This window comes from Solanum dulcamara, chromosome 4, assembly GCF_947179165.1.
Source record: "Solanum dulcamara chromosome 4, daSolDulc1.2, whole genome shotgun sequence".
Classification (NCBI taxonomy): domain Eukaryota; kingdom Viridiplantae; phylum Streptophyta; class Magnoliopsida; order Solanales; family Solanaceae; genus Solanum; species Solanum dulcamara.
This window is the reverse complement of record NC_077240.1, coordinates 8045172-8116224: the sequence shown is the minus strand read 5'-3', so window position 1 is coordinate 8116224 and position 71053 is coordinate 8045172. Positions and strand designations below refer to the sequence as shown.

At 34.2% G+C, this 71053-nt stretch overlaps 5 protein-coding genes and 1 long non-coding RNA gene across 8 annotated transcripts; 4 read left to right on the top strand and 2 right to left on the bottom strand.

Annotated features, from left to right (window-relative positions):
* Positions 1-1683: 1683 nt before the first annotated feature.
* LOC129884617 (uncharacterized) lies at positions 1684-3133 on the bottom strand. The gene is made up of 2 exons (XR_008765969.1): positions 3086-3133; positions 1684-2058 (listed from the first exon to the last, which is right to left on the bottom strand). It is a non-coding gene; the product is annotated as an uncharacterized LOC129884617 (long non-coding RNA).
* Positions 3134-10501: 7368 nt separating this feature from the next.
* Positions 10502-13102, top strand: LOC129885953 (zinc-finger homeodomain protein 4). Its single transcript, XM_055960448.1, has 2 exons — positions 10502-11350; positions 12196-13102. The coding sequence occupies exons 1-2, from the start codon at positions 11136-11138 to the stop codon at positions 12851-12853; spliced, it is 873 nt and encodes a 290-aa protein (XP_055816423.1). The 5' UTR covers positions 10502-11135; the 3' UTR covers positions 12854-13102.
* A 6091-nt stretch (positions 13103-19193) lies between these two features.
* LOC129885951 (CLP protease regulatory subunit CLPX2, mitochondrial) lies at positions 19194-32014 on the top strand. 2 transcript variants are annotated; one of them, XM_055960446.1, is made up of 15 exons: positions 19200-20022; positions 20097-20158; positions 24047-24147; positions 24447-24526; positions 26518-26568; positions 27511-27585; positions 27663-27740; positions 27914-27970; positions 28397-28467; positions 28555-28654; positions 28802-28906; positions 29784-29846; positions 29956-30078; positions 30678-30836; positions 31694-32014. In XM_055960446.1, the coding sequence occupies exons 1-15, from the start codon at positions 19303-19305 to the stop codon at positions 31763-31765; spliced, it is 1917 nt and encodes a 638-aa protein (XP_055816421.1). In that variant the 5' UTR covers positions 19200-19302; the 3' UTR covers positions 31766-32014. The 2 variants fall into 2 exon arrangements, with proteins under 2 accessions (XP_055816422.1, XP_055816421.1); XM_055960447.1 differs by lacking the exons at positions 30678-30836; positions 31694-32014 and adding an exon at positions 30544-30671 and having other exon boundaries at positions 19194-20022.
* Positions 32015-36319: 4305 nt separating this feature from the next.
* LOC129885950 (cullin-associated NEDD8-dissociated protein 1) lies at positions 36320-52058 on the top strand. Of its 2 annotated transcripts, none has more exons than XM_055960444.1 (29): positions 36320-36508; positions 37363-37436; positions 37555-37724; positions 38733-38943; positions 40545-40710; positions 40940-41069; positions 41813-41927; positions 42021-42178; positions 42277-42400; positions 42614-42664; positions 42734-42816; positions 44090-44174; positions 44246-44347; positions 44448-44546; positions 45184-45294; positions 45370-45453; positions 45528-45668; positions 46174-46266; positions 46366-46487; positions 46606-46768; positions 46847-47086; positions 48158-48406; positions 48489-48665; positions 48758-48904; positions 49154-49270; positions 50398-50566; positions 50762-50839; positions 50948-51086; positions 51510-52058. In XM_055960444.1, the coding sequence occupies exons 2-29, from the start codon at positions 37401-37403 to the stop codon at positions 51604-51606; spliced, it is 3657 nt and encodes a 1218-aa protein (XP_055816419.1). In that variant the 5' UTR covers positions 36320-36508; positions 37363-37400; the 3' UTR covers positions 51607-52058. The 2 variants fall into 2 exon arrangements, with proteins under 2 accessions (XP_055816419.1, XP_055816420.1); XM_055960445.1 differs by having other exon boundaries at positions 37328-37436.
* Positions 52059-53809: 1751 nt separating this feature from the next.
* On the top strand, positions 53810-62533 carry LOC129885949 (uncharacterized). Its single transcript, XM_055960443.1, has 8 exons — positions 53810-54091; positions 55582-55650; positions 56245-56361; positions 56974-57056; positions 57184-57259; positions 58501-58686; positions 61220-61348; positions 62127-62533. The coding sequence occupies exons 1-8, from the start codon at positions 54014-54016 to the stop codon at positions 62289-62291; spliced, it is 903 nt and encodes a 300-aa protein (XP_055816418.1). The 5' UTR covers positions 53810-54013; the 3' UTR covers positions 62292-62533.
* Positions 62534-64964: 2431 nt separating this feature from the next.
* Positions 64965-69609, bottom strand: LOC129885948 (protein NRT1/ PTR FAMILY 4.3). Its single transcript, XM_055960442.1, has 6 exons — positions 69202-69609; positions 68850-69067; positions 67489-67929; positions 66529-66659; positions 65820-66157; positions 64965-65700 (listed from the first exon to the last, which is right to left on the bottom strand). Exons 1-6 carry the CDS (start codon positions 69344-69346, stop codon positions 65174-65176), a joined length of 1800 nt encoding a protein of 599 aa, XP_055816417.1. The 5' UTR covers positions 69347-69609; the 3' UTR covers positions 64965-65173.
* Positions 69610-71053: the final 1444 nt, after the last annotated feature.

Here is a 71053-nt window from a genome sequence, read left to right as displayed (position 1 = left end):
TATTGACGATTGGCGACAACCAATAATAGATTACTTGTGTTATGGAATATTGCCAGAAAACCTTCGAAGAAGAACAGAAATCCGACGACGAGCTCCTCGGTTTCTTTATTATAAAAATACACTTTACAGGCGATCGTTCGATGGAGTTCTCTTACGATGTTTGGGGGCAGATGAATCTACTCAAGCTATGCAAGAAGCACATTCTGGAGTATGTGGAGCGCATCAGTCTGGACCAAAACTTCATTTTCACATAAAAAGGATGGGATATTACTGGCAAACCATGGTGAAAGATTGCTTGGATTACGTCCGAAGATGTAAAGCTTGCCAATTCCATGCAAATTTTATACATCAACCCCCAGAAGTATTGCACCCAACTATTGCCTCATGGCCATTTGAAGCTTGGGGTTTGGATGTTGTTGGACCATTGCCTAAGTCCTCGGGTGGACATCTGTATATCCTGGCTGCAACTGACTACTTCTCAAAATGGGCAGAAGCTGTTTCTCTTAGAGAAGTAAAGAAAGAGAATGTCGCCAACTTCATTCGAGTTAATATTATCTACCGTTTTGGTATTCCTCGATACATATTGACAGATAATGGCAAGCCATTTGATAACAAGTTAATGACGAAGATATGTGATCTTTTTGGCTTCAAGCAACGCAATTCCTCTATGTATTATGCAGCTGCTAATGGTCTCGCTGAAGCATTTAACAAGACACTCTGTAACTTGTTGAAAAAAGTTGTTTCCAAGTCTAAGAGAGATTGGCATGAAAGAATGGAAGAGGCTCTTTGGGCATATAGGACTACGTATCGCACGCCAACACAAGCGACTCCCTACTCTCTTGTTTATGGAGTTGAAGCAGTTCTTCCACTTGAACGTCAAATACCGTCATTGCGCCTCGCCATTCAAGAAGGGCTCACTGATGAAGAAAATGCTCGGTTGCGCCTTGAAGAATTGGAGGCTCTTGATGAGAAAAGACTAGAGGCCCAACAAAGTCTGCAATGTTATCAAGCTCGTCTAGCCCGATCTTTTAATAAGAAGGTTCGTCTTAGATGCTTCCAAGTGGGTGATCAAGTTCTTGTTGTAAGAAGGCCCATTATTACTTCTCGTCGGTCTGGAAGCAAGTTCTCCGCCAAATGGGATGGACCATATGTGGTACAAGAAGTATACTCAAGTGGCGCTTACAAACTGGTTGACTCAGAAGGATTGCGCATTGGCCCCATTAACAGAAAGTTCATAAAGAGATACTATCCTTGAAGAAAAGAAACTCACTCCTTAAGGTACGAGTATAAACTGCATGTTACTCCTGGCCCGCAAGAGTATAAACTGTGCACGGCACCCCATAAAAATAAATGTCCGCTAGGTTGAAAATCTCGAAAGAGGCGGCCTAGGCAAAAGTTTAAAAAAAAAAAAAAAAAAAAAAACATCATCATTCTCTCAGAACTACGTTATGACTTAATCCTCTTCACTGAGGTACGTAGGCGCTTAGAATTACATTCTGAGTTCAGTCGCATGAGTATCCAAAGAACTCATAGTCTCTCTTGACCCTCTCCACCATAATCCATGAGTTACATTCTAAATTTTAGTCTCATAAGTTCAAAAGAAATGGGGCACACTGTTATTTGAGCATCACAATGTTCTTGTATATTGTCATACATGACATATTAATTAAAGAGGGCTAATCAAGACATAATTTGAATTGACTTCAAAGAAATATTCGTACAAATCCATAAAGCTATTAGCTGTGATTATTGTACATGTTGTAGTTTTTTGGATTCTCTACACTAAGATACGAATATTTTCTTTTAATAAGAACATGCGAATGTGAATCTATCAGCTTTTCTGTATGTGAAATTCATTTTTGAAGATTGCTTAGAACTATCCTGCAAGACTTGAACTATAAATTTTGGATATGTTAAGAAGTTTGATTTCTGATAAATTGAAACTCTCCTGGATTTGGTGCTCATACAATGATATATCTCTTGTACTATCGAAACACAAAAGGTATCGCAACTTTGAAGAAGAGGAAGTCAAATCTCTAAGGTAAACTATGATTCAATCTATAAAAAAAAAAAAAAAAAAGCGTTAGCGCTTAAATTAGTAATTCAATAATCATGGTAATGAATCTCAATAATGAACTATTATATTCTTTGGGCAAAACCTATGTCTGACTCAGACGGTGTAAAGTCTTTGCCACAAATCATGTAAAGTCTTTGCCTCAGACGGTGTAAAGTCTTTAGCTCAGACTATGGAATGCCTTTTCCCACAAATCATGTAAAGTCTTTGCCTCAGACGGTGTAAAGTCTTTAGCTCGGACTATGTAATGCCTCTGACTCAGACGGTGTAAAGTCTTTGCCACATATCATGTAAAGTCTTTGCCTTAGACGGTGTAAAGTCTTTAGCTCAGACTATGGAATGTCTTTTCTTTGCCACAAATCATGTAAAGTCTTTGCCTTAGACGGTGTAAAGTCTTTAGCTCGGACTATGGAATGCCTCTGACTTAGACGGTGTAAAGTCTTTGTCACAAATCATGTAAAGTCTTTGCCTTAGACGGTGTAAAGTCTTTAGCTCGGACTATGGAATGCCTTTTCTTTGCCACAAATCATGTAAAGTCTTTGCCTCAGACGGTGTAAAGTCTTTAGCTTGGACTATGAAATGCCTCTGACTCAGACGGTGTAAAGTCTTTGCCATAAATCATGTAAAGTCTTTGCCTTAGACGGTGTAAAGTCTTTAGCTCGGACTATGGAATGCCTCTGACTCAGACGGTGTAAAGTCTTTGCCACAAATCATGTAAAGTCTTTGCCTTAGACGGTGTAAAGTCTTTAGCTCAGATTATGGAATGCCTTTTCTTTGCCACAAATTATGTAAAGTCTTTGCCTCAGACGGTGTAAAGTCTTTAGCTTGGACTATGGAATGCCTCTGACTCAGACGGTGTAAAGTCTTTGCCATAAATCATGTAAAGTCTTTGCCTTAGACGGTGTAAAGTCTTTAGCTCGGACTATGAATTGCCTTTTCCTTGCCACAAATTATGTAAAATCTTTGTCTCAGACGGTGTAAAGTCTTTGACTTGGACCAATGTAAATGTACCTCATATGTTGATGAACTCAAGAGGATATGCAAAAAAGAGTATCAAAATTGTCAATACCAATGATGAAAATAAATAGAAGGAGAGAGTCTATTTATAGACAAATAGTGATGGTGAGAGAGTCCTTCTTCCAAAGTAATTGTAATTACTTTTTTTTTTTTGGTAGAACTCTAGTAAAATGATACAAATTTATTCTCTCCAAATCCTAATTGGATGTGAAATTGTGAAAATTTGGGCTATCCATATTCTAAAAGAAGTGTGTCCTTTCAGAATTCTAATTGGATTTGAAAGACAGAATAAAGGGTAGGCATTTGCAAAAAAAAAAAAAAAAAAAAAAAAAAAAAACGTGAAAAAAATAAATAAATCAATTATCTAGAACGGTCATGAAAGTATTAAATTCTCAATTTTGGATATGTTATAAATCGAGAAGTCTAGTTTCTAGAAAATCACACCGTTCATGATTCTTACGTATCTACAATAAGATATGAATTTTCTACGACAGACATGTCAAGATGAGGAAAAGGTTGTTGAAAATCAAAGAAAAGAAAGAAGAAAGTACCACGGCGCTGATCTTCAAGCCACATTGCTGCAAAACAATGAAGGGCAGACATCTATTTATAGAGGTTTATTAGCACCTATTATAATTAGATTCAAACTTGAATTAGGCTTCTACAAAATTGACTCCTAATCGGATACCAATTAGTGGTGGAATCTTGCATGACAAGTAAACACCCCCCCCCCCCCAAAAAAAAGGCACAAACAAACAAACAAAAAAAAAAAAAAAAAAACAAAAAAAAAAAAAAAAAAAAAAAAAAAAAAAAAAAAAAACGTGGAAAAAAAAAATCATTTTTTTTTTCTTTCTTCTCTTTTCTACTCGTCATTGGATATAACTAATTTGCTACATTCCTACTCCAACAGTGATGAAGATGTGCATCAATATAGTATGAATTCACGGTACATCTCAAAATAAATGGCATGTCATTATCCTACAAGTAATACTTCAAGCCTAGTCTTCAAAAGATAAAATATCTCGACAAGACTTGAAGCAGGGGGCATTTGTAATCATTTACAATTTATTAAATATAAATTTGTAGAATGGTTCAATTTATATTAAATTCAAGATATATTAGTCCAAATAAATATTTTGGATTAATAAAATTGGGTCGATTATTTAAGCCCAATAAATGTGGATTTAATTAAAAACCTAAATCCATTGATTTGGGCTATAAAGATGACTCCACTTTGTTAAGCCCAATATCATCTCATCCTAAAGGCCCAAAATCATGCCACATGTCAAAGTTAGGTGGCAATCCAAGTCAAATTAAATAAGCCACTAAAATTATGTCATGTGCCAAAGTTAGGTGGCAATCCAAGTCAAATTAAATAAGCCACTAAAATCATGTCACATGTCAAAGTTAGGTGGCAATCCAGGTCAAATTAAATAAGCCACTAAAATCATGCCACATGTCAGAGTTATGTGGCAATCTAAATCAAATTAAATGAGCCACTAAAATAATGTCACGTGTCCATATGACATGTTCTCACCAATCAAATTAAAACTCTTCAACAAAGAAATCTGATTGGTCAGTTCAAACCAACCAATCAAATCACACCCTCATACCACTCCCTATAACTATAAATAGGGGTCCTCATTATTCTGAGAGGGGAGGGTTTTTGAAAGAACAAGAAGCAAGAAGAGAGCTCGTGGATCAAAGACCGCAAATTCTCTACAAAGCTACAAAGTTCAAGCAATCAAATTCAAGTTCAAGATCAAGAACGAAGAAGAAGATCAAGATCAAGTTACTTGTTCATCTTTACTGTTCGTCATAACCATACAAGTGTTCGTGACGAATAATTCAAATCCAAATTCGAAAACGAAGATTCAAGATCAAGCTATTCAAGCCCTTGACTCTAAATCAAAAACAAATTCAAGTTCAACGTGTTTCATATTACTTGAAGAATCAGAGGATTATTATAGAGATTGTAACCGCATTACATTTTGAAATCAAATACTACACCTTGTTACTCCAATTTTCCGGTCTTGATTATTTATTTTTCTCGGCTCGAAAATTTATTGTTTACAGCCTAATTTGAATAGGCATGAAGTTTTTTTTTAAAAAAAAATTGTAATGTTTTTTAAAAAAATAAAAAGTATTGTCAAATAAATGAGATTCAACATAGGTAAAATCTTGATATTATGATTAAATAGTTATACGTGTTATTCTTTTAGATATCGACTAAAAAGAAAAGTGCATTACTTCCTTCGATTTATTTTTACTTGTTGTTCTTACTAAAAATAGATGGTTTACAATAATTATTATTTTAAAAAATCAAAATATAATTAGTCATTTGTTTTCAACTTTACCCTTAATCATAAATATGAGAAAACATTAATGTGGTGCAATAATAATTTAGTCAAATTATTCTCTAGTGAGAAAATAGCCAAAAAAATCCTTCAAACTATAGACGGATTTTCAACTACACACTCATGCTTCACGGAAGACCTATTACCCTACTGAATTTTTTAAAAGTATAATATATATAACCTCTCAAAAAAATCACACCCAGATTTGTATTAAAAAGTGATCTGCACGTGCCCTGCCATGTAATATTATATTATTTTTTTATAAAAAAATTATTATTTATTATTTTAATTCTATTTTTCCCTTTTATATTTCCCTTTATCGTTTTCTTTTTCTATTTTTTGTCTTTTCTTTTCCTTTTCCTTCACATCTTGTTTTTCTCCGTAGATATGAAACCCAGGAGCACATTACTTTCTTCTCATCACTTCTTCTCCTCTTCTTCTTCTTCTATTTTTTCTATTTGTTTACTTTTATATAATTTTAGTGAAGTTTCATCCAACGGATAGTGATAATATTGCTAAATCGAATTTGAGGCTGCCCAAAATGAATTTATGATTTGAAGTATAAAGATTATTTTTGCTACTTTTAATCTTGTTATCATGGTCACCGTCTACGAAAGGTATTTTTTAGAACGAAACTAATTTGTCGGTCTCAATTTTAAATATTTCTTAATCTACTACTACTCAAAATTCAATAACAACAGATAATGATAGCCGGAGAATTTTTAGATCTGGAAAAAGAAGGTGGAGGTTTCGGCCTAGCAACGACAAAAATGATGGTGTGAGAATGAAAAATAAGTGTATTTTGAAAAAAGAAAGGAAGGAGATAACATTAGTGATAATTGAACGGTGAAGTGATTTCATCGTATTTTTCGGCAATTTAAATCCAGGAAAATGTTGAAGAGAAAATAAAGAAGAGAAAGACAATAAAAAAGAAAAAGGTAACATAATCTTAAAAAAATCAGAAATTTAATATGAAAAGGAAAAATATTTGTAAAGTTAAAGTTTAATAAAAATAAAATTGTCTCTTACTCTCTTTGAGAAAGTGAATACACTCTCTTTGGCACCTTAGCATCTAGGGTGAAATTAATTTCATTTTAAAATAGTCTAGGAGGGTAATAGGACCTCCATAAAGTATAGGTGTATAGTTGAGAATTTGATAATAAGTTGGAGGTGCATTTGACTATTTTTTCTTTTATAGTTTATACTTTTTTTAAAGGTTTAAAAAAAAATGACAAGTAAAATGGACGAGAAAATATTGTATATAATAAATTGGGACACAAGTATTATTATTATAGTACTCATTGTGTAAAACGAAATATTTTTAATATTAGTGTATTATAACTTCTGCAGGAAAGTATTTTTTTAAAAAAATTTCAATTAAAATATAATTTTACTTATTATGGATCTATTTGCTTATAATTGTTTCTTAAGCAAATTGATTTGTGTAACTCTTTTAACATGTCAGAATGCAAAAAAAAAATAGTATAATAAGGTTGTTTATTTTTTTTTATATTTTTTTGTTACAATAAAGTATATATATAAAAAAAGTGATGATTTTATGCCGATAATAGAAAGTTTGAAGTTTGAAGAAATTTACCCACTAACCATGTCATCCATTTTCAGCTAAACACCTTAGTATACCGAATCTATCCCTCTGATTACAATCAATTACCTCGATTTAATCAATTTGTTATTGCTAAATAGGAAATTCCCGACAAATTATCGTTCAAAGCAAGTTGGCCTTTTGAAGGAAAAAAAAACGGAAAAAGATAACTCAAACAAACCTTGTTCTAAAATCAGCTTATTTTAAATGTGATTTTTAAAAATGTACCTTGGATGATTATTTTTTTTGTATTTCACTAATAAAATTTAAAAATTCTTTTTGAAAAATACCAACTTCATTTAAAGAGTTTCTAAGTTTATTTTCTCAAAAAGAATTTTTTCAAAAGTATACCTTTTAAAGTGTTTTTTTTCGTTTCTATTCAATATTCGGAACGAGCGTAGAATCTCAATTAAATTCAAATCGCACAAGATTTTCTTCATATCCAACACTCAAACTCAAGACTTTTGATTAAGAGTGTACCAATCTCACTACTTCACCACAACCATTGTTGGTTTTTAAGCTTCTACTACTCCCCCAAAGGCCAAAACATTTCTTTTCTTCCAAAAGTTAGCCCAAATACGTCTGTTTTTCTTTAAAAATAATACTAAAACATTTTTGTCTTCCCAAAATCTTAGCCAAATAGTAGTCTATAAGATCATTTTTCATTTTCACACACTATGAATAAATCATTTTTTAGTAAGAACTTTTTATCTTTTAAGTGAATTTTTTTAATATAAAACTGATTTAATCGAACTATAAAATTAATATCATATACAAAATGGAAAACCGAAAAAAGTCCATCACTTGTCCCATCTAATTTTTATTTAAAGTTTCAATGTGCTAAAGCCTAAAGCTAATAATTTGAGAAATATTATTATTATTATTATTATATATATATATATAAAAAAAAAATGGTCGTTTGATGAGCCTACCAGAATTCTTTTATTTTGTACATTGCTATTTCGGGGCAGGTTTGCCGTTCTTTTTTCAACCATATAATAAAGAAAATAGAACTTCGAACAGCACAGAATAAACATTAAATGGAGCTCATTAATTTTAAGAATTTTTTGACAATTCACTTTTTGTAGTACTGGGGTTAAATTAATTAATTAAATAATAAACAAATTAATTGCACACCAATTATAGTTTCTAAGTCAAATAATACTAGAATCATAGTGCGAAAATAAAACCAAGAAAGTAATAATTAATACTCCTAAATATGAAATGATGTTTTTTTATCCTTAAAGTAATTGCGCCGAAAAGTTGATTTGGTGTTAATTTAAGTGATATTTCTCCATTTTATTTGTTTCTCACTTTTATGTTTTTATGAAAAAGAATGTTTTTTTTTCACTAACTCTTTAATTTTAACTTTCTATGTTTAAGATCACAAATTTCACATATCTTTAATTTAAGATTATGAGATTCAATTTCTTTTTGATTTTCTTAAATTTTGTGTCAAATAAAAAATCAAAACAAACAAATAAAATAGAAGGAACAATAGGTACTCTGGTTTTAGAGAAAAATAAATTAAAATAAAGATTGAATATGCTTTAATAATAGGGTGTAAATGTCATTAAGATTCACATGCATGAGTTGCATGCATGAGGGGATATTTGGTCAAAGTTAGTCTTAAAGAGAGTAGTTTTACATTAATACCAAATGTAATTAATAAATCACGAGTGGCGTAATGAGCCACATAAAGGCTTTCTTGCTTATATTTCTACTAATTTCACGCATCTGCTTTGATAGCTATTAATGCTCTCTTATCAACCTCTCATCAATTAAATATAAACTAATAGTAATCGTGTTTTGTAGGTCATTATACTATCAAATTATTTTTTTACCTACTATAATTAATAGGTCATTTATTATGTTTTGTAGGTCAAAATCATGTTTGTTATTTGTATTTATTTATAACTATCTTTCTAGTAATATGATTATGTAAAATTTCTTTACTTTAATTTATCGATTTATATTTTAATAAGCTCTTCTTCATAATGGATTCAAGTTATATATATTTACAGCGTAATGAATTTTGACTATATTAATATATAGCTTAACGTGTGGCAGTAAGTTATTAGTATCATTTTTACTAAGTTACCATAGCTGACATCAAATCTTTAATTTTTTTACACAAAATTTATATATACTTCTGAAAATTAGGTAAAAAAATACTATAATATATAAAAAATGTTTCGCATAAATTTAAACAGAGAAAGTACGTCAATGTGAAAAACTTATGGATTTGTGATAGAGTTACTTTGGTTACCAACATGAGTTGTGGTGCAGTGGTGAGATTGCTTCAATCTTAATTAAAGGTCTCGAGTTCGAGCCCTGAATATGAAAAATATTCCGTTGGAAGCGCCACCCTCAGAATCAACCCTACAGTGCGCGATTCGAATTCTATCTAGGCTCTGAACATTGGGTGAGATATAAAAAAAAAGAGTTACTTTGGCTTACGAAATCCACCTCAAAATAAAAGTCATACTCCATATGGAACCATCACCCTCTTGCTTGCCCTAATCTTGCAGTTTAGATCTATGTGCATATTTCACCAATATTCATCTCATTCTATTTTCAAACATTTTTTTTTATTTCCAAACAAAAGGGAAAAAAAAAGATTGCTTGTAAGAGAGTTTATATATTTATGTAAAAATTAATTTGAAGGACAAATTATTTTCCTTTTTCTCTTAAGAAGTCTTTATTGGATTCTCTGTATGTCTCTCTCTTTATCGTCCTCACACTCTCTGACACACTGCACTCTCTATATGGCGTAATTTTGGTGCCTGATAGTGCAAGCTAAGCAAGCACCCCACTTTTTTCTTTTTCTTTTTTTTTCCTTAATTTTCCAAAAAATATTTTTCTCCACTAAATAAAAAGAAAAGAAAATTATTTTTATTTACATGTATTAAAAAAAAAGATGACTTAGGTTATATATATTGACCATCTAAAAATAAAATGTAGTACATGATAAATTAACATAGACAGATCAAGAATTTACAGTTTATTAATTTTGAATTCTAATGCTATTGATTTGTAAATTTATAATTTGTACATATTAAGTGGATCTTTTAAAATAAATAGAAAATTTGAATTAAAATTATTGAATTATTTTGGATTATATTATAAACATTATATTCTCTTGTGTCATTATATAATATAGTTTAATTGATTATAACAAGTTTTTAACTATATTTCTATTTATTAATAAAGAATCTAATTTTTACAGATGGGTATATTAAAATTACACTCATTATTAAATAAATAAAATGGGCTGTTCTTTTTTCTCTCTCTCCTATCTCTCTCCAACTCTTTTTGGGTCCTCGCTACTTCTATAAGCTCATGTTAAGTGCTTCACTCACTAGCAAAAACACTCTTCATCCCATTCCATTCTTTGTCTATCTCATCTTCTTCATCACCTCTTTCATTTATATAATTCCAAAATTAACTCTACAATAAAATAAAAAAAGGAAAAAAGCAATCTTGATCATTTTTGCAGTTTTGTCTCTTGCTTTTGATCAAGAGTTAAAGAATCTCTCTTTAATTTTCACCTTCAGTACTCGTCTTGATCTGTACTAGCTTCATTTTCATGCCATTGAATTCCATTTTTCCTTCTTCATTATATGTTCTAGTTATCAAGTACTAAGCTAGTCTTCTTCAAGAAAACAATTTTGCAAGTGTTTTGACGCTTTTCTCCTTCACTTTCAAGAAAACAAATTTTAACATGATCCTAGTAGTACTTCAAAAATTAATTAAAGCTTTCTTCGTTCTACATTTCCATAATGAATTGGTGAGAAATTAATTATGTTGATGATGCATGAGAGGGTCAATAGTGTATTATTTCCTAGTTTTGTAGCCATGTTTCAAAAAGAGAGGACAAAATTTGTGAACATCTCCTAGGTTTTTTTTATTTGTTTTTTCTTTCTTTTCTTTACTAGTTGAAGTCAGCCACTAGTTTCAATTTTAATCATTTTAGTCTATATAGCTCTACACCTAGCTTAGCTTCTACTGAATTAATAAGTTCCTATCTTGTCCCTTTTGGTCTACACATAAGTACAAAAAAATTTCTTGAAAGAGGTCAGAAATGGAACTTCCAAGTCAAGATGAAGATATGCCATTACCAATTAACAGCACATATGTTGGAGGAGGACATGGTCATGGGCACATGATACATCATGATCCTACACCACCCAACAATACCAATCACATTATACCACCATCCATGAATGGTCCTCCCATTGATGCACCACCAGTAGCAACAGCAGCAGATCATCATGTACCTTTCAAGAAAATGGTCAGGTACAGTCAAATTGTTACACATTCTTTTAATTATATTACATCCAAACACGCTCTTCACGTACGGCCTAATTTTTTTTATTGAGCTAAATATGTTACTACTTTTTATTTTTGCTCAAGTATGTAATTTCTGTCCCTTCTTGGGTTATCTTTTGTTGAATGGTGTGAATATCTTAAAGGTGGGTAAGACTAGTTCTTCAATTATAGATAAATACTTTAGAGCTTTCTTACTTTGGTATGAGACATTTAGTCACGATATTGTTGAATTGTTGAATTGTGTGATCCTCTCAATTGGCACATTTGCACTGAATTGTGTTCAAATTTATTGTTTTTAACGAGCTAATTACGTTAGAACTTTCTTTTACTTTGGTATGAAACCTCTTGCCCATTGTTGAATTGTGTGATTATCTTAGTCGTAACATGGAACAAAGGGTGTTCATACATTCTTTTTCATAATGAGCTTAACACATTACAACATTTTTTTGCTCACGTATGAAACCTCTTACTTTTGAATTGTGTGATCATCTCAACCAACATAAGAGTGCTACATGTTATGTTTGGGGGTTCATCAAAATCCTAAATTATACTATTATACATAATTAAATTACTTTTTCATCTATTTATAATAGATGTCGAACCCTCTTCAACTAGTTTGTATGTCTACTTCTTTAGATTTTGAACTCCCTTAATCAAAATTCTGGCTCCACAAACGTGTACATAGAAAATATTATTGTATATATACGTATATATCTCAAAAATTACTTTTACATAAATACAAATGAAATCTTAAGCACCCTTTTGCTAGTAATGTCATGAGACGTTTAATTAATTGTGTATGATTTGGACAGGTACAAAGAGTGTCTAAAGAACCATGCAGCATCCATGGGTGGTAATGCAACAGATGGATGTGGAGAGTTCATGCCAAGTGGTGAAGAAGGTTCAATTGAAGCTTTCATTTGTTCAGCTTGCAATTGCCACAGAAATTTCCATAGAAAAGAAATAGAAGGTGATCTACAACAACACCTTCAATTACCTTCTTCTTGTGATTGCTTTCATCATCTCAACAGGGGAGGATCAACTAAAAAAGTTTATTTAGGACACAACAAGAGTAGTAGTACCCTTTTAGGCCCTGAGCCTTTTGGTACTATAATTCCAACTAGACCAATGCCACCACATCATCAAATGATAATGTCCTATAATATGGGCTCACTTCCTAATTCTGAATCAGAAGAACATGATGGTGGAATTATGGCTATGGCTAGGCCATTACATCATGTGAAAAAGAGGTTTAGGACAAAATTTACTCAAGAACAAAAGGATAAAATGCTGAATTTTGCTGAAAAAGTTGGATGGAAAATACAAAAACAAGAAGAAGCTGTGGTGCAACAATTCTGTCAAGAAGTTGGAGTTAAAAGAAGAGTGCTTAAAGTTTGGATGCACAACAATAAGCATAGCCTTGCCAAGAAAAATCCCAACAGTACTATTCCTAATGAAAATCAAGTTTGATGATTTTCAATTTTTATCTCCTAATTTGTTTTTATTAGCATAATATTTTAAGAATAATATGTAGTGTAGTACTAGTGCATGTGGGAATTTTGGAATGGTGGGAGGAGAGCTTCTTTATGGTTGTTTGGATTTTGTTTAGTTAATTAACTAATTAATCTCATCTCTCCAGTACTGACTGGATTTGTCTTTAATTGTACACCTTTTTCTTGGGATGACTAATTTAAAAGTAATTTATGAGTTAACTATAAATATGTTTGCATTGGCCCCAGACACTTGTATAAACTAAGCCACCAAAGGAGATTTTTGTATGTACGGATGGGGATTAACCGGACCCCCGCAAACAAACAGAAATTTAACTTTAAAAATTAAGTAGTATCTCTGATAATATTATAATTTAGAGACACTTTAATGTATTTGTTGCTGTTATAACTTACATGGTTAGGTCTCGTTTAATTAAGACAATTTATGTAGTTATAATTAAAATATTTGGATATTAAAAGTAATGTGTATTGAATAAATTTTTAAAAAGTTTGTCTGTTTATCAAATTAATACCCTCTAATCTTATTTACCAAAAAGAGGGTTCAAGGGACCTCAAGGATATTTTTATCATTATCTCTCTGATAACTAGTCTTGGTGATTTGTTTCACTCTTTGGTATGAATAATTTTTCTAAATACTAATTACTTATTCTGATATAAAACTTATTCACGATGAGTAACCAAACAAAAAATAAAATAATATTATTTTTTGTCTATGCTTGTCCTAAAATACCAAACAACTCTCTTACGGCTCGAAATCCATTTTATTGTGGGCAAAGTTGCATATGAAAGGCACTAAGTATTAATTTCATATCCAATAAAAAACTATTGGATATGAATGTCATTTTTCAAATATCAAACCAATGTTCTTCTAAAATAAATAATAAAGAAAAACAATCTCATGGGGAAAGATTTTAAAAAAATTCACACATATTTTTTGCTAAAATTATTCTCAAGGGTATCAAAGAGGAGCCGGTCTGGAACCAAATATGTTAAAAGTTGATATCTAATGCAACTTCTATGTTATTGTTAGAATCTGTCCATGAAACTTCATAGAACAAGCTAAGCTACATTGATTCTAGAGAGAGTTTGATTAGAGAAGAAGAAAAGCTAGTTCATTCAAAAAATGTGGAAGCAGCTGGTAAGTGCTATTAGTACAGTTTATTCTATAAGTTGTTGTAACAACTTACTCTAACTAACTTTGCTCCAGCTAACTCCTAACAACAGCTTCACTCCTAACAATGTGAGTTGAATGACTAGTTAGTTATAACTATCTATTTTCCCGCTAATGTCCAGCTGGACTATACACACTGTTGTTGGCATTAATAATCCCCCTCAAGCTAGGATGGAAGACATCGAGAACTCCTAGCTTGGCAATCAAAAACTGATGTTGTGCTAGTCCTAGTCCCTTTGTAAGTAAATCTGCTAACTGAAACTTGGTCCTAACATATTCTGTCTTGATTAAGCCATTTTTGAGTTTTTCCCTCACAAAATGGCAATCAATTTCAATGTGCTTAATTCTTTCATGAAAGATTGGATTAGAGGCAATCTGCATAGCTGCTTTATTGTCACAATAAATTTTGAATGGTGTAGTGACCTCCACTTTGAGTTCTTTGAGCAATCCTACTAACCAAATGATCTCTGCTACTGCACCTGCTATGGGTGTACATAGACCGGATTGGTTCAGATTTTTTACAAACCAAACCAAACTATTTGTGTCGGGTTATTAAATCTATAAACCAAACCAAACTAAACCAACAAAAGTCGGGTTTTTCGATATCAATTTTTCTCGAGTTTTTCGGATTTTTTTGGGTTTTCGGGTTTTTGGTTTTTTTCGGGTTTCTCGGGTTTTTCATAGTATCTAATAAAAAGCACAGAGCAGTGCTTCTTAAAAAGAGTTCTAGTACAAAATATCAACATATAAGATGGAGGCAGAACACTGTTTGAAGTTTTAACTTTATAATATAACTTTATAAGATGAATTTTTTTGTATATTGTTTAGATGGGTTTTCTCAAGTCCAAATCTAAATGTAAGAAAGAAAACAAAAATTATGAAAAAATTTTAAAAAATGTTTATAAATTACATTTTAATAAATATTTTTATGTATAACATAATTTAAAAGTAGTATATCTATAATCGGGTCGGTTTGGGTTTGGTTTGACTTTTTTTAGTTAAAACCAAACCAACCCTATAATGGTCGGGGTTTTTTTCCAAACACCAAATCAAGTCAAACCAAACCACTAGTCGGGTTTTTTTTCGGTTTGGTTCGGTTTGTCGGTTTGGTGCGGTTTATCGGTTTGCCCTGTATAGCTCTAGCACCTGCCATGCTTCTATACTTAGCTTCTGCTGAACTTCTACTTACTGTATGCTACTTCTTTGATTTCCATGAGATTAATGATTCACCAAGTTGTATCACATAACCTGTTACTGATCTTCTGGTGTTAGGACAACCTGCCCAATCTGAATCACAAAAGGCTGTTAGTGTAGTGATTGAACCTCTCTTCAGTAACACTTCTTGTCCTGGTGATTTCTTCAAGTATCTAAGGATTCTTAAGGCTGCATCCCAGTGTGATTTTTTTGGCTTTTGCATGAATTGACTAAGAACTTGAACTGCAAAACATATATCAGGCCTGGTTATTGTCAAGGAGATCAACTTCCCAATTAGTTGTTGATAACTATGAATATCATTCAAAATTGGATCATCAGTACTATCAACTACTGAATCATACTCTACTGTAGTGAGTTTCATGTTTATCTCCATATGGGGAAAAACTGGTTTGGTACCACTCAATCCCACTGTGAAAAACAACTCTAATGTATACTTTCTTTGATTAAGTAGGACTCCCTTTTTTGATCTCAACACTTCAATTCCTAGGAAATATTTGAGTTGTCCTAGATCTTTAACATTGAGCTTGTTATGCAAAGTCCTTTGAGCCTCATCCATCATATGTTGACTACTACCTGTGATCAGCAAATCATCAACATATATCAAGATTATTACAATAGCCTTGTCTGCATGTTTGGTGAACAAAGAATGATCATGTGAACTCTATATATACCCTACTTCTATCAAGGCTGTGGACAATTTTATGTTTTATTGTCTGGAAGCTTGCTTCAAACCATACAAAGATTTCATAAGCTTACATACGTTACTACAGACTTTCTAGCTAAAATACTACTTCTAATGTTCCCAAAACTTTCATTCAATCCCATCAGAAATTGAAGTAATCTCTGAGACTTCAGATGCTCCACATAGGGAGCTGAACTTTCGCAATTACATCCATGTGATGGAATCATCACATCTAATTCTGACCACAAATCCTTCAAATTCGAGTAATATGAAGTAACAAAGTCAGTGCCTTGTTTCAAAGATGCAATTTTAGACCATAGATGATAAGTCCTTGTGAGATCTGATCTGTCAAACCTCTCTTCAAAATCTGTCCACACTTTCTTCGCATTTGAGGCATACATGATTCCTGGCAACAACTCACTTGTAACAGTGCTTGCAATCCAAGATAACACTATTGCATTGCATTTTCCCCATTGTTCCTCTAGTACTCCTTTGTAATCTTCTTTTGCACATGATCCAGTAACAAATCCAAGCTTCCCTTTGCCTCTAAGAGCTAACTTCATCGATCGACTCCATAATGCATAATTTTCTGGTCCTGTTAGTTTAGTTGAAATAAGAACAACTCCAGGCGTATCAGAAGTCTGGAGATAAAGAGGATGATTATGATTTAATTTCGTTACTTCATTTTCTGCCATTGATGCTCGACTGTAGAAGTTGTTCAGAACTTCACAACATCAGCTTCTGTTTTTCGTTTCTCTTCTTCTTCTTCGCAGATCGATCAGTCCTTCATGATTGTTGCTCTGATACCATGTTAGAAACTGTCCATGAAACTTCATAGAACAAGCTAAGCTACATTGATTCTAGAGAGAGTTTGATTAGAGAAGAAAAAAAGCTAGTTCATTCAAAAAATGTAGAAGCAGCTGTTAAGTGCTATTTGTACAGTTTATTCTATAAGTTGTTGTAACAACTTACTCTAACTAACTTTGTTCCAACTAACTCCTAACAACAGCTTCACTCCTAACAATGTGAGTTGAATGACTAGTTAGTTATAACTAACTATTTTTCAGCTAATGTCCAGTTGGACTATACACACTACTGTTGGCATTAATAGTTATGTCTGCATAGAGAGATACCAAAACAAAGGGGTGGAGGAGCCAGTGACTTTGGTTCAAACTCTGAATTCATATTAAGAAATTCATTGAATTTGACAAATTATTAATTTAGAACTCAGTAACTTAAAACTAAAAAAATAAATAGAATCTTGTATTCATAAACTTCAAATTCTGACTTCGTTTATGAAAAAACAACACACTTTCCAAACCTACGCTGAAATAAATTTGAACTCTGTAGCTACCAATTATTCTCCTTTTAGACTTTCCATGATCCCAACATGTAAAGGGCCTTAAAGTCTCAGATAGACAAACAACCATCTTGCCAAGGCATGACTTAAAACAGCGAAAGTATAAATATGGACCATGAACATAATAAATAAATATAATTACAACTGAAATCAAATGTGTGATTTCCAGATATAGTTAGAGATTTGTGTGACCACATATCAAGTTTGCATCCTTGGCATTACCTTATAAATGATTTGTGGTCCATTACTCTAGAAATTCCCAAATTGGTATTAACTTTAATTTTCAAGCACTCTTCATGTTTGGACCAATCAACTATTTCCATGCCTTTTGATGAAAGTTAAAAAAAAAAAAAAAGAAGAAGATTGTTCCTCAAGTGTAGAGAAAGAATAAAGGAAGTGGCAGGTAGAGAAAAAAGGAAATATAAATTCAAATAAAGTTTAAGCTAGCCGTATATTTTCGGTCAGATCTTGAAAAAATATTTTTAAATAATATTTGTTTGGTCATAAAATTTTATTAGATTTTGAAAAATAAAATTAAAATATTTTTAAGTTCTAAAAAGTGGGAGAAATTTCACTTCCAAGAAGTAAATGCATGTCGAAACACAATTTCAAATTTCAAAAAAAATAATTTTTTAAGTTTTAAATTTCAACTTCAAAATCTATATATGAATAAATAGGAGCTAAGTTATGTAAAAAATATTCACACTATCAAGTTAGTTGAGAGAATAATATTTACAAGTAAGCTTCCTTGAATGTGTGAATTGTACCGATTATAACAGATAAATTATGATCCAATAATATGATAAAAATTCTCTACATTGATTGTGTATATATGATGCCATGTACCAATACATGCACTAAAAGTGCCTTGCAGGTGTCCAAGAAAAATATTGCTCTAAGAAAGAACAAAATTTACGTATGATGATTGTTATAGTGAGTAAATTCAATTATTCAACTGTTTCGATGAGTAAATTTCAACTACTATACATGACATTGAACTCTTTCAGTAGAAGAAAACTTAGTAAAATACAGATGAAATTTATCTTTATTATCTAAGAAAACACTCTTCTACAACTCAACTCCAAATACAATACATAATCTAAACAAATGGAAAATATTTCTCGTTGGACTAACTCACAAAGGTAGGGTAAGATATGTGTACACCCACCTTCGACAAACCTCATTTATAAAACTATACTGAGTATGTTGTTGTTATCTGCTTGGACAAACTCACACAATTAAGCTTGCACAGGATTAAAAATTTATTTCGACATCACCCTGCAAAAATGTAAAATGATCAGTTGTAGTCCAACACTTCAAATATTAGGAGCAGTCTCTCATAAATATGCTGTAATCAAGCCGGATCAAGCATATGATTTATAAATTACAAGCCCATTTTATGATTTAAAACAATATTAGAATTTTATGGAAGATCTTTGTAGAACAAATTGGGAAACTTAAGCAGATGTACACTTTGACCATCTTATTTATCAAACATGGCCGAAGTATACGTTACATATTCACTCGGTTGTATATATTATGTATATGCACGTATAATGTATGTATATTTAGTATTTAGTATAAAATATATATTATCTATACATTGTATATATATTTTGTAAACTAGATGACCGAAAGACACTGTGCTGTAATTTTCAAATAATTTTCTTCCATTTGCCGTAAAGCAAATGGGCCACTTTGCCTAATTTCCCCAAGAAAATATTCAATCAACTTTTCTGTCATAAATATAGAAATGTTATTTAGGGAACTTGGGCTAAATAAAGCCCATTTAAGTTCTATTCTAACGATGGATGCTCGAATAACAGCCTATTGGGCCAACACTATACTTGGGCCGGGTATTGGATGCCCCATTTTCTTCCTCAACTCCGCCACATCAATTCACTCCCCGTCGCGAAACCTCCATTGAAATGCTCGTGAGTGAGTTCAGAAGAACCATAGAAGAAGAATAAGGCTAAACAAATGTCTGCCATATTCAAATACAAATCAAAGCTCCACACTTTTACCTTCAGAACATCTCTTTTTTCCATATCGTCTTCCAAATTTCATTCCCCTTCTCTCAAACCTAGAAGAAAACCCTCGCTCTTCTTCAACCCATTTGAAGGTTCTAGAGTAGGGCTAGTGTTTAAATTCGAAGGTTCTAGACTAGGGTTAGGGTTTAGGCATAAATGGGAGGGAAGCTCCGACAACTACGATCACATAAAATCAGAGGTGAACTGTCCACGCTGTTCGAAGATGATGACAGTGCTATTCTCTAACCGGCCGTTGTCAATCACCGCCGGAGAGACTGGAATTTACCAGGCGGTGAATTTGTGTCCTTATTGCCGGACAGCGTTTTACTTTAGACCGTTTAAGCTGGAGCCTTTGCAAGGGACTTTCATCGAGATTGGCAGGGTTAAGGGAGGTGAAAAAGAGAGTGACGATGAAATGGCTGGGAGTTCTGGGAAGAATGATGGCAAGATTTGGGAAAAGTTGAGGTCTTATAGTGGGACCAATGGTAGTGATGATGGTGGACAGGGTAGTTGTGAAACTGAAACGAAGGATTCGACGGAGGCAAGAAAGGAAGAGGGGTGTGGTAGAGGAGGGTGGGAAGGTGCTAATTTGGGGATAGAGTTGCTTACACCAAAGGAGATATGTAAAGGGCTTGATCAGTTTGTTGTTGGACAAGAGAGAGCCAAGAAGGTTAGCTAGTCTCTGTTTCTGCAGGGGTATTCAGCTTTGGTCTTACTGACATGAATGATATCTACATTTTGCAGGTGCTTTCTGTTGCAGTTTACAACCATTATAAACGAATATACCATTCCTCTTTGAATAAAAAGTGAGTAAATATGTCCTGTTAAATGACATATCATCTCGCTAACATGTGTACTTGTGAAGACGTCTCCCCTCAGTGGAAAGTTTGATCCTTTGATAGTCCATCCCATCTAATGCTTGTTTATTTTAGCTACATATTAAGTGCTTGTCTCAAACAGTTTCAGGAGCTATTTTGATTTCTCCTTAGATGCTCCAATCTTGTGACCAGAAACCGCTCTTGATGCTATTAAAATTGTGAAAAAATTCCTCGATTGTTCAACAATAGTAAAAGGACTTGGTAACAACTTGTAGAAGTCGAACACTAACACATTAAACACTTTCAGAGGCCAGATTAGACTATGACCTGATTTATTTCATCACAAATGAGCATAAGGAGTTTTTTCGTTTTTGTTTTTGTTTTCATCTTTAGGAAAAAGACAAGAATTATGTAATAAGGAATAAGAGTACAAAGGGAGGAAGAAACAAAGTCTTTTAACAAAGAAGTGTCATGAGAATAGGATATGCTTCCTCCACTTTGATGGTGGTTTTCTTCTTTGGCAATGCCTATACCTAATTCTAGTGCAAATATGCAAGAGAGGAGTTGCAGGGTACTAAAAGAGGAGATAGAATCCAATTCTTTTAGATGCTTTATCTAAGAAACTCTACCCATCTTTGCTCATTTGAAGTGTTTTAGCATCAGAATGGACCATGTTCATTATTGCCTTCACAACTGGAGCGTGGAAGATGGAACTATGTACATTCCGCATCTGACATTGTCCAATAGCTTGGTTGTCTGCTGTCATCTCGCTTCGCCTAGATCTGTTGTAATTTCTCATCCTTAGCACCATTGAATTAATAAAATGCAGGTCCAAGCACCAAAATTATATGGTATAGAAAATACATTGTATTCACTTTAGCGTATTTGTTTTTGGTTGAAGGTGAATAAGTAGGAGAAAATCTGTGAGTTTTTTGATAAGTAATCCTTGCGAACATTTGTATACAAATATTGTTGAACAAATGTAGCATACAACAACAACAAACCCTGTATAATCCCACCATGTGGGGTCTGGGGAGGGTAGAGTGTACGCAGACCTAACCTCCACCTTGAAAGGTAGGGCGGCTGTTTCCGAAAAACCCTCGACTCAAGAGAGGAAAACAAGATAAAAGGTCAGATAAGGACAAGCATATCGAAAACAAGATGAAAACAAGGAATAACAAATGTGAGAAAGTCATGGTAGAATAGTACGAAAAGAAAGAGGCATTAACTACTACAGATAAATAAGATAATCAAAGTACACCGGTCCCACACCTATAAACAACAATACAATACAGAAATCAAATGGCAATAAACAATGAGCCGAACTACAACTACTATGGTGTAAGGATAATTCACCTAGCCTTTTATCCTAATTTGAGTCCTCCACAAAAGAAATTATAGTGCGCTAATGCGCCTACTAATAGGAAAGAATAACGAGACTATGTGCCTTCTACCCTAATGTGGGTCCTCCACACCCTCCTATCTAAGGTCATGTCCTCGGTAAGCTGTAACTGCGTCATGTCCTGTCTAATCACCTCTCCCCAATATTTCTTCGGCATACCTCTACCTCTTCTGAAACCATCCATGGCCAACCTCTCACACCTCCTTACTGGGGCATCTGTGTCTCTCCTCTTCATATGTCCAAACCATCTCAGTCGCATTTCCTGCATCTTGTCTTCCACCGAGGCCACTTCTACCTTGTCCCGAATAGCCTCATTTCTAATGTTGTCGCTTCTGGTATACCTACACATCCATCTCAACATTCTCATCTCGGCTACTTTCATCTTTTGAACGTGAGAGACCTTAACTGGCCAACACTCCGTCCCATATAACATAACCGATCTAACCACCACTTTGTAGAACTTGCCCTTAAGTTGTGGTGACACCTTCTTTTCACATAGCACACCGGAAGCGAGCCTCCATTTCATCCACCTTGCCCCAATACGATGTGTGACATCATCGTCAATTTCCCCGCTGCCTTGCATGATAGACCCAATGTACTTGAAACTACTTTTCTTTTGGATGGCCTGGTTACCAAGCCTAACTTCCGCGCCAACCTCCTGAGGTGTCTCACTGAACTTGCATTCTAAGTACTCTGTCTTGGTCCTACTCAGCTTAAACCCTTTAGACTCCAAGGTATGTCTCCAATTAACTCCGCTACGAGTCTCATCGATCAGGACTATGTCGTCCGCAAAAAGCATATACCATGGCACCTCACCTTGAATTTGTCGCGTTAATCCATCCATCACCAAGGCAAATAAAAATGGACTAAGGGCTGATCCTTGATGCAACCCCATCACAACTGGGAAGTGCTCTGAGTCCCCTCCTACTGTTCTTACCCTGGTTTTGGCACCTTCATACATATCCTTGATCACCCTAATATACGCCACAGGTACACCTTTAGCCTCCAAACATCTCTATAGTATCTCTCGTGGAACTTTATCGTAAGCCTTTTCTAAATCAATGAATACCATATGCAAGTCCCTCTTTCTCTCCCTATACTGCTCCACCAGTCTCCTCATAAGATGGATGACTTCTATAGTTGAGCATCCCGGCATAAATCCAAATTGGTTCTCTGAAATAGACACGCCTCTCCTAACCCTCATCTTCACCACTCTTTCCCACACTTTCATAGTATGACTTAGAAGCTTGATACCTGTATAGTTGTTGCAGCTCTGGATATCCCCTTATTTTTGTATAGAGGGATCATTATGCTCAACCTCCATTCTTCGGGTATCGTTGCTATCCTAAAGATGACATTAAATAACCTAGTCAGTCACTCCAAACCTACCGAGCTCGCGCTCTTCCAAAATTTCCCAGGAATCTCGTCAGGTCCGGTCGCTCTTCTCCAGCGCATCCTACGCACAACACCCTTAACCTCTTCAACCGAAATACTCTTGCAACACCTAAAATCGTGAAGCCTCCCTGTATGTTCCAAATCTCCCAACACAATCTCTCTGTCCCCTTCTTCGTTCAAGAGTTTATGGAAGTACGACTGCCATCTCTGTTTAATGAGGGTCTCCTCTACCAATATTTTTTCCTGCTCGTCCTTAATGCACTTCACTTGAACCACATCGCGTGCCCTTCGCTCCCGCACCCTGCTAGTTTGAACAATTTCCTATCCCCGCATTTCTCTTCTAGTTCAGCATAAAGGCGTTCAAAAGCTGTCGTCGAAACCGCCGACTTCGCCTGCTTCCTCGCTATCTTATAAAGTTCCCTATTCGTCCACTTCTCCACCTCATCCTTGCTTTCTATCAACTTCGCATATGCTATCTTCTTTGCTTCCACCTTCCCTTGCACTTCTCTATTCCACCACCAGTCCCCTCGATGCCGGCCATGGCTACCTGTCGAGACTCCCAACACTTCCCTTGCTACAACCCTAATACAACTAGCCGTCCTATCCCACATAGTGTTCGCATTCCCACTACTATCCCTGACCCTCATAATCTTCAATTTCTCTCCTATCTCCAGGGCACTAGCCGTGGTCAAACTCCCCCATCTGATCCTAGGTAGCATATATTGCAGATAATGTGTGGCAACTATGAGTATAGTTATACTGATCTTTTATATTGTGTAGTAATCCTCCTTTTTCATAACGTCCAGCACTAGCTTAGTCCATGGCTATTTCACTTAAGAAGAAGTTTTGCTTTACTTATTACAGAAAAAAACTGATAAAATATTTCTGAATGAATGTAGCATATATTGCAGATAATGTGTTGCAACTATGAGTAGAGTTATACTGATCTTCTATATTGTGCAGTGATCCTCCTTTTTCATAACGTCCAGCACTAGCTTAGTCCTTGGCTATTTCACTTAAGAAGAAGTTTTGCTTTACTTATTACAGAAGAAAACTGATAGTACTGATGTTAATGTCAGGTCAGATTCCGGTAAAGTTAGAGATGAGCTGGAAAATATTGATAATGATTCGGTCGAATTAGAGAAGAGCAATGTTTTACTGATGGGCCCCACTGGCTCAGGTATGATATCTGATTTCTAGTTTGAGGAAAAAACCCTCATTCCTAGTTTCTTTTTGGTGCACCAATGAAGTTTCATTTTGTATAGAAGGTTGGGTTCCAGTTCGTAGAGAACCATATTATGTTGTACATTCTGTACTTTGCATTTAGTACTGGTTTATGGAAAAAATTTCCATTATTAACAAATTATTACCTTATTAAAAGAAGTGATATCTGGTTCATCTATCCATAAGAATCTTAGTTTCAATTGACTTAATAGGTCTTTGTGTTCTAACTTGTGTTTTCTGTGGATGAAAGGACAGGGAAAACATTACTTGCGAAGACGCTAGCTCGTCTCATCAATGTTCCTTTTGTAATTGCGGATGCAACAACTTTAACACAGGCAGGTTTGCAATAAATTTTCACTTCAAGTTGATTCAGTGCTATTTCATTTTCCCTTTGTTCCTGAAATAGCTATAAGTTGTATACTTTTTCACTTATGAAGAACTCAATAATAAAAAATAGAAGATGAACTCATGCCGTAATCTTCTTCGATTCTTCTGCATTTCGGAAAGGGAGGAGGGGGCTGGGATGGGGTGGACTTCACGACAACATACTTCAAAATTGTTCCTTAGGCCCTTCCCCACTTAATACCAGGCAAGACTCTGTGCCAAGATTCAAACTTGTAGCGTCGCCTAACCCACACATCACACATTGTACTCTTACCACTAGACTGAAGCCCCGGGGGCTAACTTGTTGAAGTTATCTAATGATTGAATTTTACATGATAGGCCTAATATGACATAACGCATAAGAAGATTACCCAAGGAGGAATATGGCTCTCTTTCTCTATATTTATTCATTTGTTTATGGGAAAAAAGACAGACTTCTATTTTATGTTTTCTAAACAATCAAGCAGGTGGATCTTCAACTGCTGGTGTTCAAATATCAAAACCTCTCTTCTTTTCTCTCACAGATTATCTCCTAACTGTGAACTGGGGCAATATACTTTGTTTTACAAGTCAAAGAGGGTTTTATTAACTATAACGCCAAGTGTGTGCTTGGAGTATGCAGTACAAAGCAAAAACTTAACTCACTTGTTGACATGGAGTGAACTGAAAAACTTCTGCATCTCCCACACAACTACTTTTTTGCTCCAAAAAGCTAATAATGATACATCTGTGTTCTCGTCTAAAATTTTCTCGTTTTCTTCAAAATATTGTTGATGCTTTCTCTCCTTACAATCCACCATATGGTTTCCAGTATGGTGTATCAGAGGGGCTTTGCAGTTTTGTAGAGGCCTCTTCTGTTCCATTATAACAGTAGCTCTTTGGGAGGATTCAGGGATGCACCATTTCACTTCTAGTATATTCAGAAAGATTGACCATTCCTAAGATGTAACTTTACAATGAATAAAGTTGTTCACATCATCCTATCTTTCCTCATAAAGTACATCTGTTGCAAATTATCATTCCTTTCCTCCGCAGAATGTGTTTGAGAATAGGGAATACTTAGAGTTTACAATTTTCATAACCCTAAGAAACCAGGACAACGGTCATAGGTTTTATTTTTGTTTTGATAAAGCACAGTTTCTATTATTTCTCATTACCTCTTATTCATTGCGTCTGAAAAGCAATGAGTTGTAACAGAGGATGAGGAAATTTAAGCAAATGGCAATAATCCTCTAAAGAAATGTTTGGCACATGTATAATTTAGCATGGTACACCTGAGAAATAGCCTCCTTCCCCTTATTTCCTTTTGTTGCACCCATCAGCTTACTATAAGTAAATAAGATTGGGCGTTATTCATAGAAAACCATTTTGTTTTTTAAGGTTTTCCATTTTTTTGGTATACTTCTTCTATTTGGGCACATATTTGCCCTTCTTCTAATGAATTTTATTAGCTTATTAAAAAAATCATGACGTCAATAATGGCATCGCCCTAAGACTTAATCATTTCTGCTTAAATATGTCTCAAAGAGGTAGAGAGGAGAGATTGCTGATTATTCTGGACTAGCTCTTTTGGTAGAAATATTTCTAAGTGCTTAAACTTTGGTCTGATAACTAGAAAATGTAGTCTACTTGTTAGATTGCCGTGCACACATCTAATTTTGTATTAATCAGAAAATTGTCAATACATTCGTCCTTGCATTTTAAAAGATATGAGTGTGGTTGTGGCAGTCAATGGAATTTTACTTTTGTTTAATCTTGCCAAACCGTTGAACTGTGTTGGCCTATGCTTTCTGACTTTAGTTGTTTCATGTAAGTATGGACTATCTCTAAGTAAACCTGCTTTTCCAAGGAGGTGAAATGAAATTTTAGTTTATTTTACCTTTTTATTAGTTCTATTAGTATCATTAGAAGAATGAGTATTTATCCCTCTTTATCACCGTAGGCTGGTTATGTCGGCGAGGATGTGGAATCTGTATTATACAAATTACTTGAGGTATGCACAATGCTTTAATAGCATTTGAAGTTTTTTCCATTCTATTCATGCCCGATCTGCTTAGTTAGCTTATTTCATTAACGGTACTTCAGAGCAGAGTTGTGATATTGAGAGTTTAAGATAAGAAATTGTTCTTATTAAAAAAAATAAGGGGTCTGATGCCTGGGCTTTTGTGATTTCACTAAACAAGATTGGACATGATCCTAAATATTTAGTTTTCTTGTTTCCAGCAACATCGCACACGCAAGTTGCACAAAGTTCAACTATGTTCTCAATATTGATATTATCAATATATAACTTCTTTTAACTTGTGCAATCTTTTCAATGTACTTTTGCACTTTCTGTTATACCAATGGTCAGTCATTCTCTGTGTAAAAATCTTGATGGCTTCTCTTGATCAATTTTTTTAAGGCTTCTCTTTCGGTGTTACTGCTTCTGATTCTTTTTTGGTGATTTTGCAATTTCATTTCACATTGCTGATGGCAAACAGATATCTACTGCTTCTTCTGGCATTGCAGTTTGATATGTTATTAATGGCATGGTAGATGTGCACTAGCTGGTTGCCTAAAAGTACTTAACTGTGTTCTTTTCTAGTTGATATTATGTGTTTCCATTGGATGACCATTCAGAAAGTATAACCTAATAGAGTAAATATGATTTTTAATTGGAATGTAAAAGCAGTTGTGTAATTCTACTGCAAAAAAACTGAAAATTTATTGTGTATGGAGAGTACTGCAGTTGACCCCTTGATGTTCAGCTGATTATTGCATTTGAATAGTTTCTTTTTTATGAAGGTTGCGTTGAATAGCTTATCTGGAGAAGCACTTCTATTTCCTTGTCAAGCAGACTACATGGCTTCTCTTGTGTAATCTGCTTGACTTTTGCACTATCAGAAGCATAGTTATTCAATTATAAATTTTTGGTGTTTATGTATGGTTGCAGGCTGCTGACTTCAATGTCGAAGCAGCTCAGCAAGGGATTGTCTACATAGATGAAGTTGATAAAATAACCAAAAAGGTCCAAAAACCATTCTCTACTGTATGAATTTGGATAATTGATTTTAAAGTAATCATTCTTATCACTTATCTGTATAGACTGAGAGCCTGAATGTTGGGAGAGATGTATCTGGTGAGGGCGTCCAACAGGCGCTGCTGAAGATGCTTGAAGGAACTGTGAGTATTTATTGCAAATTATTTCATCTGTTTGTTCCAATTGCCTATGACACTTGTAAACATGTTTACATATTCATGTCTGTAGTTCCTCGACTTCAAATGTGTGCTCTTTTGAAGCATTTTTCGGAGATCAATAATCTCACTTGCTCAGTTTATCTTTATTTCTTCTTCAGATTGTTAGTGTTCCTGACAATAGAGCACGGAAGCATCCACGTGGCGATACTATTCAGGTATACTGAATCTATTAAAGCCTCTTTTATCTTCTTTTTCTTTTTAAAAATTGCAGGTCAACAGTTCTGTGGGAAAAACACTTACTACTTGCTATTTGGATGGTGATATAGTTTTAGTGCTTTTTAGAATCAATTTGATTAAGTTGGGGGTGGTAAACAAATCTCTACTAGGAAAGATTGTTTGCCCAAGGAAAATCAGATCCCAGACTCTGACCTATTCAACAAAAAAGAAACAGGACGTCTTCAGAAAAACTACACGTGTTGGGAGGTGCAATTCAAGTCAAATACTGGTTTATAGGCCTTGCAGCAATCAGCTATGAAGGATGAAAATTTGTAACGAGCTGGGCATACTTGTTCAGTAGCTCAATCACTGTTCTTTCTAGATGCTGACTGCTCTTTATACTTTTTCCATGTAATAATTTGCAGATAGACACCAAAGATATCCTTTTTATCTGTGGTGGAGCTTTTGTTGGTTTAGAGAAGACAATTTCAGAAAGGTAATCTGTCAAACTCAGTTAATTTCATGAAACACATTTAGGTTAAGTGATATATTATGGTTCAACTAATCATTCCTTTACTCCCAGGCGACAAGATTCCTCAATTGGATTTGGAGCACCTGTTCGAACTAACATGAGAGTGGGTGGTGTAACTGATGCTGTAGTCACATCATCACTATTGGAATCTGTGAGGAGATCCCTGTGACTTGAGCATAGTTTTCTTTTCTGGATTGCTATTTTGTAGATCTAATGATTTCATGACTCTGTATTCTCGTGACATTCTAGAAACCAAATGCATTGGAAGCATTTGTTTGACATTGCTTTCTGTATCTAGGTAGAGAGTGATGATCTCACTGCATATGGACTCATACCTGAATTTGTGGGGCGGTTTCCAGTTTTAGTGAGTTTATCTTCACTGGATGAGGATCAGCTTGTTCAGGTTTGTCTACTCGTTTCGTCTTTTGGCAATGTAGTTTCTAGTTTCACATTTTCCTGATTTAATTGGCTTTTTGGGAACTCCAACTGTGCCTAGGAGGTTGATGACCAATTTAAAAATAGTCAAATTATGATGAATCCTCATAGTACTTGTTGATGATGTCCTAATGAAATGGGCCCAACCAGAGTGAATTACACTCCGATCTGTAAATGTGGTTTTGATTGATTGATTGGATGGGGAACTTTGGGAGTTTTTCATTTTGCTTATAGGTGCTATCTTGGACTTTTAGCTGACATTAAGAAGGGAAGAAGAGTAAATTCAATATGTTCTGTTAAAGGTACCCTCCCAATATTTGCCTTTTCTCTCTTTCTTTGATCCTTTTTTCCATGGTGACATCAGTAAAATCATCTTTGTGCCTCTAGAATTGGAGCTTGAGGTGCTGCTACCGCGTGCCTACAATTATATTATCAAACTTCTTCAAATAAACCTCTATGCTTTCAGATTCTTTGCAATTATAGTCTAGATCAGTTGTACTCTTGAACCTGTAGCTTATAATTCAAATATCTGATTTAAGTACCTTGACCTAGTTAAATGCCTTAATCTTACAATAGTAGGTTAATACACGCATAGAAAAGCCAACAACTGAAGAAAATGAATAGTGTGTGGTTGGTGTGTTGTGAGAAGTCTTTTTGAGGTTCAGTCATGCATTAAGAAATTATTTGTTTATGATTTCTGGACTACCAGGAGGAGGAAAAAAGTGATAGGCTACTTGAAGATGAAAGAGAATGTTTGAAGTTGATGTACTCTTTTGCTTTTCACCTTTCATATTGTTTCTTATTTCCTTTTTTCCCTTTTGGTTGTGGATATTTTTGCTCTGCAGGTTCTCACAGAACCTAAAAATGCTCTTTGCAAGCAATACAAGCAAATGTTCAACTTGAATAATGTAAGTTTTTAGCTCAGTGCTGTTTAGCTCTAACATATGATACTTCATTCTGATGCACTGGATCAAAATCAGTCAATTTACCTCGAAATGATTTGTTTTGATGTTACAGGTCAAATTACAGTTTACTGAGAATGCACTTCGACTTATTGCTGAGAAAGCCATTGCCAAAAACACTGGTGCACGAGGCTTAAGATCTATACTAGAAAGTATTCTGACTGAAGCCATGTTTGAGGTATTGCATGACACCATATTTTTTTGTTTTTGGCATTAATTCTGGAAGAGCTTGGAAAAATATCCCACCATTTTACTCTTATCACATTTAGGCTACTCAAGGGAGGAGATATCACATTTAATTTGAAAATTTGAAGTACCTGCTTTGAGTATTACTTTCAAAGTTTTACGTGAACACCCATGAGTGGTTGGCATAGCTATTCTATAAAGAATTTCGCTCCAAATTTCCCAAATGAACCTAAACATGATTTTTACCTGTCTTTTGGAATGTGCCTAAATATTGCTTTTAAAAGCTCCAAAAGTTCTATCAAAGTGCTTTTCCACTCAAACCTTTATGACTAAATGTATTTTTAATCATGTAGTAAATACTTGAAGAATTGTTTTCTCATGCTCAAACACATCACATTCCCAAATGATGCCTCAGTGAAACATGGTTTTGTCAAGTCTGTCTCTGATTTCAATGCAGCCTGTCCGTTTGAAAATCGACATCTTTACATAGCCCTCGTGATCCTTGTGCTTTTTCGACCACATGACACTCAGAGGATCCTTGTGCATGCCACAGCTATTTTCATAAACCATATCCTGGGATATTGTGCACAGGTTCCTGGAAGTAAGCCAGGTGAGGAATCTGTAGAGGTTGTCCTGGTTGATGAAGAGGCTGTCGGAACAGCTGATACAGTTGGATGTGGAGCAAAAGTTCTTCGTGGTAGCAGTGGGCTGGAGAATATTCCCCCTTCTACTGGATCAACAATGACAATGGTGTGTCTCCTTTCATAGATAAGCATTTTAGACAACTTACCATCAACCCGTCACATTAAATATCTGCGTATCTGCAGAGGTAGTCCCTACCAATTATCGAAATGCTTGCCTAGGATTGACCATAATAATCTAGAAATATAATACAAGCTGATTAGATGTTCCATTTGGCAAGTTTTATTACAATTTGCCTTCAATGTGTAGTAACCTATAGTTTGTGTTTGATGGGTTAGTGATGTGAACAGTTTTTTTTCTTTTTCTTTTTAATCATCCAAAGGAAACTTGTTTCTCTCTTCACTTCAAAGAGAGAGAGAGAGAGAGAGAGAGAGAAAATTGTGAGTATAGATCATTATACCACCCACATCAGTACCCAACTCTGGGTTTTGAACCTCGAGAAATTCACTGTTCTTCCATTATAGAAGTGTAAACTGTTAAAAAGCTTGTTTTACCCATTATAACCAAATTTCTCTTTCACCTTGATGCTTCAACGATCAAGTGTGGAATTGAGAGATGAATGATTTGCGTTGATATTATATGTTTTGTCTGTAATCAAAAGAGAAGATCTAAAGACACTTGAAAATTAAATATTAATTGTCTGGACCAAAATAATGAGATGTGTTATTGCCTAAATCATTAGTGTGTCATTTCTCCCTTCCATCACAAAGTTGATCTTTCTTCTTTATAGAAGGGTTTTGTCTCCTATCAGGAACATTATTGTGATCATTAGTTATATTTGTACGAACATACTGAATCTTGGCCAAGAAGTGTGTGAATCAAAGAACTGTTTGCTCAAGATTTTCCATGCTCTCTAGAAGGATTCAAAGTGTAAATTTCTTGAGTGATTTAGCTATTTTTTTCAGGAAAAGAAGGAAGCAACAAAAGAAGACTTGGATTCAGAGTCTGAGGCTCCGGCAAGAGCCTTGAGCTTGTGATCTCAGTGGTCTTTTTCTTTTCCATTTTTTTTGTGTGAGTTGGTGTATATAAAGTATTATCAAACGTGCAAAGCTAGTTGGGGCTCCTTGTTCTTAAAAGAAGGCTTTTTGTAAACCCAGATTTTAAACTCCAAACTGAGTTTTTATATATGTTCCACAGCCTCCTTCCCTGGATACTCGATCCAATCCATTTTGACTTCCAGTACGATGCTTTATGCAGTTCTGTTTTCATTCATATTAGAGGTTCTATTTGAAGGCGCAAGATTGGTTAATTTGAATTTGAAACAGTATTGATGTGGAAGTTTTTATCTCTTGTACATCATGTGAACTAGAGATTCTATCTTGTAAGTTGTAATGGTGCGGTGAGTTTTGCCTTGACATCCTCACTCTCTTTATTCCTTTTCTCTTCAGCAACAGGAGATATTATCTGCATAAGTTGGACACGGCATTCTCCAATCATAATAGAATATCAACATTCCTCTTAGGAGATTAATCAAAGCCTTGGTTATGGCAGAGGGGTTTATTCATGAAAATGCGGTCAAGAGTCGAGACCATCTACCTTTAACCTTTCAATACCAACGAATGCGTGCACAGAAAACAAAATGCAGCACTATTTGCGTATACACACACTCTGAGTTTGCCTAATCATGTTAAGCATTTCTCATGGATGATGTTGTTTGTACAGTAGCTATTTTCAAGTAATAAGTCACTTAAGGGTGGCATCAATTGACATCTATACGCTTCAACTTTTGGTGTGCACAAGTAGGTACTTAAACTTGTATGAAGTTGAATAGGTGGCATAATACAAATTAGTGTGAGTGTATCTCACGTAAAATTGTCATGTAGGACGCGTATGTCTGTTCAATTTTATATAAATTTAAGTGTCTACTTGTGCACGTTCAAAGTTGAAGGTTATAGATTTCAGTTGAGGCCAAGTGATGGAATGAATTCATCCTAGCCTTCATAATGTTTCAAATGTTGTATCTAAGTCACTATCATTTAACCTTTTTTATTTTTTACTTTTACATTTTATTAGTTTTAAAATACGTTTTCAAATTACATTGTAATTGTTTAAATAAAAGTCGGAAGAACTCAAGTTAGTAATATAACACTTTGATCTGATCAATTTAGATACACATTGTATCGGGCCTATTCAAATGTGTATGTCCCGTGAAAGACAAACTCAATATGCAAAAAAAAAAAAAAAAAAAGATGTTCGAATAATAAAGAAAAGAGTTTCGAGTCTTTTTGACATTAATTTATTTTTCACACCTTATAAAGTACATGGTGTGTATTTTATAGGATATAGTAATAACGCAGAAAAGGTAAAATGAAAATATAGCAAGTAATTAACTACATTCAATTTTCAATAACCCATAATTAAAACAATCTTTACCTTATTATGTTACTGATAAGCAATTACATGTAATTTTTTTCATAATAAATATGAATTAATCTATATCTATACTATTATAAAAGCATGAACTACTCCTTAATTTAAAAGTCAAATTACATAATTACTCCTAACTCATTTTATTAAAATGAAATTATTTAAAATTCTAAAAATATTCCTAGCCATTTAATTTAAATTAACTTTCACACCCCTACATATCAGTTACAATTTTCCGCGAAGACACCAACGAGCACTTCGTACGGAAGCAACACTTTCCCAGCAGATGTCTCGAGAACAAGTTCGTTAATAATTGCATGTTTAATCTCTCCAATAATCAAAATCACAATGGGGTCGCCCAAACGATCGTCCAGCTTCTCTGTTTGGCAAACAAGTATTGCCTTATTACTTCTTAATCACCATTTTTTTTATAATTAGGCATTTACTTCACACAATTTTATTAATGCCATTGTAAATTTTTTTCAGAATTCTTCCTTTGCCACTATTCCATCAATCTAAAATGGGTCGGCTAAATCATTGGTGAAATTGTCCGTATAAAATATATACTGTAAGTCCCTTTATATGAAATTTCTATAGTAAAATTCATATGTTTTCACCCTTCTCATACTCAATTTCACACGGATATAAACTATATTATAGTGTTCCTTAATTGAAAAGTAAATATTGTGATAAAAATAACCCTAATATTAAAAAAAAATCACACGGCAAACAAAATTCACTAGGCATATGTTATACCCTAAATGGCATAGGGTCATTTTTAGAGCATTATACGTACCTAAAGAAGTTCTTACATATGTGTCTTGTGAATTTTTTTTGCCTTAGGCATAACCTGTGTCTTGGGTCATAAGTTCAACAGTATGAACTTCTTAAGGCATAATGTTCTAAAATTGAACTTATGCCTTGTAAGACATAACTTGTGCACGTAAGTTCAGTTTGAAAATATTATGCCTTGAAGTTCATACATTGAACTTGTGTTTCGTAAGATATATCTTATGCCTTGGGACATAAGTTTAATTTTTAGAATGTTGTCTCTTAAGAAGTTCATACACTGAACTTATGTCTTAGGCTTAACTTGTGTCCTGGGTATTAGTTTACTAGCACTAGATTTGTGTCTTATAGGGCATAAAGGTTTTTCTTGCGAATTAAATGACACTGAACTTACGCCTTGGAGCAAACTTTCTTTAAAAAGGTTTATCTAGTAAAATTAAGTCATAGTTAAAGGTACTTTGGACAATAATTTTTCATTAAATAAGTAGGAAAAGAATTTAAGATCACCCAAAATAGGATCGTTCGTGCAAAAATATAAGTCTGCAACCACAGGCGATGCACGTGTCGAGAGACTAGTATTTTGAAAAAGGTAAAATATAACGTCAAGTATATTAATAGTAGGGTTGTGCCAATCGCAAAATTGACTTATTGACTTATTGGTACTGGATTAACGGATAAACGATTGGTCAACAGATTAAAATTTTATACTTAACGATTTAACGATGCAGGGGTGGATTACTCAATTTCCATATCGGATAAAACCGTTAATCCGTTAATCCATACCATACTCACACTTTTATCCTTAGATATATAAATTATAAAGTACATATTATATTACAATTTAACCCTAAAATCCCATTTAATATTCTATCGCAATATATTATTGTTAACCCTAATCCCTAAGCGGTAAAGCCTATTTAATTTTCAGCTATATTAATTATCATACTACAATCATTAACCTTAAAGAGTAAAGAATAAAGCTTTGGTGCTTCTGTTTGCTCAATTGCTCTCTGTTTATAATTTTGGTGCTTCTCAAATTTCTTTCAATTGAATAACTGCAGTAATATTGTCATTACACTACTCTGAAAAAAGTTGCAGCTGAAAATTTATTCATACATATTCAAGAATAAGAGATCATCAAAAGATAGTAACGAAGTCCTCTTTTTTGTAAGGTGCCAAAAAACACAACACTAAGCATATATAACACAGTATAAAGAAGTTTTTTTTTGTTTTTATTTTTAAGTTGCGCTCGTCGAAAAAGAAGTACCAGAAAAGCTATTCGTTACACAACTCAATAATTGCTAAACAGTTATCGAACCAACTGATATTTTATCTATTGACTAGCGAATTAGTATATTTAAAAATGAGATAAGTGTTAAAAACACGCTTAAATTATACCTTTTTTGAGTTTCATATCTAAACTATTGGAAGTGTGAGTTTCATACCTAAATTATCACTTATTAGTTTGAGAAACACACCTCAGTGGTGTGTGTAATACACCCTCTCTCTCTATTTTTTGAAACCGTTAAGCATAATTAATAGTGTAAATTCTTTTATACTTTACAATTGGGCTGTTCAAAATTGAACCAAAAAAAAGTTATTGATTTATCGATAATGAGTTATTGGTTTAGTGATTTGGTAATGATTTTAATTTTTTTATTATCGAATTATCGATTCTTAACTGTTTAAGGTTTTTTCTTAATGGGTTGATCGATAATCCAATAATGACTTAATAATTTATATTTATTATTATTTGATATATAAAGTCCTTTACTCAGAATTTAATTTTTATACTTTTATTTCTTGCTGTCTCAAACTCTTGGTCATTATACAATGTTTTACATTTGTCTTTTGAGCAAGACACAATTTATCAACTCATGTGCATGATTCATTTGATTTGTCTCCTTGTTTCTAAGTGATTTTCAATTTTTTTTTTGTATTAAATCTTAACGGTTAAACCAATAACTGAATCGATAATGATAAATAATCGATAAATTGATAACCGATAAGCCAATATCTTAATGGTTCTATAATGGTTTGACATGTCTGTAAACCGATAATCGATAAACTTCAAAATCGAACCGAACCAATCAATACACGACCCTACTTTACAATCTCAAACTTTTATAAATTGCAATGGAAAACTACAAACAATCCACATAATGCAAGTAAATTAGAACTCAACCCCACCTAAAGAAAAAAAGAAGTTAAAAATAGAATTCAATAGTGCATAGAAGAAAAAAAAAATACTCATATAAAAAAAAAGGTAGTTGTAATGACGATATGTTGAAGTTTGGGGGCCAAAGTGACATCAAACTTGTCTCGCAGGAATAATTCGTTTTGTCGAATTTTCAAGTCTATAAAAATCATATATGGCCGATACAGAGAGACACTGCCTTTACTTGAACACTCCCCCCAATATGTATGCCTCTCCTCTCCGATAGCCTCAAAATTCTTTAGGGTTTACGGGAGAAAGAGGAACAACCGATCGATACAGAGATTTTCGGCATCAGCATACTCAACTAATCTCCTTCTCTCTATGTGTGTGTTGCATTCGTCTTAAAGTAAGCTTTCTCTCTTTTTTTTAATGGATTTTTGTATTACGATTTCAAGATTCTCGTAGGATTCCTACTGTATTTAATTGAGTCTTAGGTTCTTTAAGGTTTTATGTTGGAGAATTTGACTTCTTGATGTTTCTTGATTGAAATTCAACAATGTAATTGATATTGTTTTGCGTTAGTGGTGTTTAGTATGTTCAAGAATTTATAATGTCTCTGTGATTTTCATATCAAGATTCTACAATGTCTTTTCTGTTGTGAAGAATGTATGGTGTATCTATAGCTTTCTGATAGATGTTTTGGTCACTACTTTTAGGCTCTTTTCTAGGGTTGTAATTATTTGTGGAATCTTTAATGGTGAACTACTTGGTTAAGATCAAATAGATTTCTGGGTTATTTATTGTTTTTATTTTTTCCTTTAAAATGTACAAAGAGTTGAATGCCTGCTGTTATAAGATTGGATGGTATTATTTTATTTTTCCTAAAAAATATGTGTAGATTAACAATCAGTATGTTCCTCTACAGTGGCTTGGTCGTAGCAGTTCGAATTCAGCTATATTGTGTGTGACTTTTCCTTTTTCTGTTTCCTCACTCTTAGAGCTCTTCTTTTCCTGCGATTAAATAAGAATTTTTTTCAGAGATGTAGGTTTCCTTTTGACTAGTACATCCGTGTTGGCAAGATACTTGTTAGAGTTATTATACTGTGAATTGAAACTTTGCTCATTTGCACATGATTAGTGACTGTTGTTGTTATTTGATAATAATAATGTTATTAATTATTAATATTAGCATTTTTATTTTCATTACTATCTTTTCCATCCACAGCCAATTAAACTACAATTGTTCCCTTCTGTTGGTAGAGACTAGGGAAAACGTAGACTTTGGAGGTCCCCCAAAAATGGCGAATTTGACTATTACAAACATACTGGAGAAGGTAAACATCTCATGGATTCTCTCGTTATCCATTTCTTACACTCATTTGTTTGCAGTACCTAATTCCCCGTTGCCCCATCCAAATGTGCAATTTGACTTTGCTTGACTACATTTTGCAGATGACGGGCAAGGACAAGGACTACAGATATATGGCAACTTCTGATTTGCTAAATGAGTTAAACAAAGAGGGGTTTAAACTTGATGCTGAGCTTGAAGGGAAGTTATCAAGCACAGTTTTGCAGCAGCTTGATGATGCAGTCGGTGACGTTTCTGGATTGGCTGTGAAATGGTTTGACCTTTTCTCATTTGTTGTTTCTTATACTCGTGATGTTCCTGTCTTGGGACTAGGGGCTTCTTATCGACCCTACTAAAAGGGTTGTATTCTGTGCCATATTATATATCCTGTTGCATAATCACCATAGGTCTGCCAAAGATTTCATTTTCCTTGTTAAGTAGTTTAACCTTTTCCCATTTGTTGTTTCTTGTGCTGTACCTGACTTGGTACTAGGAGCTTCTTTTTGACCCTTCCTAACATGATTGTAATCTTTTTGTATTATATATCCTATCGCATAATCACCATACGCCTGCCAATTATTTTGCTTTCCTTGTTGATGTTTTTCTTGGTATTGAAGGCCAAACACGTTTGGCAGTTGCACTGTTCAAGTTGTTTTGTGTAACCCTGTTTGATGACGGTGATTTTCTGAATATCTGAATTTACATAAAATTAGATGCCTAATGGTTAAACGAGGGGTCATTTGAGAATTTTGACTGGCCCCTTTTTCTTTGGTTTCACCTTTCAGGATAATTTAATCCAGTGGTATACTTTCTCGTTCTATACTGAGCAAGTAGACAAATTCTGATTTCGTTTCATGTGATTCATGTTTGAAAAATACCTAGGCCTTTTTGTTTTTACTACTGCCCGCCTACTGTGTTGAAACTTTTTGAAGTTCCTTTTTAGTTTGGAATGGACAATGTGAACTCACTCTAGTCTGAGCTATCCAATTATGCAACCACTTCCTGTTTGTGATGCCCAATCCTGATCATAACCTTACATGACTGCTAATTTGGTTGACTCATCTGTTTACGAGATATCACAGGCTTTGTGAATTTTATAATCTGTTTGTACTGATAAAAAAGAGCAGAAGAAGTGAATAGCATTCTGTAAATATGTCAATACTTTGCAGTAGGGTACTAATTCTCGTTGACATGCCTCGTCTTGGTTTACAACATTTCTTAAGCCTGAGAAAATTGTATTACAGTGTGATCATTGCTTTCTTGACTACTTTTCTTTTTTCAGCCTTGCTCCATTGGCGAAGAAGGTTCGTGAGCAACAAATTCTAGAGATGACTAATAGGCTTTGTGATAAACTTCTTAATGGAAAAGAACAACATCGTGATATTGCTAGCATAGCTTTGAAGACTATTGTATCTGAAGTTCCTTCATCATCTATTGCTAGAAACGTCCTTGTCTCAATTTCACCGAAGTTAATAAAAGGGATCACTGCTCCGGTGAGTTATTCAAAGCTAAGTTTACTGTGAATTCTGTACATAATATTTTAACTGGGTTTGTCATATCATTTGTTAGTTGGGGTTAGAAGATCTTTTTCATGAAACAACGTGACATTTGAAGTTGGATAATTTATCTTTTTTCATGTGTTTTTCTATACGATTCATGTATAAAAAGAGTAATATGCCTCATGGGGGTTTTTTGGCCCCCTTAAACTTGTTTGAGTAACACTTATCTGGCTCCTGAATTTGTGAACTGCATGGATACCTGTCTTTCAATTGGTGATGCAGCAATTACCTTCTCTTAGATGAGACGGAATCGTTCAATTTGCTGCTCTAGATGTTCTTGTTTAACTGCGGTGCATAGAAAGATTACAACATATACGATCTATGCTTGGTTTTGGATTTGTCCTTTCCGATCTTGAGGCTTTCTGGTCGTAATTTCTTGTTCCTCATTCAATTTGTTCATATCATTTTGATTTTTAGTCCCAGTGCTAGTATCCTCGTCAAGCCAACCAATTGCCTTCTAAGTTAAATGCAGTTGTAAGTAGATAGGTGTATCATGTATGCAACTTGATGTGACCTAAACTAGTGACTAGTAGGTGGAAAGAGGATATAGGATGTAGCTCTTGCACCTTCTTATGTAGGACAGCTTGGGGATTTTTTTATGGCAATGGTATCCGAGCCATCTTGTATGCATCTCAACTATTCCAACGGGTACCTGACTTCCTACCAACAATAGGTACCGAGTTAGCTACCCCCAAGGCTTAGACAAATGAGAAGAAAGCACCTAGTATTTTTTTGTACTCCAATGAAATTTAAACCTGATATCTTGTGGCTGTCCTCGCACTTCATTGATTAATAGGCCAGAAGCCTTGGGTGCAGGGCAACATAAGGAAGCTATAATGAATAATTTGCCCCCGAAAAGTATTATCATTTACTTGTTCCTTCAAGACAAAGGAAAGCCTAAACAAAAGGTTTTGATCCACAAATTTTTCTTCACCATGTGAGCTTATGTCGATGTTAGACGAGTCAATGTTGCCTAATTTTGTGTTCTAAATAAATATTAAGATTTTTTAATAAAGTATTAAATTATAGTAATGTTGGGCCAAAAAAAGTGCCAATATAGAAGTATACCAAAAAGAGAAACCTGCAAATAGAGATGATTTTCTATGAAACCCACCCAATGGTCTCTACATAAAGGGACTTCATGTATAGATGAGGAACCATCATTCACTCTATGTATAAGAAATCTGCAAGTGCCTTCCAGTATCCATATTTGATTGTTTAATTTACTTCTAGTCTTTTTGTTTACTGCTCTTTCCTATGAAATAAAATATTCCTCCATCATTCCAAATGAAGGACGTGTTAAAAAAAATGGACGTGTTTATGCTGTTCATTAATATAAGGCAGGATTGTAAGTGAATTGTCAATGCGTGCACAGTTTGTTCTAAGAAGTGATGCTGTCGTTCTTCTATATATTCACTTATTAGCCTTCTATTTGGAGAACACAAAAACTCTTTTACTATGTTTATTTTCTAATGCACATATGTTTATTTACTTTTTAATTTTTATGAGTTTCTCTATTGTTGTCTCCCTTCCAGGGAATGAGCACTGAGATTAAGTGTGAATGTCTTGACATACTATGTGATGTTCTTCACAAGTACGGGAATTTGATGGACACTGACCATGAGTCATTGTTAACGTCGTTATTGCCCCAGCTGAGTTCCAATCAAGCTACTGTCAGGAAGAAGACCGTTTCATGTATAGGTAACTTTGTTATCAGCTTCTCTTTATTGTTTGTGCTTTAAATTGTGAATGGAGAGTGTATCAAGTAAAAACAGGGTATGTTTGATGACTTAGTCATGGATGCTTTCCGTTTCAGACACGGAAACATGAGTTAATAAGATTTCATAGACTATCATGTACTCTGTTGGACTGGTGGCCAAGCTTTCAACTTTTCCTTTGGTAAATTCAGTTTAACCTTTTTCTTATACAGCATCTCTGTCTTCAAGTTTGTCGGATGATTTGCTTGCGAAGGCTACAGTTGAAGTTGTTCGCCTTTTGAGCAATAAGAGCTCAAAATCAGAGATGATACGAACTAACATTCAGATGATTGGGGCCTTAAGGTAGCAAATCCTGAATTTGAATTGATGCTTGCATTTTGTTCTATCAAATGTCACATAATTTGATATACTTGTTTGTGTTTTTAACTTTTAGACAAATGCCCAAGGACAATATACTTTTCTCAACAGTAGGTATAGTGGATACTCAATTAGCAGATTTCACATCCAATATTCGTCACTCTGTTGGACAGTATGCTTGTTACTGCCTTTGAGAAACTGCGACATAGTTGAAAGGGAAAAGAAGCCAGGTCATCATTTGACATGATTTTGACAACTGGAAAAGTAGACAGATGAAGACAAGGGAATCGAGTCAAAATATTGGAAATTCATTTATTTGGGTCTCGTGTACTGGAGATGTACATAGGAGCATAAAAGCGAAGTATGTTCAGTATATAAACTATGGTTATTTGGCCTGGTCTTCCTGTTAGTTTGTTCTAGAACTGCTTACTTGTATCAAGTGAAACAAAAGAGGGCTGAGTAACTTGTATCTGGGTGCTCTCTTCTCAGCTGTGTGTTTAATGTTTGACACTTCTAAATGGAGTCTGGACGTAGATAAACGTTAAATAGAAAAGACTAAGGTGTCAAAGTGACGCATGCATGCTCACTCTTGATTGTCCCATTTCCATTTAAGATCCTCTATTTTTTCTTTGTGAGATGTGGTGCTTCCTTTTGGAGACTTTTCCTCTTTTACTATCTATGTATTTTGTTGACTAATTTTTACTTAAGCTGTCAAATTGTGATTCCAGCCGTGCTGTTGGCTATCGTTTTGGTCCTCACCTCGGAGAGACAGTTCCATTGCTAATTAACTACTGTACAAGTGCATCTGAAAATGATGAGGAGCTTCGTGAATATAGTCTGCAGGTGTTATATTAATTGATTGTCTTTTTGGTCCTATGTTCTTATTTACCCTCCCCCCTGGATGCAGCCTTGGTTTTGAACTATTTTTATTTCCAGGCACTTGAGAGCTTTTTGCTAAGGTGTCCCCGGGATATTTCATCCTACTGTGATGAAATTTTGCATCTCACCCTGGAATATCTCAGCTATGATCCCAACTTCACCGACAATATGGAGGAAGATATTGATGAAGAAATTCTTGAGGAAGATGAAGATGAGTATGTTCACTTATGCTCTGGAGTTTGCTAAGACCCATTAGGATTATACATTGTGCACACTTCTTACTAAGCAAATCACTTGTCAATTTTTGTTGTAGCGAGAGTGCTAATGAATACACGGATGATGAAGATGTCAGTTGGAAGGTTAGAAGAGCTGCTGCCAAATGCTTAGCTGCATTGGTAGTTACTCGGCCTGAGATGCTATCAAAGCTGTACGAGCAGGTATGACTAGGAAGTGTGACCTATTTCGGCTTGCTTACTTTAAGCTATTATATAGTGTTTACCCTCTATTTGACATTAGATTTCCTTTCACAAGTGTGTTGCGCAGATGTAGCTCTGCATTCTTATTGAAGTTGAAATGTTTCTATATACTGTGACTGTCCATTTGTCTCATAGTCGTAATAAGTTAATAATGCTGACTCTAACCATGTGCAGGCTTGTCCAAAGTTGATTGATAGGTTTAAAGAAAGGGAAGAGAATGTTAAGGTAAACTTGAAACGCCTCTTGAATTTCCTAAACGAACTAGTTTTAATTGTCTAAATACTTGCTCGACAGATGGATGTGTTTAGTACATTCACTGAATTGTTGCGGCAAACAGGCAATGTTACAAAAGGACAGACTGATCTGAATGAATCAAGGTAAGGTCATTGCTTTTGCTTCTTTATATAACTTAAATCGTCCTATTTTGTGTTTTCTGTTATCATTTTACTTCAACTGTGGAAAACAGTGACTTTTGGGAACACTTGTTTCACTTTAGAAGACTAGAATCTAAATATATGCAAATTTTAGTGTGAACTTGAGCCCAGACAGTATAGTGCAAAATAAAGCAGTAAGATCAAGGATAGAAAGGATGTTCGGGATGTCAAAAATTCCAAAAACCAAAATTGGGTGCATTTTATATGGATTTATCTTTAATAGCAAATAGTTGGAGTATGCTAATGTCCTGTAAGTATACTTTGGACAGCGCTTTTGTGGTGCTATATCAATAATACACTTTTGGTAGTTCTTTGGTTGTCTTAGGCATTTCCAACTGATCACCACTATGCTGAGAATGTTGTACTTGTGTGGTAAAATCACAGTGGATGAAAAGATGATTGACATCCGCATTTTTTGTCTCTCGCACACTGGGCACCAGCTGCAATTATAAGTCCCTCTTTTTTAATGTTTCTCATGAGTTAGACAAGCACCATGTGCCACCAGTCCCATCCAGCAATCCAACTTTAATGGTGCTCTGTTCTTCCAGATCCATCTCCATGTCAGCTTAGAAAAATTAAAACTACAATACATAAGTATTTATTTAGCATATAGCACTGTCTATGCATACTAACCTTTTTCTATAGTCAAAATAGGCTAAGGCTATAACCATTGCTCACCTCTAATCTCTTCAATGACACAAACTTCGGGCTTTTGCACTTAGAATATTCGATTCTAGCATCATAAAATCATAGGTGCGTTGACCTGATCAATAATATAGCATCAAAGATTAAGATAGGTCCAGGATAAAATCCCAAGTCTACCCACCTGTAATAAACTCCCTTAGTGGAATAAACACTGTATATTGATACCCATGTTATATTTAATAGTAGTAATTATAAAGAAAATGCAGTGTCACCTTGAATAGTGTATAATTGTGGCTTAACCTTGATGGACATTAGTAGTGGTTTACAATTTGTGGTTGTTGAGCCTCAAGCTTCATGTTATTCACCTTTGTTTTCCTTTCTTTTATTGGGGTATAACTGTTTTTTCCCTCTCTCAATGAGGATTGATTTCACTTTCTTTTTACCTCACCAAATATAACGTGGATTAGGCGATTCTTAATGCTTACTTCTTTGATGATGGTCTCAATATGTTTTATCTGTGATAAGACAAATAAATGATGATTTCAATGGTAACTCTAATTGTATCATTCAGTCCTAGATGGCTATTGAAGCAAGAAGTGCCCAAGATTGTTAGATCATTAAATAAGCAGCTTCGCGAGAAGTCTGTCAAGACAAAGGTATTTGTCTGCTGCTTACTTCAATCCTTGCTGCTGTTGGCTTTACATTTCATGATTCTCCCTTTTTTTAGGTTGGTGCCTTCTCAGTTTTGAAAGAACTTGTGGTTGTCCTGCCTGACTGCCTTGCAGAGCACATTGGATCCCTTATTCCTGGAATTGAGAAGGCATTATGTGTAAGTTGTCTATTTAATGCTTGTATTTGTGCTTTATTTTGTGAATTTTCCTGGATTTGTTTCTTTTTCTATTAAATGTTGTAATTGGTTTGCTGTACAGGACAAATCTTCCACATCGAATTTAAAGATTGAAGCCCTCATATTTACAAGATTAGTGTTAGCATCACATTCACCACCTGTTTTCCACCCACATATTAAGGTAAGACATCTTATTACTTATCTGAATACAATTTTAGCAGATGAAATGCATACCTTGACTGGTGCGAACTCATACTACTATGTTTTTAAAAGCTTAAAAAATTATGGGAGTCCTACTTCTCATATAAAAAAACAAAGGAAGGAAACTTCATTTATTGATTGAGAAACGGTTGTAATATCTTATACCTGGACTGGTGTATGCTTATAGCATTATGTCAAAGGTTGTAAATTCTATGGATGACCTACTTTTCACATAGTAAATGAAAAAAAACATAACTCCTTTATTGAGAAATGGCTCGCAATATGCATAATATGAGTTTAACCTTAAAAAATGCAAGAAGTCCATGATATTTGAATAAGGACGAGATAGTCAACACTCAACTGGACTGTTCAGCATAGTTGTATGGCTTCATCCCTTGACTGATCAATGATGAGATGATCTAATAATGTTATATCTTGACATTATATCTTGCAAAATCTCTCCTTTTTTTCCCGTGATTTTGAAAATTTTCTAGAATTAATTTTTTTGTGATTTACAGCCTTCGAATAAATGATCATATAGTAGAAATCATCTTAGTCTGACAGCCTTTATGCCCAAGGATTTGTCTTTGACTATACTCTCTGCTTTTGTTAACTAGGCTATAACTAGTCCTGTTATATCTGCTGTTGGTGAGCGGTATTACAAAGTTACTGCAGATGCATTAAGAGTTTGCGGTGAGCTTGTACGGGTATTGCGGCCGAATATTGAGGTTAGATTTCTTTTACTTCGCCAATCAACTACTTGTATTAGCTCTATCCGAAGCACTGATTATGTTGCTTTTTAGGGTTCAACCTTTGATTTCAAACCCTATGTTCTTCCAATATATAATGCCATCATGTTGCGTTTGACAAACCAAGATCAGGATCAGGTTAGTTGCTTGCTTGGGAAATGAGGATTTTCTTATGTAAATTTATGTTTACGTAAACTGTGCTTGACTTCCAGGAGGTTAAGGAGTGTGCAATTACTTGCATGGGGCTCGTAGTTTCAACATTTGGTGATCACCTGCATGCTGAATTATCTGCATGTCTTCCAGTTCTGGTGGATCGAATGGGCAATGAAATAACTAGACTGACAGCTGTCAAGGTTTGTTTGACGTTAACTGTGTAGGGATTGAACTCTATCTATGACTAGGTTGTCTTGAGCTTTTGGCATCTATTTTCTCATCAGGCAGACCTGAATCGCAAAATTGAATATAAATTGGAAAAAAGGTACAAGTACTTGGAGATAGAGGGTAGCTCTTTTTTTTTTTTTTTTTAAAAAGAACAATTCAACAATTTTACTTATACATCAGGAACTATAGGATCAAAGAAAATGATCATTTTAAGATGTTAACTTTTGCATCTTCTTGATGCTTTGTTAATGGAACTTATTACTTCCAACCAAAAAAAAGAAGGAAAATGAACATTTAATATTTTGGCTCATGAGTTAGTATGACCAGAAAAGAGAAGTATTCCTTATGTAGCAGTATTATAGAAGTACTTTACCTCCCCTCTACTCTCACCGTTTCCTAGGCAGGACTTCTGACCTTCAGTTACTGCCAATATTCTTGCTCTTCCATGGAAAGTGGTTTAAATTACCTTCTTTGCAGGCTTTTGCTGTCATAGCTGCTTCTCCATTGCATCTAGACCTCTCATGTGTCATCGAGCAAGTGATTTCTGAGTTAACTGCATTCTTACGCAAGGTGAAACCAGATGTTCTCAAATGCTAACTTCTTAGGGAAAAATTCACTACATTTTATATTATGAGGAAGTCTCACAGTTTTGCTACTTTTGGAGGGTAGGCTAATCGAGCTCTCAGACAAGCTACTCTAGGGACCTTGAACACCCTCATTGTTGCTTATGGTGATAAAATTGGATCTGCTGCATATGAAGTTATTGTTATGGAACTTTCTACGCTAATAAGGTTTGTAGTTATGATTCATTTGTTTGACTAATTTTCACATGTCAGATGTTCCTACAATATTTCAATCTTAAATTGTGTCATCAATATCTTCTCACTTTTTGATTCATTTGGACTTTAGTGACTCAGACTTGCACATGACAGCCCTTGCGCTGGAGCTTTGCTGTACATTAATGGCTGATAGAAGGTCAAGTGCAAATGTGGGTTTGACTGTGAGAAGCAAAGTTCTTCCTCAAGCCTTGACACTAGTGAGAAGTTCACTGCTTCAGGGGCAAGCCCTTCTGGTACTTCCTTGTTTCTGTTGGTTTCAGTTTTGATCTAGGCTGTTTTCTATACAACGCTCACTTCTATTAATATGGCAGGCACTTCAAAACTTTTTCGCTGCATTGGTTTACTCTGCCAATACAAGCTTCGATACTCTGCTAGATTCTCTACTTTCAACTGCTAAACCATCTCCTCGGTCTGGCGGTGTTACCAAACAAGCTTTGTTTTCCATTGCTCAATGTGTGGCAGTTCTTTGTCTTGCCGCTGGTGATCAGAAGTGTTCTTCTACAGTAAACATGTTGACAGACAGCCTGAAAGATGATAGTAGTACTAATTCGGTAGGCCCTTTATTTGTTTATTGATTTTTATCTTGGATAAGTTGTTTGTAGCCGTTGAATTGTATGTCGATCTCATCTTAAGACTTGAGTCGTTAGAGTAGTCCACTTGAATTGTATGTCTTCAACATGCTAATATGCCCCCCTCACTTGATTCTTTTTTGTGGGGCAAGCATGCTACAATTTTTTTGAATATTGGGTGGCGGTGTGACTTGAATCCAAGACCTTTTGCCTACTTTGATACCATTTTAAGAAAATACACCTTTGGTCTAACTCAACCCTTGAAGTTACCTCATCATCATGAAGATAACTCAAGACCTTGTTAGGAGGTAATAACCTATTCTTCTACTGAGTGTAACAATCTAATCCACTAGTGATATTGTCCACTTTGTGTTTAAGCTTTGTGGGCTTTAAAACGTATCACTAGAGTTTCAAAGCTTACTTCTTTATATACCTAGAATCTCTCATGTTTTGCCAAACGGGAGATTTTCTTAGGGTGTAACATACACCCCCCTATAGTGACTTAGTGTTCTTGCTATCAAATATGGTTGCATTGGATTGTCTCCCGATACCATGCGAAAAGGAAAAAATGGATTGTGGCCTTAACTTAATTCAAAAGCTAGCTTGTGAAGTGAGATTGTCTAAGGCACCCCATAAGGAAACAACAATCTATATCAACCATTATTTGACACTCTATTAGGAAATTACCCACTCATCCATGACTGAAGTTCTGAACTGTGGATAACAAGGTTGCCCCCACACACTAATGCCATTTTCTTAACATGCCATGTTAAAAAAATGAACATTAAACGCTAAAAGTTAGTTTATGAAGGAGTGTTCGAAACCATACAAGGAAACAGATATGATGACATTTTCTGCTTGTCATTAGCTTTCATATTTTGTAAGCAGTTGTGGCAAACTGTCGATGCAAATACTAACAAAACAAATTTTCTGAGTTTGGTTCTGCCATTGAGTATTGTAAATTTACATGACATTGTTTGTTTCTTCTGCTTTCTTCAAATGGTACTAATAACTGTAAGAGAATCCTGCTTTTCTAAGTTCTTATCCTTTCAGGCCAAGCAACATCTTGCCTTGCTATGTTTAGGAGAAATTGGAAGAAGAAAGGACTTTAGTTCACATGCCCATATCGAAAATATTGTCATCGAGTCCTTCCAATCACCTTTTGAAGAGATAAAGTCAGCTGCCTCTTATGCTCTAGGAAACATTGCTGTGGGTAATCTACCAAAGTATTTACCGTTTATCTTAGACAAAATTGACAATCAGCAGAAGAAGCAGTACCTGCTGCTCCATTCTTTGAAAGAGGTATACATTTTAGAGGATCTTTTATTTCAGGAATTCCTTTCCCTCTTTCTGGACTCATATCATGATATGTTGTTGCCAACAGGTCATAGTGAGACAGTCTGTGGATAATGCTGAATTCCAGGATTCAAGTGTAGATAAAATACTTAATTTGCTCTTTAATCATTGTGAAAGTGATGAAGAGGGTGTTCGGAATGTCGTAGCTGAGTGCCTGGGAAAAATTGCGCTTATTGAACCTGGCAAACTTGTTCCAGCATTGAAGGTACGACTAATGATATATTTCTTAGCTGTAAATCATTTTATATTGGACTCTTCTTGTTCTGTCTGCAAAATTTCAACTATATTTTTTTGTAGGACCGGATTAGTAATCCAGCTGCGTTCACCAGAGCGACTGTCGTAATTGCTGTGAAATATTCTATAGTTGAGCGGCCAGAGAAAATAGATGAAATCTTGTCTCATGAAATTTCATCCTTCTTGGTGCTTATAAAGGATAAAGACAGGGTATTCCTAATTTGATGTTCAAGAACTTTTGCATTGCAGAAACAATTTACTGGTTCCCCATAACCCCCACCCCCAAACACCACTACCACACACGCACACACCCCAACCCCCCCTAGCCCAGTGGTTGTTCTGTTTACTTTTATGCTGATTTTCTCTTTATAGTTCTCCTGTTATCAGTCATATCTGTTGCAGTCTTTCATTATGTTCCCGTAATTTAACTTCTCATCACATGTTTTGTTGATTATGCAGCATGTTAGACGTGCAGCTGTCCTGGCCTTGAGTACCGCAGCTCATAACAAGCCTAACCTGATAAAGGGTCTTCTTCCTGAACTCTTGCCACTTCTCTATGATCAGACTGTAATTAAGGTGTCAAATATCTCTTTAAAATTTTATCACTATTTTGTGCATTTTAGTTTAGGTTGTATTTCAAGGAACTTGAAACTGGAGCACACCACCTTCATTTAATCTACATATATTAGTACCAGAGTTTGGCACAATTTATGAGTACATGCATTGGCAAAACTCCAACACTTGGAGCTTTGAGATATGTATTTGATTGCTGTCCTAAAGCTGTGGGCCCAAGGATAACACTACATCCTGCTGAATACTCTTATTCCTGAGTAGTAGAATAATTGCATGCAACTTTTAAAGCAAGATTCAACAATGCATTTATGAAACATATCATCTTTCTTTGTACTTGTGTATTTTTACTTATTTGAAGCTAATTATGTGAGTCAGAGATGGATAACTATAGATTAAACTTTGGTCAGATGATGGTAGGAAATAATAGGCTCGTTTTATCTCACCACAAGCATAATGCCATCATATTCCAAATCTCCAGGTAAATTGACCAAGACAACTGTTGGATATTATCAACTAGCATGTCGATAACACAACTTACTAAAACCAATTCACACATATCCCTATAAGTCGGTATAAATTGTAATGTTGAAGATACAATTAAGTAAATGCATACCCTCTCCAACAGTTGGAATGGACCAGACTTTGCCTATGATCTTATTGCTAATCTTTATATGCACATTTTTGTGAACATGATCATCTTATGGCCATCTGTCTAAAGTAAATAAGGACTAGGATATGTTTGTGCCCTTATTAAATCACATAGTGTGACATTCACCTTATTAGAGGTTTGTTGCTTTTGTTTGGCAGCCTCATTAGACATCCCATGCTGGTTATGTTTTTTTTTTTTTCAATTTCAGAACCCTCTCCTCCTCTATGGACAACTAATTATCTTACAGTTATCAGGGAAATAAGAACAAAGAGAACCTGTACTGATCCTACTCATGGAAATGTCCACCTCATATCATTTTGGACACTATATGCGTGATTGTTGACTAAAAGTTAGATTAATTGTATGCCTCATAATTGAAAGATACCTATCAATTATTCATAACCTTGTACTTTAGGAGTGTCACTTATAACAGTTGATTGGTGTCATTCTTCATCATGATTATGCTTCTTCCTTCTTGCAGAAAGAATTGATAAGGACGGTTGATCTAGGTCCCTTCAAGCATACTGTCGATGATGGACTTGAACTAAGAAAGGCAGCTTTTGAATGTGTAGACACTTTGCTGGACACTTGTCTTGATCAAGTGAATCCCTCATCTTTCATTGTCCCATATCTTCAATCTGGTCTGGATGGTAAGTTGATAGCTTGTGATGGACCTTATTCTTTTATTGTTCTCTGTTTTTCAAATTCTGGATTGGATTTTTATTGATGTCTGCAAACTTTCTCGTTTTCTTGGGGATGGGAGTGGGGTGGCGTCAATAGACATGTCACTGTGCTTACATGCAATAATTTTACTGCTGAACTGAATCTTTTGCTGCCTTTTCCAGATCATTATGATGTTAAAATGCCATGCCACCTTATCCTTTCTAAACTTGCTGATAAGTGTCCTTCAGCGGTATTAGCAGGTATAGTCCTTTTGCTTTTTTTTTCTAATGAACTGTGCTTTTTTCTAATGAACTAGTTTGTGTTTTACTTCTTCAGAAGTTATGTTTACAATATTGTTGCTTTTGCAGTTCTGGACTCTTTGGTGGATCCTCTGCAGAAAACGATAAATTTCAGACCAAAACAGGATGCTGTCAAGCAAGAGGTTGATCGCAATGAAGACATGATTCGAAGTGCCCTTCGGGCAATTGCAGCTTTAAATCATATCAGGTAAGCATCTTAAGTGTTCCTTGAAATGGTATGTGCTTTCGTAGACACGTGTCTTGAATCAAGAATTAGGGGGGGGGGGGGTTACCTTATCCTTTTCGTATATTCTTGTTCTCTCTGTGAAAATGGAAGATTTCCATTTCTTTCCTGCTGTAGTATATTTCAGAATTTTCACAACCAAAATGAAGTTATGAGTTATCAGTATTGTAAATTTTACAGATCGTTGAACTTCTCTTCTACTGCTGCTTTTGATTAGTACTGCATTTGTGCAATATACAAGTTATAATCTGGCTTTATCTGTGTGTGTGAAAGGAAAATATTGTTGCAATTTGATACTTCTGTTTCCTTTCCTCCTCTCTTCATTTCTCTATCTTCCATATTTTCCTGACCTTAGTATGATGTATTCATTGCTCCCATTGTTTGCAGTGGAGGTGACTACAGCCACAAGCTCAAGAATCTAATGGGTGAAATTGGGAAGTCACAAACACTCTGGGAGAAGTATTGTTCTATCAGGAATGAGTGAGGTCCCCTAGCATTTATGCCACATGATACAGAATTTTCGAACAAGGTTCCTCAGATTCCAGTTGTACAAGTTTGGACAATTATAATTTTACAGCAAGTGATGTGAATGCGCGTTTCTGATAGCAGCAGATGGACTTGTGGAGAAGCAAGCATGTAGGGATGCTACTTGAATCAATGCTACCATGGGATAACTAGCGCACTTTACCCTGTATAGGTTTAGTCTTAGCATTTTGGTTTGTCATATATGTGATGCGCATTGTAAGTTGGCTCCTTATTTTGTCTAATTGGAATGTTCAATTGAGTTTTCTTCTTAGTGCGGAAGTCTCAGCCTATTTCATGAGATATTTTTCCTGTTTTAGTGTTTTCGAAACATCTATTATTGGTGCTTAAATACTTTAATAACTATGTATTTGGATTCTGTTAAATTCTAATACTGTTGGATTTCCTGGCTTATAGTAGGGCTTTGAAAAGATCTGGATGTGACTCGGCCAAAAAAGCTATCGAGGACTATAAGGGAGTAGAATTGTTTCATTAAAAAATATAGCGTGTGTATTTGCAGTTTTCTTATATTACAGGGGTGTTTAGTATAATTTTTCCTGTAAATAATGGTTATGGAATTAGCACTATTGTAGTTTTGATATTGCACTTGTGGAATTTCACTGGATATGTTGTAGTTCTGATATTGCAAAAGCATAAGGAATTTGAATGAGGATTCTATCCCAGAACTATTTTACGTACCAATCTCATGTTACATCATATTTCTTGATAGTATGTTATTTAGATTGTCAAGATTGCTGTAAAAATGGTAGCACTACCATTATTCATATTATGCTCAATAAAAGTCGAAGACTTTTTTAACCAATCAAATTTTTAATTTTTTGAACGTAATGTAGGCATTATCTTTCTGTTTTGGCACCCAAAATGTGCCATCTTTGAATAACTACGATACTAGGAAAATCTCTTCCTGGACAATAACTCACGAGTGAAATATAGAAATTACAGACTTCTATTATGGTTAGTTTATGTCTAGGGTGACATGGTATGGTAGATACTGGATTATTATATCGAATTTGAAAATTTAATTCCACAATTTCGGTATTTTGTTATTTAATATGTTATAAACATTTTTTTTTTGGATTTTGGTATTTTAAAAAGAATTATCAAAAATCGAATAGTATATCGAAATATGTAATTTTCTATACAATTCATACATATTATTATAATACTAATAAATATATAAATTTGTATTAGCACAAATTGGATCTATCAATCTATCGGAAATAACCTCTCTATCTATACGAGTTATTGAGTTAGGGCTAAAGTTTGTATAAACTCTATCTTCTCAAACTCCACTTGTGGGATTATATTATGTTGTTTTACTATATTAATACAAATAGTTACCAATTTACATACCACAAAATATCAAAATCGAATTAAAAAATATTGAATCATACTAAATTAATTTAGTATAACATTTTTAAAAATTAAAAATTAAATTACCAAACCAGATGAAGTAGATAAGTTACTTGTAAAAAAATAATAATATTAGTTTTAAACTAAATAAACAAGTAAAAATTTCTTATCAAGCCGTGTTTGCACTTTTCATTGCACGCGATTTTCCCTATGTATACATATTCCTTTGTTATGTCCACTAGTTAGTGATGACAAAGTGAGCCTATATTTTGGTAACCCGTCCAACCCGTCCATATTTTAATGAGTTGGGTGAGTGATTTTTTAGATGGATAAAATATGGGTTTAAACTCATATTTAACCCATAGAAATATGGGTATTCATGAGTAAAATATGGGTAAACTATGGATTAGCCAAATGGGTTAAGTTTTCAACTTTTATTCACTCAAAATTCATGATATCACCAAAAATATTATAATTTCCCTGTCTTTTTATGTTCTTCATTAATACTAATTATTCTTATCCATAATTTAAAAAATAATTAAAGAATTTTAAAAATTAAAAAATTAAAAAGGAGAAGTCTTTAGCCCTCGAAGTGGGTTTCGATTCGAAAGTTGGATTCTGGATTGAGAGTCGGGATCGAGTCCCAAATCAAATATCGAGATGGGGACAGAAATTTAAAACAAAATAGAACAATGCGACTTTGCGAGGTATGCTCGTAATTTTAAAGTTAAAACTGGAAGGGGTCGAAGTGTAAGTATGTGAAACTAAAAAGGGTGCACTGTGACTTCCAAAATATATACAAGAACCAAGCGGAGCGGAAAAATACCCGAAAGTTGGATTTAAATTGACCTGATAAATCTTGAAGCCTAGGGTTTCTCCGACTCTCGTTCTCTCTCCGGCGTACACCGGGAAATCGAATTGGTTAGTGGAAAATCTTGAAATACTCGGATAATTCTGCGAAATCGTAAGTAGTTTGATAAAGAAAAAGGGAAAAGATGCAAAGCGGAGGAGATGAAGTTAGCATTGAAGAATTGGCTTCGAATCTCACTACTTACAAAGATCAACTTCAGCAGGTAAAAACCCTAATTTATTACCTTTCTGAATTGTAATTGTAATTTTGAAGAGTTTTCTTCCTCAATTTCGTTTAATTTTGCCATGCTCATCTTGAAAGCCTTTTTATCTTTTCTTGTTTTTGATAGTTCTTTGTTTTCTTGAACTCAAACGGTTACTATATTGATCATCTGTCTTAATTTCAAGAGTTTGTTCGAATTAAGTGAAACTCATAGCTTATGTACACATACACATCATTGCATGGATGCCAACCTTCAAGATGTAATTAGGTGGTTCGAGTAACGGTACTAGAAAAAAGACTGTATTTTGGGGTGGGGATTGTCATTTTCTTTTGATTTTAAAGGATAATAAAATCCCTGGGTGCTACTTTTTTGGTGTGGTGTAAACTTAAACTTTTGACGATAGAAATAGCTTAGGCCAGTTTCATTAGTATTCGAGTTGAAGGAGCCTCGGAAATAATGAGCTTGGTGATCCAACCCATAGAGGTACCATAACCCCTGCCAAGCATTTCCTAGAGTCGCATTAGAATTAACTTTGCTTAAGGACAATTTTATTTGATAGAAGACATAAGATTAGTAATGAGGTTCTTTGGGAGAAGGTACGAGTGACCTCTTTGGCGGAGAAGATGAGGGAAGCGAAGCTGAGATGGTTTGGACATATGCAAAGGATGGGCATTGACGCCCCAGTGAGGAGGTTCGAGAGGCTAGTTGTAGGGGATCTCAGGAGGGGTAGAGGTGGGCCGAAGAAAAATTGGGGTGAGGTGATTAGAAAAGACTTGGTGCAACTCCGTATTACCGAGGACATGACTCTAAATAGGAAGGAGTGGAGGACGCGTATTACGGTAGAAGGCTAGTAGGGGTGAAGGTTAGTGAAGGCTTAGTGTGTTATTTTGGGTATCATGTTTCTATTATCACACTATTTTGTGGTTGTTATTGTTTCTTTCTTGTAGACTTTATATTTGTTGTTCTTATTAACTGCCATGCTTTCTTCATTGTTTCTCCTCCTTTTTTACTTGGGTTTGAGGCACTTGAGCCGAGGGTCTTTCGAAAACAGCCTCTTTACCTCCTTGAGGTAGTGGTAAGGTCTGTGTACACTCTACCCTCCTCAGACCCCACTTAGTGGGATATCCCTGGGTATGTTGTTGTTGTTGCATAAGAGACGGAGTGTCCTGGCTGATAATGTCCTATGTCTGATTTTTGGTTGTATTGATATTAAGTTGACTTGGTAACATTAGAACGTTAAGAGACTTCACTGTACTTTGGAGGCTCTGACTGATGCTGTCTGAGGTGGGACCAGAAACAAAGTGTATGGTCCCTGTTGGTTTTTCTAGAAGGGTTAATCAACTGCTGGCAATAAAAACTACCAAATATTGTAGAAAGGAGATACGCTTATGTTATTCCTAATTGCACTCTTTCACTCAAGTATATCTCGTTTCTAAAATGTTGCAGCTCCTGTACTTCAAATTTACAATTTTTCCTTTATTATTTACCAGGTGCGACAACTGTTACACGATGAACCAGACAACTCCGAATATATAGACATGGAGAAAGAGCTCGATGAGGTGACATTTTGCACTTGTTTTTGGTTCTGCACTTTTTCTTTCAAATGTTCTCCTTTTTTGAGAAAATTTCTTTCAAGTCTTTTGTTAATAGTATCTCCCCTCAGCTTATCACCACTATCCCATCATTTTCCTGAGAAATCCATTAGCACAAAAGGTTAAGTCTTCTTTGTAGATAATTATTATCTCTCTTTTCTGAATTAATTACAAGTATCACTTTCTTCTCTCTTTTTCTCACACAAACATTATATTGCCAATAAACAAGCAGTGAAGGAACTATTCGTGACTGAAGAAACATAGGTTTATCATTTGGTTTTAAAGGTGAGGATTTTATTTCATAGAGTAAATATTACCCCACTGGTAGTGAGGCGTGTGGCGATTGTAAAATTTTGGAGCTAGCAACTTTCTCAAGGTGTCCATCACTTTCGTGTCTTGATTCCATTGCAGGTCAGCGATATGTGATGGTGGCCAGCATACCTCTATCCCATGATTTCAGATGTCACTCTGTGAATCTAAGTTTGGAATTAAAAAATTAATTTGTTTCTTGAATCTTGCAAAGCAAATAGTTCTAAACCAGGATAACTTTCTGAAATGCAGGTGATTGCCTTAACCGAAGAGCTCCTTGTAACTGCAAAACGAAGTGAAGATGGAATGGGTACCGGGGCCAGTGCTGATATATCTCATGGTTTCCACCATTCTGAGAATTCTTATATGGTATATCATAAAGATTACATTGTTAGAGTTATATTTTTATCCTTTGGTGGATATTCCTCTCCCTATAATTCTTGAAAAGCATTAAGTCTTAATTGGAAAAGATGGAATTAGCTAGTGCTGGTAATGATTGTATATCTAAAGTGGTTTCTTGTTAATATCTACTAAGAAAGGCTCCCTTCCTCTATGCTAGTTTGTAAAAAATGTTGTAATTCCCAACCTTTTTTAGGTAAGGAGCCTCCATGGATGTAATTGGCTTTATCTTTTTTTATTTATTTTGGGCACGATGGTATGAATCCTCTATATCTTAAATACTCTGCTTGGGTCAACGTAGAATATTGTGTTTCTTTCCTTTTGATGGATTGTACATTAATTCCATGGTAAGTTGAGTAAATTGGCAACTTCATTCTTCTGTCATGCGTATTCGGTATTACAGATTTGATCCTTTTTTCGGTTAATGGTCATAAATGTTTTATTGATAGGCTTCTCTCATGTCTCTTTTCATTCACTTATGCCTTATACCCCCATAGAGGTGTTCCGAAGAGAGTGGAGTGGGGTTGGAGGCTGGGATGGTCCTTTTTGTTTTGCTTGGTTCCTAACTTCCTCTGCCCACAGGAATTGGGATCAATATTGGACCATGCAGATAAGTTTCCTGTGGGCACTAAAGTACAAGCTGTTTATAGTGAAGACGGAGAGTGGTGAGTAGAAGCTTCCGTGATGAATTGCTCTTTTTTGGTTTTTCAACTTTAGAAGATCTTTTACTCTCGTCAATTGTTCTTTACCTTTTCTCTCTCTTGCTCATTGTTGATTTAGTTGATTTTCCAGGTATGATGCCACTATTCATGCACATACTCCAAATGGCTATTATGTCTATTATGATGAATGGGGTAACAAGGAAGAGGTACTGCCTTCTTCTTTATGCTTTTATGGGACGTGTCTTGATTCGCTTCGAAGCCTGTTTCAGTTTTGAGCATTCTTCTTCTTCTTTTTTTCTTTTCTTTTAACTACTATATCTATGTTGTTTTGGTCTAAATAATCTTGATCTTGTTACTCCTGCTAACTAGGCTAGACCATTTCCCTTTTCCAGCTTCTCTGTTGCCTTTGGTCTAAACCAAAATGCCAACGACAGAAACACCGAAATACGAACACTTTTTTATGCCTAGTTATCCCCTTTTTGCATTGAGTAAAGTCTTGCCTAGAGTTGGGACTCTTTATTTTAAATGATGCTACCTTGCGATTTAATACTAGCATATTTACTGTTGTTGCCGCTACCAAATATCAAGAGGATAGACGAATAAGTATCACAAGAATCTGTTCTGTGATATGCTTAATCCTGCTTATGTCAAGTGGTCTAAATTATTGAGTGCTGATGGTTTTGTTATGATGCTCAAATTTCATTGTTAATCAATAAAGGAACTGTGTTTGCAAGGGGTTTGTGGCTTGATAATATGTCCAATTATTGCTACTACACTCTGGAATATGAAATCAGTTCTTTGGTGATCAACCAAGGGTTAAAAATCTAAAAATTCTAACCAATCAAAAGAAGTCTACAATTTTTTCTTTATCTGGTAAATTGAGCATATGTTATGAGGCACTGTTTATTTAACTATGTAATCATAATTAACGAGGCATCGTCAATTTTGCTTCTTTAAGCGTTTGCAGTTGCCGTGGTTGCTGACTTCCAGGTTCTACTCTCACCATGACTGCTGCTTTTCCTAAAGTCTGTTCTTGGGTTAGGAATTAGGGCCATCTTTAGTTCTCAATCGAAATTAAGAAAGGATTGCTTCACTTGTTTTTGATCTGTTCTGGGCCTCTCTGGATTATGCCATTTTAAATTTTTTCCCTTTTTTTTGCTCTGATACACAAATGCAAAAAATACAACGATCATTTGATTGTATGTTCAGGTGTATCGGGGAAAATTTATGAAAGAGAAGAATCAAATAATTTTTCATGGTGGAATGAAATCTCTCCCATCTCCCATTTTCTTTCGGGCCTTTCATATGGATGTTGAAAGTACCGTGAGATGTGTATCAATATGCCAATGTCATACTGTCACAAACATAGATAAATAGGATGCCTGCTAGGTTAAGTGTCGGAGTTAATGTGAGATTTTAATGTAACATCAACAACTTGGAATTTCAGGTGGATCATGCTAATATAAGACCACTTCAAGAGGCATCTGTCAACCCTTTAGTTGAAGCAGAAAAGATTGCTGAGGCCACAAAGCAAGCTCTCAAACGAAAGATAGCTCAAGCTGCAGCCAGTGATATGCAGACTCGGAGTTTGCCAGCAAAGCTTCTCATTGATCCTAATGATCCAGAAGATGTGGTATGTTAAATGTCAATTTTAGAGTTGAGGGTAGGGAAAATGATATTTGAGAACAAACTTGGTATTCCTCCATGTTTTCTGTTGTATTTTGCCTCATCAATTTACTTGATATGTTGATAGGATAGGCTATATGGTTGGGGTCTAATTTTCTTAAAGTAATATTAATTTTCTTGCAAGAGTTCAGCTCTGCAACATTTGCAGACTGGCCTAGGTACTGTAATTTCAAAGCAGTTACAAGTAATTCAACATTACTGATAAGTAAAATTTAAAGGCTTCATTAGAGCAGGGGTTAGTTGATTTTTTGTCACGACCCAAAATGGGCCATGAGAGGCACCCACACTTATCCTCCTAGGTGGGAGAACCAACGCTACAAACCCCAACTTATGTTAGCGATTCAACTTATGGAATACTACAATAATGTGGAAGCCCAACATACGAAAGTAAGAAACAACAATCCACTAGGGCTTAATACATATCATTCCCAAAACCTGAAAGTCATCACATCAAGGACATCTAATTCTAAAATACTAAGTCTGGAAATACAAACGCTAGAGTAAAATAATTAACAGTTCGTGTCCGAAAACTAAGGACATCATGTCATGACTGAGAGAATCCAACACGAGCTAGAAGGAATAACTCACTCTCGAACCTGATGTGCTGGACACTGGCAATAGCTGAGGTCGAGTCGAAGTCGATGGTACACTCGCTGCACTCCACAAAAGGAAAACAAAGAAAAATACTAGTAGGGGTCAGTACAGGGCAACATGTACTGAGTAGGTATCATTGGCCGACTTGAAATAGGAACCAATATGTATAAAGTAATAGCAGAAAGTCAACTATAGCACTTAACAGGTGGCAAATAACAAGATCAAGATCAAGTGACAACACAATGAGATAATTACATAATCAGTCAACAATATCAAGAACATACGTGAGGACTCAGGCCTCCACACCACGTTTTTTTGGAAAATGGCTTATTTGAGATTGGGTAGTATCAGGTCATTTAATTTATTTTTCTTTAATATTATCGTGCCGGAACGTGACACCCGATCCAAATATATCTTGTCGGAATATGACACCGGATCCAAATATACTGTGTTGGCTCGTGACACCCAATCCAAATATATCGTGTCGGAACGTGACATCTGATTCAAATATACCATGTCAGCTCGTGACACCCGATCCAAATATACCATGTCGGCTCGTGACACCCGATCCAAATATACCGTGTCGGCTCATGACACCCATCCAAATATACCATGTCGGAACGTGATACTTGATTCAAATATAATTAATTTATCATTTTTTATTATCACATTCTACTTCATTAACAATATTTCATCAAGTCTTCTTTATTCAAGACGTCACTTGTGTTAGGGCAAGTTTAACATTATGGATTTCACGGTCTCGGGATTATAGACCAATAACAACAACATATCAATCATTCAAACCACAATAATCAAATGCATAGTAAACTTCACACATTACTCAAAGACTATCAATTGCTTTTAAGAGTCTATCTATATCATAGAATAAACTATAACCTACCTCAATCGAAGAATCTAAGTCAAGCAAGCTAATCCACTAATCTATCAAATATATAATATTCATAAGTACACGAGTCTGTAGACACCCATATTACTATATGTCTAGTTTAGGCCCAAAAATTCACCCAATTTTATAATCAATTTCGTAAATCTCAAGTCTATGGTTAAGTCTTAATTTATTTAAATATCATACACCTAATAATATTCATATAATACAATACACCTAATATTTAATTACATATCTCATTATGCCAAAATTTGGAGTATACCGAACTATATGCCCAATACCTTACTGTGAAGACACATTCTGAACCTTAACTTCTTGCAACCTATTCATATAATATAGTATCCATCCAATCATTGGTCATCATTACTTCATGATGACCTTTGGTCAATAATCACACGATATTGCCCACAATTTCAATGGCAACCTCACATTCATTAACTAAAATCCAATTCTTATAACATACCAATATAAAGTAATATTTCAACTTCAAAACTACTAAAAACCACTACAGATTGGAGAGATGCAAAAATAGATACGGCCTTTACCTGAAAGGGTTCCGCTGCTTCGTGTTGACGCCGAGGCAAGGTTTTTGCTCGGCCTTTTCTCTTTTCTTTTCTAAATTTATTATGTACTAAAAGTCACAAACCCCAATTATTTTAATAAATAAAGTGGTATATGATATTAAATAAATTATCAATTTAGTCCACTAATTAAATTAGTTATCTAAAGTTACCCCTCAACCAAATAACGTAGTTATTGAATAGTCCAAAATATCCATTAAACATTTACGGGATGAGTCTTTTATGAAATAAAAAGTTCTTGTACTCAAAATGACCTAATGGGTCGTTACATTTTTTACATGGTTACTCATCCACCTTTACTTGCTTTCACCTCTTGGCTTCTCTGGTTTCTTGATTTGACAGAAATTGTCTGTTTTTGTTTTCATCCCTGCTCACGACCTCATCTTTATTCTTCATAGAAAGCTGCCAAAAAGAAAAAGATTCATGCTTTCAAGTCTAAGGTGCGGATAGAGCAACTTGAGGTTGCTCAAAACAAGAGGCAAAATGCTTGGCAACAATTTCAGTCAACTAAAGGCCAGACTAAGAAGGTATGCTGGTCGGTTATTCTCAGATTTGCTAAACCTGATGTATGAATTGCGATTTTAAGAGTGTGCTTACTATGCAATATGATAATGGCTTGTTGTCAATCAATATGCTGGCATTACATAACATCAAAGGGTATGATTAGTTGTGATTGTCTTCTGTAATAATATATCCTTTGAACTGTTTCACTTTCACGCAGTGCTTACCTCTAAATATTGCTCTCACTGCTAACCCTTGAAATTTAAATAAATTACGATTTACAGATCTAACAAAACAAAAGGCTGAGTAATGATTTTAACCTAAGACAAGAAGCTGAGTGCAAGGTGGGTGTATGTTGGGGGTATTTATCAAGCAAAAGTTTTTGGGTTTATGATATTGGTATTGTTTTAATGCCGTGCATCTTCTTGTTTATCATTGCTTCTTTTTGGGAATAAAGAATTATGATTGTGCTTTTTATGAAAAACAATGGATACTCAGTTACCGCCTTGCCCTGTCTATTATATTTCTCATGACAGAAAAATTATATTGATTACTTCTATCAAATGCTGTTCATGTATATAAACAACTCCATGATTTTACTTTTGTGTTTGTTAAAAGCTTGCATTTATTTGCAAAATATTTCACTTGGCTACTGGATTTTCTTTATCCGATGGTTGTCTTAGTTATTCATAGTTTTGTTTGTGGTCCCAAAGTAGTAGACAGATCTGTGTGGCACTACACTTGTATCATCCTTTTTAGAACCTTGTAAGCTGCTGTTTCTTAAGCGTATTATTTATTTTTTAGGTGGGCTTTTTCTCTGGTCGAAAGCGTGAGAGTATCTTCAAGTCCCCGGAAGATCCTCATGGTAAGGTTGGTGTAACTGGAAGTGGCAAAGGTTTAACAGACTTTCAAAAGAGGGAAAAACATTTGCATCTCAAAGGGGCAAATGCTGAGGGTTCTGATGAATAGATTTTGGTCCCCATACCATTGTCTGTTGGCTACCTTAAGTTCAGTATGTTCCCTACCTATATGTAAACTTATGTTTCTCCCTAGTACAGAGTTCTTGGTGACTCAGCCAGTATTTACTTTTCACTCTTTTTATTTTTCGGTCTTTTTTCATGTATCAACCAAGTGATTTTAGTTCCTGGCTTTATTGCCTCGACTGGGTTGATTCATTCTGACAGTCATCTTAATCTACTATAATTTTGTCACATTTTCGTGTACATTAGAGGAACTCAAGATTAGCTACTGGCATTTTGTCACATTTTCGTGTACTTAATCCACTCTAGATAAGCTTATGGTTAATACATAAAAACCTCCATAAACTCCGTGGCCTGCAACCTTCGTACTAAACTATGGGGTGTTGCTATCATCCCCTTGAACTATACTGTATCTTATTTAAAACCTCTTCTGCAGCCAAGTGCTATGGCAAGTTGCTTCTCTTTCTATGTGCTCTGTGAAAGTTAAAAATTAGGTCATAAAGCAAATCATGTGGTACTTCTGCATTCATTTCAAAAATAAGTACTTATTTCTATATCTCCTACATCCTTTGCAAATAACACTAAACCCAAATGAAATTCATAATGTTAAGATAAATTTATCAGCAAGTTCCATCTGCATTATAGACTAGGCTTATCCAATTCCATAGCAAGTTCATGAGTTGGTTGGATGTTCACACAATTAATTTAATCTTTATCTGAGGAAGCTGAAAGATACCCTTTGATTTGATGTCACATTTAATTCGATAAACTTGTATATCATAATCTTAGAAATACACTTAGATGGGAAAAGTGGTCTAGGAAATTATTTCATAAAAAAACATACTTCCAAGTTCCATCTGCATTATAGACTAGGCTTATCCAATTCCAGTAAGGAAGGAGAATAATAGTAATAATTGAAGAAAAAAAAATTAAGTCATACTGATTCAAATTGTATTGCTAGAAGCTATGATACATATGATGACCGAAGGGATGGAACCACATATTTATGCATGAACAATGTTTTGGGACACTTTTAGTTAACATACTAATGACCATTTGAAGAAGTGGTTTTTTAAAAGGGAATATAAGAGGGGAGTAGGTAGGGGCCAAGCTCCAACACCAAAAACATGTCTGAGACATGTTTCACTTGAGAAGACTAAATGATTGAGGTAAAAACAGTAAAATTGAGGACATCATGTTTATGTATAGCTAGCTTACTAGATTTTCCATTGAAATATCTATATATGTTTCCCCTTCCCACCTAAAAAAGCCCCACCTTGCCCTTCTCACTTACGTCTCTTTTTGACTTTATGTATGTGTGCTTTCACTATGTTCCATGAATATTCATCACATTGGAGTTGTTATATTTGCTTTAGAGGAGCCAAAAGAATTACACTATGCCAAAAAAGAGTTTATCAACTGTTGAAGGTTTTTGACATGAAGCTATTAGCATTGTAGTGGTATATTATTCAAAAGTTGTCTTAGATCACAAATTTGAATTCTTAGGTGTGACATACTTTTTTTATATTTTTTTGAATTTCTTAGTTGCAATTTTTCCAAGTGAGTGAAAGGTAAGGAACCAGACCTATTATTTGTTTAATTTTGTCATTCAAAAGAAAGTGAATATACAAGTCAATTTTTCCTTTTTTTTTTTGCTTGATAATGATGTACCAAAGAAATTTTGATACATTGAATCTTGTAAATGGAATGCTACCTAAATTCTATAAAGCCAGAGGTTGGGTAAGAACGACTGAAATAGCCTTTGAAAAGGAGACCTTTTTTTTTTCCAAAAAGTGTTTTACTATAAAATTATTAAATGGTTCCTTTTTTAAGTGTAAGTATTTAAATATTTTATATAATCAAGTAACTTGCAAGGTAAATACAAGTAAATTTTTAGGACAAACATTAATTAGTGTTGGAGTTATAGATGCATTTTACTATTAAAGTGCATGACATATCATGGGCATACAATTTAGAAAATAGTGTCATTATTCTTGGTAATTCATCCAACTACTATGACATGTTTTTCCTATTATATCTTACTAATTATCTCACTACACCTAAAATTAAACATTTACTATGTGAAAGAAATCCTACAACCATATATATATAGAGAGATATAGAGGATGTTTTCTTCCTTGTGTTGTGTAAATTAGTATTATATTATGTATGAAAAAGAATATTATTTGTGTCTATAATTGAAGGTTGGTGAAGTAAAAAGAGAGTTGAGACCAAAAAAAAATATTAAGTTTCCAACTTATTCTCAATAAAAGAGAATATTATTTATTGATGAATGAATGATTCTTATAATTAGTGGAGCTTTGGATTCTTCAATTAGTCAGGAGTTGTTCGACTCCTATAACAGTATCAAGTTGGTATATCTGAGGGGACAAGTCAACAATTATACTGTATGAATAATTGAAGAATAAAGATTATACCGCCGTGAACTTGAATCTCTTTTAAAGAAAGCAAGTTATCAATGCCTCTGAATATTTATTTATTTATTCATCTTTGTTAATTTCATTTTTTTCAATTGTACTTATGTTTTTTTTTACCAACAATTTGTAACATGATTGATAAAAAATGTTACTATCTTGTTACGGTCACATGTTAACCTATACTGATAAAAAGAGTACATATGACCTTAAAAAAAGATTTGATATAACCAACCAATAACATAATACCTCCATAATTAGTGGAACACTTATAATAGACATTTTACATATATATTCCAACATCACCTAAGTAGTAGAGTTAATTATATGTATCCCCATAATTGCCATAGGCACCTTAGAGAGCTAGCTAGGATTTAGAGACAATAAATTATTCCCCTAGCTAGAAGTACATAATAATTTATAATATTCCACTAAATTAAACTATGCCATCATTTCCAACAACTTTGGAATTGAATCCTTGATTTGTTGTTGCTGATGAAGATGCATTTTTGGAATACCATTTAGCCCAAAATAGATAATTGAGGAAATTGAGTAAACTCAGAATTGCTAGCAACCAATAGAAAAGATCAAGCCTGTCTTTGTTGAGATTGTTGTCACTAAGCCAGCCACCACCATGATGAGATGAAGTGATTTTGTTCACTAAAGAAACAAGAAGTGAGCTTAAGTAAAACCCAAATGAGTATGAACAATATGTAATGGCTGTTAAAAATGATTGCATTGACCCTTTTGAGGATTGTTTGTAGAAGAACTCAATTAGTCCAACTGCAGTGAACATTTCTGATATTCCAAATATCAAAAATTGTGGCGTGATCCAAAATATCGATATCGTTTCGTTCGAATCCACCATGGAAATTCTACGTTTGTTTTCCATTAAGGCTGCTGATACCATGGAGAAAGTCGCAAAGAATAAACCAACACCTATGCGTTGTAGAGGTGTGATGCCTGTTCAGACATAATATAAATAATTAGTAATTACGTATTGAATTCATAATTTTAACATTACCATGACTTAAATAGTACCTTAAAATATTTTAATGAGAGAGTCACAAACTTCAACATACCTGAATCATGACCGGTGAATTTTCTAGCAAATGGGACAAAGAATGTGTCATAGAGAGGTACTATGAAGATCAACATTATGTAAGGGATTGATTGAAGGGAAGCTGGAGGGATATGGAAGTTTTTAGTTAGTTTAGTGTTCATGGTACTTCCTTGTTGGACTGAAAATGTTTGAAGCTGTGCTAAAATGGTATTGAAAATTATAGTGCAAGCAAATATGGGAAGGACTGAAATAAGGATCTTCACTTGCTCTACTTGTGTTACTGTGCAAAGTCTCCATCCACTTATCTCTTTTGTGGTATTTTCTCCTTGTATTTTTATGCAAGCCTTGTCCAAGAACCTGAAAGAAAAAAAAAATCTTCGCGCATAAATATCATTTAGATGATTATAATTTATTTATTTTTTATATTGATGATGATGTTGTATATATTAACTTGAACTACTATTAAGGGAGAATTTAGATATAGATGATCACTTCTTATTATAGTGTCCCTGTAGAACATTATGATGATAATATTACTAATTGATCAGTTTAATCTCACATGAGGGGTTTGAGAAAGATGAAGTGTACACAGATTTTGTATATATCTCAGAAAAGTAGAAAAATTATTTTAAATTCTCGTATTTTTACATTATCAGACAAAAGATAATTGCAGGTAATTATTTATAAAAAAAAATAAGACTAATAATCTAAAAAATAATTTTATATACCTGAATCTATTTGTGTGGAGAAGAATGATGGGATTGGCATTAGGAGGAGCCTTGGTGGGGTGGGTCCTATGAAGCATACGTGCATCTGATGGAGAAACAAGTTTTCTATTTAAAAATGCTGCCACCAATACCTGCCATTAAACCACAAAACATATAAGAATAGTTAACACCACTTATTCCATTGTTCTCAAAACTATTTTTTATTTTTAAGTTTTAAGCTTTATATAGTGACAATTTAAAACTTATAGTGAAGATGCCACATTATGGAGAATTTAATAATGATGATGACACTAGTAAAAGAGAATTGGTCGGAAGATAAGCACCTTTTACTGTGTTTGAATCACCAAATGAGAAAACGATAGAAGCTCCAACAAGGATGAAAAAATAAAAAATGATGAGGCTCTTTCCTAGAAAATGCATGAATTGGAAGACGACAACTTACATAGGCTAAGTTGATTTAATTAAGTTGTTTTATTTAATTGAGAAATTAAATATAATGTTGTCAGTAAAAGAGGACGAAATTGCATCCATAATCAAATAATATTATTTATATTGAAGATTCACAAAAATAAAATTAAAAATGTAGCATTAACAAAAAGAGAAAATGGCAACCAGCCCAATTCTAGATCGTCATTATTACACATCCTTGTAATAATGTAATATTAAAGTTAGAACAAAAGTCAAACACAAAAGAAGGAATATTAAATTACAAAAACAAAAACTTGTGTCTTATCCTAAAAGTTTTTCAATGCTCCATTCGTACGCGTAATGGGACGATGGGACTGTTATTTTTATCCCACTGGCCAATTAAACTCGAGATAAAATAATTTAAAAGATTTTGATATTATCAGAATATTAAAAGATATTTATCCGCTTTAAAATTTAATATGAATAATCTTTAAAATACGATAAGTTAATTATTGGGTAAGAATGACCTCATAATATAAATATATTTTTTACCTGTGCAATGGGAGTGAAAATGCTTCCTTGAGGAGGTTTATTTGTGTAAAAAAGAGTGCCACAAACTAAGCAAATTAATCCCAAAGCCATAGCAGCAGCTGAGACACCAAATCCAACATCCATTCCAGAATGTGTTTGCACATAAACAAGTATTGTAAGTGCAATTAATTCACCCATTGAAAATGCAAAATAAGCAGCATTGAAATATCTTGAAAGTTGTTTTGACTGCTTTGGATTTTCTTGATTAAATTGGTCAGCACCATGGGCTATCATATTTGGCTTCACACATCCACTCCCTAATGCCACCAAATACAATGCCACAAAGAATATCAAGGCTTTCAAGCCTTTTGCCTCTACACATTGATCTCCATCTGTTAGCATGTTGCATTTTGGTGGCTTTAGCTGTGGTAGATGAGCTTGTACTGATAGTAATATGAAACCCTACACAAGTGAAAAAATTATTATTATTATGTTACGGAGTTGAGAGGCGGATTCAATTGTATGTCAGGTTCTTAATTATTCAGAAACCGACTATTTCTTGCAATTTTAGTAACCTTTTATGAATAAATTTATGCTCCGCATGCATGCTGCATCCACTTACAGGTTAAAGTTAACTTACAACAGTAACAGATATTGTTTCGTATCAAGTGTTATATGGTAATCTTGAAAAATAGAATAATAATAATATGTTATATAATCGGTTAAATTGCACAAACAGGTGTCAATTTTTATGTATATAATTTAAACTCAAAAATTAAATCAGTTTTTTTTTAGAGAAAATAAATTCATGCGTATCCGGAGGGAGATGAGCTCTCGATTTCAAGAATATTTATTTTTTCTCATTTTAATTTCTTCTGATGTGTTGAACAAATATGTTCAACCTAACCAAATTATATATCAAATACAAGTTTTTAGAGTACCCTTATTTTGACTTCTTTTTATAACATGATAATGACAAGTAAAATGAAAGCATTATGTAGGTTTGAAAAGTAGTTATAAATTAAAGCTTCATGTTTTATTTCAGACAAAACACATTCATTTAAGCATAGTAATACGTCTTTTTCAGTGTTTGTCAAAGGACCACCTAGCTAGCTTGGATATGAGTTTTTAACCAACTTGACATGGTATTTTAGATAAGAAAGCTATAAAAAGGAGAAAAGAGAGAATAACGTGTTTAACTTATATATATACATCATATCGTTGGTATAAAAAGAAGTTATACCCACCATCTTGTCACGATCTTTTATTTGTTGTAAGTAACAGATAATTAATCAGTTTCATTATCAAAATTACGAACTCTAAGGAATTGAAAAGGACATATATATATATATATATATAAATATAAATAAAGGAAAATGTACCGAAAGTTCAATAAAGCCAAATATGAGGATGGTCCAGAAGGAAGCAAGATAAGAGTCGGATAGATAGCCTCCAAGCAATGAAAGGATGAAAATAGTGCCAATAAAGTTTGTCACAATATTTGCTGATTCTGACAATGAAAAGTGCATCTCATTTATAACATATGTTATAAGGTTATTCCCAACTGCTGCTATTCCCATTATCTCAAATCCTTGCAAACCTGCATTTTTATTTAAATTTTTTAAATTATATATAACTATACTCAATGTAAAAAGTTTTTGAGTTCAGATGAATTTGTGTCAATGCACATAACTTAAACACATGGTATGTATAGAAAAGGATAATGAGTAGTACCAAGAACAAAGGCAGCAGCTTTCATTCCACCATGTTTGATTGGATTTGAAGGTCTTCCTCTCCAATCAACACTTGTAGTACTATTGATGAGCTCTTGATCACAATTATTAATATTGTTGTCTTCTCTGCCTGCCTCCATCTCCATATATTTAATTAACAACTTCAATTCAATTCTAGTTTTCTATATATATTTTTTTTTCAAGAGATTAATAAAAATGAAGCAAAAGAAAAGACAGTTTTGTGTGGGAAAGGTAAGAAGAGGGCGTGGGGGAAATTAAAGTTGTCTCATGCTCTATTAATGTGCTGAAAATGAGGGAAGTGAGCTCTCCTATTTATATTAAAAATATCCACCTAATAGCGCTTCCGTTTGATATTGAGACAAACAGACACCACTCTCCAGTTACTATTTATCAATTACCCGCACATTATAAATACACACAAACTCCCCCTTTAGTTGTCCCGTCAAAACGGGGTGAATTTCATTGTTGATAAGGGTTTGATTTACTAGTTTTTTTACCTATTTTTTTTCCTGTTAAAAAGAAAAAAGAAAAAGCACCTTTAGCTTCTATTTCTGGCCTCCATTCACTGTTACTTGTCCTCTATTCTAAAAATGGATTTTCACTTTAACTTGTAAGATTATTATATTTTTTTTCGATGTTTTACTCTTAACATTAATTACTTATTCCCCAAAATTATTTTTCAAGATCTAATCATAAATATCAATTAGCAGGGGTAGTGTGGTAAAAATAGTCATGCCAATTATTATTATTTTAATGGGTGTGACAAGTACAAATATGAAAAGTAAAAATAAACTGATGGAGTAATTTATAAAATCAAAAGATAATTCTAATAATTAGAAGTGATATAGTATTATTTATACCTACCATTTTAAAACTATTATTCGTATATTTGTATCGGTTCTGAGTTTAATTGTAGTGAGTGTATATTAAAGATTCCTCAAATAAGCTTGCAAAACACAAATAAGTCAAACTTAAAAATTATATATAATTGTCTTTTATACGATTTTGTAGTTTAAATTATTATTATTTTCAAATCTATCTGTGCATGTATGGTAATTAAACTCTTTATATATTTTCTCTTACCTACTATTTTCAACTTTTTCTATGGTTGAAATACAAGAGTTGAGACTGATGTTCCTCAATTTTTTAATTTCCTTTTTTTGGTCAACAAAAATTGAAATATGTAATTACATAATTTATCATTCTTTCTTTAATTGTCTTCAAGGATATATCCTCCTTGGCATACATTAAATTTTACCGCCGGAGGTTATGACAAGATGGTAATTAATAGTTTGTTTGTCAAATTTTAAAATTAATTTATTTTGTAAAAATATTTTTTTTAAAAAGTATTTTTAGTAATTTGTGTTTGACCAATAAATTTTAAAAGAACTTTTGAAGAGAACGCAATTAGTGCTTCACCAAGCTTTTTAAATGTGTTTCAAGTGTATATTTCTTAAAAGTATTTTTGGATTGATTAAGAGATTGTTGAATTTTCGATCTTGTAATATATAGGAATAAATAATTGAAGAAAAGGGGTTCATGTTGGTACAATCTAATCCATTATTAGAGCCAAAAAAAAAAAAAACTTTTGGAAAAATAAAAATAACTTCTGCATCAAAAGCTTGTCCAAATATCCTACTTTTCTAAAATAAATCTTCTGAAAGTTTGATTAAACATACTATAAATTTTATTTCATCCTTAATAATAAAAGTTTCATCTTTGAACTCTGAAAATAAAATCGTATTTGACCGTAAAAATAATTTTACCTCACTTTTGACAAAGAGGCCGATATAAGAATTTTTTTAAAAAAAAAGGCATGCACGCTTATCCTC

What these genes read in the sequence shown, in the direction of transcription:
- LOC129885950 (XM_055960444.1), top strand. Translation starts at nt 37,401, where the DNA reads ATGGCGAATTTGACTATTACAAACATACTGGAGAAG. An exon ending in TAAAAGGGATCACTGCTCCG is followed by an intron (nt 38,944 to 40,544) that starts GTGAGTTATTCA and finishes TCTCCCTTCCAG; the next exon opens with GGAATGAGCACTGAGATTAA. An exon ending in AACTTGTTCCAGCATTGAAG is followed by an intron (nt 48,666 to 48,757) that starts GTACGACTAATG and finishes ATTTTTTTGTAG; the next exon opens with GACCGGATTAGTAATCCAGC.
- LOC129885953 (XM_055960448.1), top strand. Translation starts at nt 11,136, where the DNA reads ATGGAACTTCCAAGTCAAGATGAAGATATGCCATTACCAATTAACAGC. An exon ending in CCTTTCAAGAAAATGGTCAG is followed by an intron (nt 11,351 to 12,195) that starts GTACAGTCAAAT and finishes TGATTTGGACAG; the next exon opens with GTACAAAGAGTGTCTAAAGA.
- LOC129885949 (XM_055960443.1), top strand. Translation starts at nt 54,014, where the DNA reads ATGCAAAGCGGAGGAGATGAAGTTAGCATTGAAGAATTGGCTTCGAAT. An exon ending in ACAAAGATCAACTTCAGCAG is followed by an intron (nt 54,092 to 55,581) that starts GTAAAAACCCTA and finishes ATTATTTACCAG; the next exon opens with GTGCGACAACTGTTACACGA. An exon ending in CTAAAGGCCAGACTAAGAAG is followed by an intron (nt 61,349 to 62,126) that starts GTATGCTGGTCG and finishes TTTATTTTTTAG; the next exon opens with GTGGGCTTTTTCTCTGGTCG.
- LOC129885948 (XM_055960442.1), bottom strand. Translation starts at nt 69,346, where the DNA reads ATGGAGATGGAGGCAGGCAGAGAAGACAACAATATTAATAATTGTGAT. An exon ending in TTGGCTTTATTGAACTTTCG is followed by an intron (nt 67,930 to 68,849) that starts GTACATTTTCCT and finishes TCACTTGTGTAG; the next exon opens with GGTTTCATATTACTATCAGT. An exon ending in CTCCACACAAATAGATTCAG is followed by an intron (nt 66,158 to 66,528) that starts GTATATAAAATT and finishes TTTTTCTTTCAG; the next exon opens with GTTCTTGGACAAGGCTTGCA.
- LOC129885951 (XM_055960446.1), top strand. Translation starts at nt 19,303, where the DNA reads ATGTCTGCCATATTCAAATACAAATCAAAGCTCCACACTTTTACCTTC. An exon ending in TTGATAAAATAACCAAAAAG is followed by an intron (nt 27,586 to 27,662) that starts GTCCAAAAACCA and finishes TTATCTGTATAG; the next exon opens with ACTGAGAGCCTGAATGTTGG. An exon ending in CATCATCACTATTGGAATCT is followed by an intron (nt 28,655 to 28,801) that starts GTGAGGAGATCC and finishes TTCTGTATCTAG; the next exon opens with GTAGAGAGTGATGATCTCAC.